The sequence below is a fragment of the Hordeum vulgare genome, chromosome 6H, assembly GCF_904849725.1.
Source record: "Hordeum vulgare subsp. vulgare chromosome 6H, MorexV3_pseudomolecules_assembly, whole genome shotgun sequence".
In the NCBI taxonomy this organism is placed as follows: Eukaryota; Viridiplantae; Streptophyta; class Magnoliopsida; order Poales; family Poaceae; genus Hordeum; species Hordeum vulgare.
Genome location: NC_058523.1, coordinates 527,593,270 through 527,665,358, shown reverse-complemented (window position 1 = coordinate 527,665,358; position 72,089 = coordinate 527,593,270). Strand labels below are relative to the sequence as shown.

The 72,089-nt window shown below is 45.0% G+C and overlaps 3 protein-coding genes and 5 non-coding genes across 8 annotated transcripts; 7 read left to right on the top strand and 1 right to left on the bottom strand.

Annotated features, from left to right (window-relative positions):
• Nucleotides 1–37,429: 37,429 nt before the first annotated feature.
• On the top strand, nt 37,430–41,359 carry LOC123402646 (heat shock cognate 70 kDa protein 2). The gene is made up of 2 exons (XM_045096577.1): nt 37,430–37,769; nt 39,443–41,359. The coding sequence occupies exons 1-2, from the start codon at nt 37,556–37,558 to the stop codon at nt 41,170–41,172; spliced, it is 1,944 nt and encodes a 647-aa protein (XP_044952512.1). The 5' UTR covers nt 37,430–37,555; the 3' UTR covers nt 41,173–41,359.
• Nucleotides 38,794–38,880, top strand: LOC123406507. The gene has a single exon (XR_006612196.1). It is a non-coding gene; the product is annotated as a small nucleolar RNA Z195/SNORD33/SNORD32 family (small nucleolar RNA).
• On the top strand, nt 38,956–39,039 carry LOC123406508. Its single transcript, XR_006612197.1, has one exon. It is a non-coding gene; the product is annotated as a small nucleolar RNA Z196/R39/R59 family (small nucleolar RNA).
• LOC123406658 lies at nt 39,087–39,226 on the top strand. Its single transcript, XR_006612318.1, has one exon. It is a non-coding gene; the product is annotated as a small nucleolar RNA F1/F2/snoR5a (small nucleolar RNA).
• Nucleotides 41,360–42,545: 1,186 nt separating the features above from the next.
• Nucleotides 42,546–42,637, top strand: LOC123406497. The gene has a single exon (XR_006612187.1). It is a non-coding gene; the product is annotated as a small nucleolar RNA SNORD96 family (small nucleolar RNA).
• A 172-nt stretch (nt 42,638–42,809) lies between these two features.
• On the top strand, nt 42,810–42,906 carry LOC123406496. Its single transcript, XR_006612186.1, has one exon. It is a non-coding gene; the product is annotated as a small nucleolar RNA SNORD96 family (small nucleolar RNA).
• An 804-nt stretch (nt 42,907–43,710) lies between these two features.
• Nucleotides 43,711–47,554, top strand: LOC123405756. The gene is made up of 3 exons (XM_045099325.1): nt 43,711–43,751; nt 44,007–44,145; nt 45,671–47,554. Exons 1-3 carry the CDS (start codon nt 43,711–43,713, stop codon nt 47,552–47,554), a joined length of 2,064 nt encoding a protein of 687 aa, XP_044955260.1.
• Nucleotides 47,555–58,946: 11,392 nt separating this feature from the next.
• On the bottom strand, nt 58,947–60,336 carry LOC123401193 (protein LURP-one-related 11-like). The gene has a single exon (XM_045094926.1). It carries the CDS (start codon nt 60,083–60,085, stop codon nt 59,324–59,326), a length of 762 nt encoding a protein of 253 aa, XP_044950861.1. The 5' UTR covers nt 60,086–60,336; the 3' UTR covers nt 58,947–59,323.
• Nucleotides 60,337–72,089: the final 11,753 nt, after the last annotated feature.

Here is a 72,089-nt window from a genome sequence, read left to right as displayed (position 1 = left end):
TAAAGAAAACTAGTGGGTGTGCATCCAACTTGCTTGCTCACAAAGACCTAAGGCAATTTTGAGGAAGCCTATCATTGGAATATACAAGCCAAGTTATATAATGAAAATTTCCCACTAGCTATATGGTGGTGACAAAACGAGAGACTCTCAATCATGAAAATCATGGTGCTTAATATGCACAAGTGTGGAAGGTGGTAGCATTGTCCCTTCTCTCTTTTTCTCTCATTTTTTTGGTGGGCTCTTTGGCCTCTTTTTATTATTATTTTTTTGGTGGGCATCTTTGGCCTCTTTTATTTCCTCACATGGGACAATGCTCCACCAATGATGATCATCGCACTTACAACTCAAAACTTAGAGCAATGATGACTCTATATGGAATGCCTTCGGTAGTGTACCGTGACAATGATCTAGCATGGCATAGACATCAATGGAAACATCATGCTAGCTATCTTATGATCATGCAATGGCAATGTAGAAGTGGTGGCACATGTCATGGTGGTAGTTGTATGGCAATATATCTCGGAATAGCTTTGAAAAATCCATAGTAGGTAGGTATGGTGGCTGTTTTGAGGGAGGCTATATGGTGGGTTTTGTGCACCGGCGAAAGTTGCACGACATTAAAGAAGATAGTGATGGTGGAAGGTGAAAGTGCATATAAACCATGGACTCAACATTAGTCATGAAGAACTCATATACTTGTTGCAAAAGTTTTAGTAGTAATCGAAACAAAGCATTCAACGCATACTCCTAGGGGAAGGGTTGGTAGGTATAAACCATCGCGCGATCCCGACCGGCACACAAAGGATGACACTCAATAGACTAATCATGCTCAGACTTCATCACATAGCGGTTCACCATACGTGCATGCTACGGGAATCACTAACTTCAACACAAGTATGTCTAGATCCACAACACCTTACTAGTATAACTTCAATATTACCTGATGACCCACAAGTATAGGGGATCAATCGTAGTCCTTTCGATAAGTAAGAGTGTCGAACCCAACAAGGAGCAGAAGGCTCTGATAAACGGATTTCATCAAGGTAATAACTGCAAGCACTAAAAGTAGCGGTAACAAGTGATTGTGTAGCGAGGTGAAACGTAGCAAACAAAGAGTAACAAGTAACTGTTGGAAATATGCCCTAGAGGCAATAATAAAATGGTTATTATCATATTTCCTTGTTCATGATAATCGTCTATTGTTCATGCTATAATTGTATTAACAGGAAACAGTAATACATGTGTGAATAAATAGATCACAAAGTGTCCCTAGCAAGCCTCTAGTTGGCTAGCTCGTTAGTCAATAGATGATCATGGTTTCCTGATCATGGGCATTAGATGTCATTGATAACGGGATCACATCATTGGGAGAATGTTGTGATGGACGAGACCCAATCCTAAGCATAGCACTAGATCGTATTGTTCGTATGCTAAAGCTTTTCTAATGTCAAGTATCTTTTCCTTCGACCATGAGATTGTACAACTCCCGGATACCGTAGGAGTGCTTTGGGTGTATCAAACGTCACAACGTAACTGGGTGACTATAAAGGTGCACTACGTGTACCTCCGAAAGTGTCTGTTGGGTTGGTACGAATCGAGATCGGGATTTGTCACTCTGTGTGACGCAGAGGTATCTCTGGGCCCACTTGGTAGAACATCATCATGAGCTCAATGTGACTAAGGAGTTAGTCACACGATGACGTGCTACGGAACGAGTAAAGAGACTTGCCGAGATTGAACAAGGTATTGGTATACCGACGATCGAATCTCGGGCAAGTTCTATACCGACAGACAAAGGGAATTGTATACGGGATTGATTAAATCCTTGACATCATGGTTCATCCGATGAGATCATCGTGGAGCAAGTGGGAGCCACCATGGGTATCCAGACCCCGCTGATGGTTATTGTCCAGAGAGGTGTCTCGGTCATGTCTGCGTGTCTCCCGAACCCATAGGGTCTACACACTTAAGGTTCGGTGACGCTAGGGTTATAGGGAATTGTTATACGAGGTTACCGAAAGTTGTTCGGAGTCCCGGATGAGATCCCGGACGTCACGAGGAGCTCCACAATGGTCCGGAGGTAAAGATTGATGTATAGGACGGATGGTTTCGCACACCGGAAGTGTTTCGGGCATCACCGGTAACGTACCAGGACCACCGGAGGTGGCCCCGGGGGTCCACCGAAGGGGGGCAACGACCCCGGGAGGTAAGATGGGCCAAGCAGAGGAGGGAACGAGCCCCTAGGTGGGCTGGTGCGCCTCCCCACTCAGCCCAATGCGCGGGGGAGAGAAAAGGGGGGGGCAAACCCTAAGCCAGGTGGGCCTAAGGCCCACTAGGGGTGCGCCACACCCCTCCTCCCCCCTTGGCCGCCGCACCAGCACCCATCTAGGTCTCCCGCCCCCCAGGAGGGGAAACCCTCAAGGGGGCGCAGCCCCTCCCTTCCCCTATATATAGCGAGCACTTTTGGCCATTGGGAGACAGACTTCTCCCTCTCCCTCGGCGCAGCCCTGCCCTTGTTCCTCCTCCTCTCTGCCGGTGCTTGGCGAAGCCCTGTGTCACGCCCAAGATGCGACCCTATCCTCAATTTGGCACGAGGGCCTCGTCAGGGATACAAGCGCATCTCGTCGTGTCGCAAGAACGGATATCGTTACAAGTACATGTACTGAAAAGAAGAGAGATATAAAGAGTTGGCTTACACTCGCCACAAGCTACATCAGAGTCACATCAGTACATTACATAATCATCAAGAGTAAGAGCAGGGTCCGACTACGGACGAAAACAAACGAGAAAAATAAGAACGACGTCCATCCTTGCTATCCCAGGCTGCCGGCCTGGAACCCATCCTAGATCAATGAAGAAGAAGAAGAAGAAGAAGAAGAAGCAACTCCCAAATGAACAATCAACGCGCTCGCGTCAAGTAACCTTTACCTGTACCTGCAACTGGTGTTGTAGTAATCTGTGAGCCACGGGGGACTCAGCAATCTCATTTCCAGAGGTATCAAGACTAGCAAAGCTTAATGGGTGAGGTATGGTTAAGTGGTGAGGTTGCAGCAGCGGCTAAGCATATATATGGTGGCTAACTCACGAGAACCAGAAATAAGAGGGGGAAGATCTACGCATAGCGGACGTGAACTACTGATGATCAAAAGAATGATCCTGAACACCTACCTACGTCAGACATAACCCCACCGTGTTCTCGATCGGAGAAAGAACTCACGAAAGAGACAGTCACGGTTACGCACACGGTGGGCATATTTTAATTAAGTTAACTTCAAGTTATCTAGAACCAGTGTTAAACAAAGCTTCCACGTTGCCACATAACCGCGGGCACGGCTTTCCGAAAGATTTAACCCTGCAGGGGTGCTCCAACTAGTCCATCACAAATTACCACAAGCCGCATAGAAATCCTCAATCACGAAGCTCGCGATCTCGTCGGATTCCCTAGTGGAAAACCTCAACTCTGAGATTACCCAAAGCATCACCGGAGTCCCGATGCACAAGATATCTCGTCAAAGGTAAAACTAATCCAGCAAGGCCGCCCGACGTGTCGACGATCCCGATAGGAGTCGCGTACCTCGTTCTCAGGACACGACGGATGAGCGATGGTTACCATGCCAAACGCCGAGTTGCCCCGGGTAGCGTTAATAAGCTGCTCTGTTTTGGACCAACACTCATGAGGAGCACTGGCCCGGGGTTTGATTAAATTATCCTCGGGGCCCGGGAAGTCCCTATGCAATTTTATAAGGTGATTAGGCAAATTTAGTACCAATGTTGGGCCTTGCCAGACCAGCTTTAATCTAAAACGAATTATCAAGGGGGTCCCCATAACAACCCCGATCGTGTTAGGAGCGCTCATTTATGGAACATAACACCGGTAGCCGAAACTAAGGGGGCAAAGGTGGAACAAAACACCAGACTAGGAAGGCCGAGCCTTCCACCTTTTACCAAGTATATAGGTGCATTAAATTAGATAGCATTCAATATGGTGATATATCAAGGAACCCATGCTTTCACATGGAGGCATCTGCACCTGCAACTAGCAACGCTATCAACAAGGTTAAGCAAGCAGTAACATAGCCAATCAGTGGTTTGCTAGGTTGAACAGGTTGAATGTTTTCATGACATTGTTGAGAGGCTGAATTTAACAGGTGGTAGGCAACGAGACATAAATGATAGAAGCGATAAACTAGCATGGCAATGATAGTAATGGTATCTGGGGAAATGATCATCTTGCCTGAGATCCCGCTTGGAAGAAGAACAACTCGGTGAAGTCAGCGAACCGACGTAGTCGAACAATCCTCACATTCCGACACGCTTGCGGAACTCTATCGAGACGGAGGAAACCGGAAACAACCATCAACACAAGTATTCACCACCACAAGCAAGACATGATGCAACCCTAATATGATGCATGAACAGGTCAAAGATGCAAGGGATGGCATGGCAATTCATCTCACGCAAACTCTACACATTAAGTGAAGCTCGATATGCAACGGGTTGCATATCGACGAAACTCCACGTTTAAATATTTAATTAACTCCCGTTAATTATCACGGCAATATTAAATGTTGTTAACATGGCAAGGGGTGAAGCGGTGATTCTACATGTCATCCTAGTCGGTTAACACGCGGAGCATAGAACGGAGCTACGGCACGAGAGACAAGCAACACAAGAACATATGCCATGAATGCGTCATGCATGAGAGTTCAACACATCACGACAAGGAGGGAAATAAGCATGTTGTCGTCATGGCGAGCGAGAGGAAGCCATGGCGGCAAATCGGAAACGATGCCACGGCAACGTTCCTATCCCGATACTCAACGAGATATCGGTGACAACGAATAGGGAGCGCGTGCGGAAACGGTACATAAAGGTGGGGTGATCCCGTATCTCGGGTTCCCATGTGTCGAGGGCTCGACGAAAAGGAAGACGACGTACACGGCAATTAAACGGTGCATAAATACGGTGCATACATGCATTCAACTTGTACAACACATACATCCGTACATCACTAGCACACGGTACTCGACATGCCCCATCGGTATACCTTCGACGCGTGCGAGTCGGAGGGGTTCGGTCGAAGCGGACGTCGTGGTCGTCGTGGAAGTAGACGTTCACGCGCCGGTTGTTGAAGTAGTGGTACACGGGCTCGTCGACGGTAGTCGTACTCTCGGCGTCGGCAGACGGTCTTCGGCGTCGGTAGTCGTTCACGAATCCGTGGATGTCCGGGGTCGTCGGGGCGTCGTGGTACTCGCGGCGAACTTGTCGAGGACCCACGAAGACGGTGATCATGCACGCAGCGACGGCAACCAGCGACAGCGGCGACACGACTACAGGAGCTACGACAGCGACGGCAGCAAGCTATGGCACGACTAGCTAGCAGCAAAACGCACAACAACTTAGCAAAGCTTCAGGAAGCACGCACGCAAGCGGCTACAGCAGCACCATGCCTCGGCCGGCAGCTACAGCAGCTATGACAGCAAAAGCAAAGCTCCAGCGACACAGGACAACACAACAGCACTGGCTACGACAGCTATCGGCAAGGGCAGCAGCAACATCTCGGCAACAACACCAGCTAGCTGGCGGCACCTAGCAAAGCAGCAGTGATGCAGCACGCATCATGCAGCAGCTAGCTACAGCGACTACACAGCAGGGCAGGCAACGACAACTACCGCGGGCACAGCAGCAACACTACCTCACGCGACAGTAACAGCAAGCCAACAACAGCTATCGCGGCGCCGGCGAGCAGCAACAGCAATCAGCATCAGCGGCTGCAGGCAAGCAGGGCAGCAAGCAACGCGCGCGACAACAAAACGAGAGGCCGAGGCACAGCGGCAAGCTACCTCGGCGTCGGCAAAGGAACGGCGGTCCGGCGAGCTCGACGGGGCGGCGACCGGGAATGAGCGAGGACGACCAGGGGCGAGGCCGACGGGGCGACGATCTCGGGCCTGGGGAAGCAGGGACGAAGGGAGGAGCTATCCTCGCAGCAGACGGCGGCGGCAGCGCGCTCGGGTCGAGGAGCGACCAGCATGGCGCGCGGGGCGAGGCCCGAGGAGGAGGAGGCGTCCACGGGGCGGCGCAGGTCCGCAGGCGAGGGCGGCGGGGCCGGCTCGACGAGGTGGAGGCGGCCGGAGCAAGGCAGCTGCGAGAGAGAGCCGGACGAGGTCGAGGAAGGCGAGCTTGGCGCGAGCACACTCCGGCAGCGGAGCTGCGGTGGCTCGGGCCGGCGAGCTCCTTTGCGGGGAGGCCGCGGCGGCGGGCGCCGACAGGGGCTCGCGCGGGAGACGGGCGCGGCGGCCAGCAGCTGCAGGGACAGAGCACGTCGGCGCGGGCGAGGGAGCTGCGGGATCGAGGCACGGGCGGCGGGCCTCCTGCAGGCGGGCGACGGCGCGCGCATGCGGGAGGAGGAGACCAGGAGGCCATGGCGGCGGCTGCGCGGGAGGAGGAGGCGGCGGCGCGACGCGGGGAAGAGGAGGTGAGGGAGGAGGCGCGCTAGGAGGGAGAAGGCGACGGCGCTCAGAGGAGGCGGACGCGAGGGGGAACGGGAGGAGGCCCCTGCCGCTAGGGTTGGCCCGGTGGCCTGCTGGGCCTGGGGTCCTCCTCTAAAAGTTTTTTTTTTTACTTTTTTTGAAAACAGAACTAAATAAATACAGAAAGACTTTTTAACAAAACAAAACAAAGAAAAAGAATAATAATAAATGTTTTACCCCTTTTGAAAATTTTACCCCAACTCTAAAGTAGCTTGGGCATTTTCAAAAGAAATAAGATGACACCCTTTTTTTTAAAAAGAATTAAAAATCGAAGCCCTTTCCTTATTAAAGAATAAAATCAACCCCTTTTACAAAAGATTAAAATCAAACTCCTTTTAAAAGAATTAAAATAAAGCTCTTTTAACAAGAAGATAAAAATAACCCCTTTTCGAAAGAATTAATTAAAACCTCTTTATTCAAAGAATAAACAAAAGCCTTTTAAAAGAGAAAATAAAATGGGAGGGTTTTAAAATAAGACAAACGGAGAGTTAAAATAAAACATAAGGGTTGCCCCTACGTTTAATAAAAGGACTTTTAAAAAGAAGACGAATATTTTGGAAGAGGGGTAAAGTTAGAAATCTTTAGCAAAACCACAAAACAACTTAGGAGTGGAGAAGAGGGGAGAAGGTTTAGGTCGGCGGTGCAACGGGGTTTAACGGCGGCTCTCACGCTCCCTCTCTCATCGCGCCAACAAATGACGCCACTCACGAAACACTAACACCCAACAACACGAAGCCACAAACAACACCGATAAAACACAGATGACATGATGCCATGCATGATGCGATGATGCAACTACATGACGATGCAACGAATAAAAACTAAACACACGACGAAAACGGAATAAAGGGCGGAATCTTCTGGAACGTCGTTCTCGGGCTGTCACACCCTGCCAGGAGACCTCGTCTCTCCATCGAGACCACGCCGTCATGCTGCTGGATTTCTTCCCCAACCTCTCCCTCCTCCTTGCTGGATCAAGCTGCAGGAGACGTCACCGGGCTGCACGTGTGTTGAATGCGGAGGTGCCGTAGTTCGGCACTAGATCGGAATAGCTGCTAGTACGACTCCATCAACCGCGTTCTAGCAACGCTTTCGCTTAGCGATCTTCAAAGGTATGAAGATGCTCTTACCCCTCTCTCGTTGTTGGTCTCTCCATAGGAAGATCTGAATATGCGTAGGAAAATTTTGAATTTATGCTACGTTACCCAACAGTGGTATCAGAGCCAGGTTTTCTATGCGTTGATTCTATGCACGAGTAGAACACAAAAGTTGTGGGCGATGATTTGTCAATTTGCTTGCCGCTACTAGTCTTATTCTTTTCCGGCGGTATTGTCGGATGAAGCGGCCCGGACCAACTTTACACGTACGCTTACGTGAGACTCGTTCCATCGACAGACATGCACACCGTGCATAAAGGTGGCTAGCGGGTGTGTGTCTCTCCTACTCTAGTCGGATTGGATTTGATGAAAAGGGTCCTTATGAAGGGTAAATAGCTTTGGCATATCATCGTTGTGGCTGCCACGTAGGTAAGAAGGCGTTCTTGCTAGAAACCCAAATCAGCCACGTAAAACTTGCAACGACAATTAGAGGTCGTCTAACTTGTTTTTGCAGGGTTTGACATGTGATGTGATATGGCCAAAGTTGTGATGTTGCATGTATGATGTATGAGATGATCATGTTATTGTAATAGGTTTCACGACTTGCATGTCGATGAGTATGACAACCGGCAGGAGCCATAGGAGTTGTCTTAATTTATTTTATGAGATGCAACGCCATGTGCTTACTAATTTTACTTCATTGCTAACGGTTAGCTATAGTAGTAGTGATAGTAGTAGTTGGCGTGACGACTTCACGGAGAGACGATGATGGAGACCATGGTGTCACGCCGGTGACGATGATGATCATGCGATGCCTGAAGATGGAGATCGAAAGAGCAAAGATGATAATGGCCATATCATGTCACTATATGATTGCATTCTGATGTTTATCATGTTTTACATCTTATTGCTTAGAACGACGGTAGCATAATAAGATGATCCCTCTTAAAATTTCGAGAACGTATTCCCCTAAGTGTGCACCATTGCGAAGGTTCGTTATCTCGAAGCACCACGTGATGATCGGGTGTGATAGATTCTAACGTTCGCATACAACGGGTGTAAGCCATATTTACACACGCGAAACACCTAGGTTGACTCGACGAGCTTAGCATGTAGAGACATGACCTCAAATACAAGAGACCGAAAGGTCGAACATGAGTCGTATGGTTGAATACGATCAGCATGAAGTTGCTCACCATGGTGACTAGTCCGTCTCACGTGATGATCGGACACGGGTTAGTCAACATGGATCATGTATCACTTAGATGACTAGAGGGATGTCGATTTAAGTGGGAGTTCATACTTAATTTGATTAAATGAACTGAATTTTCATGAACTTAGTCTAAAAGTTGTCTTTATAAATATTGTAGATGGCCAACGTCAACCTCAATTTCAACGCATTCCTAGAGAAAAACAAGCTGAAAGATGATGGTAGCAACTATGCGGACTAGGTTCGCAACTTGAAGCTCATCCTTCAAGCAGCTAAAAAGGCTTATGTCCTTGATGTGCCGCTAGGTGACCCTCCCGCTCCCGCAACAGCCCAGGACATTCTGAACGTCTGGCAAACGCGGAGTGATGACTACTCTCTGGTTAGGTGTGGCATGTTATACAGTTTAGAAACGGGGCTCCAAAGGCGTTTTGAGAAACACGGAGCATATGAGATATTCCAGGAACTGAAGCTAGTTTTTCAAGCTCATGCCCGTGTCGAGAGATATGAAGTCTCCGACAAGTTCTTTAGCTGTAAGATGGAGGAGAACAGTTCTATCAGTGAGCACATACTCAAAATGTCTGGGTTACACGGTCGTCTGACTTCACTTGGAGTCGAACTTCCGTATGATGCTATAATTGACAGAATCCTCCAGTCTCTCCCACCAAGCTACAAAGGCTTTGTGCTTAACTACAACATGCAAGGGATGGAAAAGACCATTCCCGAGTTGTACTCGATGCTCAAGTCTGCAGAAGTAGAAATCAAGAAAGAGCATCAAGTGTTGATGGTCAACAAGACCACTAGTTTCAAGAAAGGCAAGGGTAAGAAGAACTTCAAGAAAGACGGCAAAGCTGTTGCCACGCCCGGTAAGCCAAATGCCGGGAAGAAGAAAAAGAATGGACCCAAGCCTGAGACTGAGTGCTTCTATTGCAAGGGAAAGGGTCAGTGGAAGTGGAACTGCCCCAAATACTTAGCGGACAAGAAGGCCGGCAACGTTAAAGGTATATGTGATAAACATGTTATTGATGTGTACCTTACCAACGCTCATAGTAGCTCCTGGGTATTTGATACCGGTGATGTTGCTCACATTTGCAACTCAAAGCAGGAACTGCGGAATAAGCGGAGACTGGCCAAGGACGAGGTGACGATGCGCGTCGGGAATGGTTCAAAGGTCGATGTGATCGCCGTCGGCACGCTACCTCTACATCTACCGTCGGGATTAGTCTTAAACCTTAATAATTGTTATTTAGTACCAGCTTTAAGCATGAACATTGTATCAGGGTCTTGCTTAATGATAGACGGCTACTCATTTAAGTCAGAGAATAATGGTTGTTCTATTTATATGAGTGATATGTTTTATGGTCATGCTCCGCTGGTGAATGGTTTATTCTTGATGAATCTCGATCGTGATGTTACGCATATTCATAGTATGAGTACCAAAAGATGTAAAGTTGATAATGATAGTCCCACATACTTGTGGCACTGCCGCCTTGGTCATATCGGCGTTAAGCGCATGAAGAAGCTCCATACTGATGGACTATTAGAGTCTCTTGATTTTGAATCATTTGACACATGCGAACCGTGCCTCATGGGCAAGATGACTAAGACTCCATTCTCAGGACTAATGGAGAGAGCAACCGACTTATTGGAAATAATACATACTGATGTGTGTGGTCCGATGAACGTTGAAGCTCGCGGTGGCTATCGTTATGTTCTCACTCTCACCGATGATTTGAGTAGGTATGGGTATATCTACTTGATGAAGCACAAATCTGAGACGTTTGAAAAGTTCAAGGAATTTCAGAGTGAGGTTGAGAATCAATGTGATAGAAAAATTAAATGTCTACGATCTGATCGTGGAGGAGAATATTTGAGTCACAAGTTTGGCACACACCTAAGGAAGTGTGGAATCGTTTCACAACTAACGCCGCCTGGCACACCGCAACGCAACGGAGTGTCTGAACGTCGTAATCGCACTTTATTAGATATGGTACGATCTATGATGTCTCTTACCGACTTACCGCTATCATTTTGGGGATACGCATTAGAAACTACAACATTCACTTTAAATAGGGCACCGTCTAAATCCGTTGAGACGACACAGTATGAACTATGGTTTGGCAAGAAACCTAAGTTGCCGTTTCTTAAAGTTTGGGGCTGCGATGCTTATGTGAAGAAACTTCAACCAGAAAAGCTCGAACCCAAAGCGGAGAAATGCGTATTCATAGGATACCCTAAGGAAACTATTGGGTATACCTTCTATCTTAGATCCGAAGGTAAAACCTTTGTTGCCAAGAACGAATCCTTTCTAGAGAAAGAGTTTCTCTCGAAAGAAGTAAGTGGGAGGAAGGTAGAACTTGATGAGGTAATTACACCCCCTCTCGAACAGGATAGTAGCGCAACGCGGGAAGTTGTTCCTGTGGCGCCTACACCAACTGAAGAGGAAGTTAATGGTGATGATCATGAAGCTTCGGATCAAGTTACTACTGAACCGCGAAGGTCCACAAGGGCACGCTCCGCACCAGAGTGGTACGGCAACCCTGTGATGGAAATCATGTTGTTAGACAACGGTGAACCTTCGAACTATGAAGAAGCGATGGCGGGCCCGGATTCCAACAAATGGCTTGAGGCTATGAAATCCGAGATAGGGTCCATCTATGAGAAGAAACTATGGACTTCACCGGATAAGATCCCGGACGTCACGAGGAGCTCCGGAATGGTCCGGAGGTAAAGATTGATATATAGGACGGATGGTTTCGGACACCGAAAGTGTTTCGGGCATCACCGGTAACGTACCGGGACCACCGGAACCACCGAAGGTGGCCCCAGGGGTCCACCGAAGGGGGGCAACAACCCCAGGAGGTAAGATGGGCCAAGTAGGGGAGGGAACCAGCCCCTAGGTGGGCTGGTGCGCCTCCCCACTCAGCCCAATGCGCACGGGAGAGAAAAGGGGGGCAAACCCTAAGCCAGGTGGGCCTAAGGCCCACCAGGGGAGCGCCACACCCCTCCTCCCCCCCTTGGCCGCCGCACTAGCCCCAATCTAGGGATGCCGCCCCCCAGGAGGGGGAAACCCTCAAGGGGGCACAGCCCCTCCCTTCCCCCATATATAGCGGGCACTTTTGGCCATCGGGAGACAGACTTCTCCCTCACCCTCGGCGCAGCCCTGCCCTTCTTCCTCCTCCTCTCTACCGGTGCTTGGCGAAGCCCTGCCGGGAGACCTCGTCTCTCCATCGACACCACGTCGTCGTGCTGCTGGAGTTCTTCCCCAACCTCTCTCTCCTCCTTGCTGGATCAAGGTGCGGGAGACGTCACCGGGCTGCACGTGTGTTGAACGCGGAGGTGCCATAGTTCGGCACTAGATCGGAAGCGCTACGAGTACGACTCCATCAACCGTGTTCTAGCAACGCTTCCGCTTAGCGATCTTCAAAGGTATGAAGATGCTCTTACCCCTCTCTCGTTGCTGGTCTCTCCATAGGAAGATCTGAATATGCGTAGGAAAATTTTGAATTTATGCTACGTTACCCAACAGTAACAACTAGTAGCAATGGTGCAGCAAGTGGCCCAATCCCTTTTGTAGCAAGGGACAAGACCGAACAAAGTCTTATAGGAGGAAAAACGCTCCCGAGGACACACGGGAATTTCTGTCATGCTAGTTTCATCATGTTCATATGATTCGCGTTCGTTACTTTGATAGTCTGATATGTGGGAAGACCGGCGCTTGGGTACTGCCCTTACTTGTACAAGCATCCCACTTATGATTAACCTCTCTCGCAAGCATGCGCAACTACAAAAGAAGAATTAAGACAAAGTCTAACCATAGCATTAAACTAGTGGATCCAAATCAGCCCCTCACGAAGCAGCTCATAAACTGGGGTTTAAGCTTCTGTCACTCCAGCAACCCATCATCTACTTACTACTTCCCAATGCCTTCCTCTAGGCCCAAATATGGTGAAGTGTTATGTAGTCGACGTTCACATAACACCACTAGAGGAAAAACAACATACAACATATCAAAATACCGAACGAATATCAAATTCACATGACTATTATTAATATGACTTATCCCATGTCCTCAGGAAGAAAAGTAACTACTCACAAGACATAATCATAATCATGACCAGAGGTGTAATGAATAGCATCAAGGATCTGAACATAAACTCTTCCACCAAGTAATCCAACTAGCATCAACTACAAGGAGTAATCAACACTACTAGCAACCTTACAAGTACCAATCGGAGTTGCGAGATGAAGATTGGTTACAAGAGATGAACTAGGGATTGGAGAGGAGATGGTGCTGATGAAGATGTTGATGAAGATGCCTCCCCTCCGACGAGAGGAGTGTTGGTGATGACGATGGCGACGATTCCCCCCTCCAGGAGGGAAATTTCCCCGGCAGGATCGTCCTGCCGGAGCTCTAGATTGGATCTGCTCAAGTTCCGCCCCGTGGCGACGGCGAAACCACGAAAAAGCTCTCGTATTAATTTTTTTCCAGGTCAAGACGCATCATATATCAAAAGAGGGGGGCTAGTGGGCCAGTGGGCTGCCCACAAGCCTGCCGTGCGCCACCAGGGGGGTGGGGGCGGGCAAGATTGTGGGGACCTGGTGGCCCCCCTCCGGTAGTTCTTTCACCCAGTATTTTTAATATATTCTCCACATAAATTTTCAGGGCATTTGGAGATGTGCAGAATAGTGGACTAGGATTTGCTCCTTTTGGAGTCCAGAATTTGTTGGAAATATGCCCTAGAGGCAATAATAAAATGGTTATTATCATATTTCCTTGTTCATGATAATCGTCTATTGTTCATGTTATAATTGTATTAACAGCAATCAATAATACATGTGTGAATAAATAGATCACAAAGTGTCCCTAGCAAGCCTCTAGTTGGCTAGCTCGTTAGTCAATAGATGATCATGGTTTCCTGATCATGGGCATTAGATGTCATTGATAACGGGATCACATCATTGGGAGAATGATGTGATGGACAAGACCCAATCCTAAGCATAGCACTAGATCGTATTGTTCGTATGCTAAAGCTTTTCTAATGTCAAGTATCTTTTCCTTCGATCATGAGATTGTGCAACTCCCGGATACCGTAGGAGTGCTTTGGGTGTATCAAACGTCACAACGTAACTGGGTGACTATAAAGGTGTACTGCGGGTACCTCCGAAAGTGTCTGTTAGGTTGGTACGAATCGAGATCGGGATTTGTCACTCCGTGTGACGGAGAGGTATCTCTGGGCCCACTCGGTAGAACATCATCATGAGCTCAATGTGACTAAGGAGTTAGTCACACGATGACATGCTACGGAACGAGTAAAGAGACTTACCGGTAACGAGATTGAACAAGGTATTGGTATACCGACGATCGAATCTCGGGCAAGTTCTATACCGACAGACAAAGGGAATTGTATACGGGATTGATTGAATCCTTGACATCGTGGTTCATCCGATGAGATCATCGTGGAGCAAGTGGGAGCCACCATGGGTATCCAGACCCCGATGATGGTTATTGGCCAGAGAGGTGTCTCGGTCATGTGTGCCTGTCTCCCAAACCCGTAGGGTCTACACACTTAAGGTTCGGTGACGCTAGGGTTATAGGGAATTGTTATATGAGGTTACCGAAAGTTGTTCGGAGTCCCGGATGAGATACCAGACGTCACGAGGAGCTCCGGAATGGTCCGGAGGTAAAGTTTGATATATAGGACGGATGGTTTCGGACACCGGAAGTGTTTCAGGCATCACCGGGACCACCGGAGGTGGCCCCGGGGGTCCACCGAAGGGGGGAAACGACCCCGGGAGGTAAGGTGGGCCAAGTGGGGGAGGGAACCAGCCCCTAGGTGGGCTGGTGCGCCTCCCCACTCAGCCCAATGCGCAGGGGAGAGGCAAGGGGGGCAAACCCTAGGCACAGGTGGGCCTTAGGCCCACCAGGTGGTGCGCCACCCCCTCCCACCCTAGCCGCCGCCCCCTTTCCCATCTGGTGGCTGCCGCACCACCTAAAGGGGAACCCTAGGGGTGGCACACCCCCCTCCCCCTCCTCCTATAAATAGAGAGGGGTTTTGGCCCTTGGGAGACAGACTTCTCCCTCTCCCTCGGCGCAGCCCTGCCCTTCTTCCTCCTCCTCTCTGCCGGTGCTTGGCGAAGCCCTGCCGGGAGAGCTCGTCTCTCCATCGACACCACGCCGTCGTGCTGCTGGAGTTCTTCCCCAACCTCTCCCTCCTCCTTGCTGGATCAAGGTGCGGGAGACGTCACCGGGCTGCACGTGTGTTGAATGCGGAGGTGTCGTAGTTCGGCACTAGATCGGAATCGCTGTGAGTACGACTCCATCAACCGCGTTCTAGCAACGCTTCCGCTTAGCGATCTTCAAAGGTATGAAGATGCACTCACCCCTCTCTCGTTGCTCGTCTCTCCATAGGAAGATCTGAATATGCGTAGGAAACTTTTGAATTTATGCTACGTAACCCAACAGAATTCCAGCTGCGTGAATTCTCCCTCTTCAAATAATCCTTGCAAAATAAGAGAGAAAAGGCATAAATATGCTACCACAAGTAATATAACAGCCCAAGAAGCAATAAATATCAACATGAAAACATGATGCAAAATGGACGTATCAACTCCCCCAAGCTTAGACTTCGCTTGTCCTCAAGCGAAAACCAAGTTCCATAAGCATGTCCACATGTTTGGGGCGAAGGTGTCGATAAAAAATAATACGGACATCAGGGCATCATGATCACACATAGGGCAGCAATACATCATAAAGATTCTTATGGGAAAGTAACAATTCCTTCACAAAGCAAAACATGAAGCAAAAACCTTACCGAGAAGTAACCAACAATAGTCCATAGTCATTGAAGCAATTGCAATTTATCACAACATCATGAAGAGTCAAATAAGAGCTTGTAACGCAAACCCACATACTCAATCATCTCTTTTGTTTTCCACAATTGTTACAACTCACGTGGTACTCATGGTGTCAAAGTTTCACCTGGACACAGAGGAAGATAGGGGCTTATAGTTTTGCCTCCCAACAGTTTACCTCAAGGGTAAAGTCAACAACAATAAAGCATAAGTACTCAACTCCAAGTTGATATATTAATATAGATCTTTGCCAAGCATGTGACGGTAGCCAAGACAAAGGCAAAAAGGGAATTGGTGATGATCACCATGACTCTTACAAGGGTAAAAAGTAAAGGTACAAGATAGGCCCTTCGCAGAGGGAAGCAGAGGTTGTCATGCGCTTTTGAGGTTTGAATGTGTATCCTCTTAGTGCGGAGGAACGTCACTTTATATTGCCTCCTGTGATAAAGAACTTTATTATGCAGTCTGTCGCTTTTATGTCTTCCTCATCACAGGTTCGTACAAAGCTTATTTTCCACACACTAATAGATCATACATATTAGAGAGCAATTTTTATTGCTTGCACCAATGAAAACTTACTTGAAGGATCTTATTCAATCCATAGGTAGGTATGGTGGACTCTCATGGCAAAACTGGTTTGAGGGTTTATGGATGCAGAAGTAGTATCTCTACTTGGTGCGAGAGTTTTGGATAATATGAGGTGTAAGCAATCGTCACATGCTAAGGGATCTCTAATCATATAACATTCTTTGGAACCAAGCAAACACAATTCATTATGTTGTCTTCCTTGTCCAACATCTACTCCTAGGCATGTAATAGTTTGATGAGTGCTCACAATTGCAAAAAGTGTCTAAGATGATATATCTATATGTGAACCTCTCTTTCCTTATTACTTCTTATTAATTGCAACAATGACTGAGGTCTATGTTAATTTATTCTCAACAAGTTTCAATCATCATACTTGTCATATGTGAAGTTATCACATTCCATAAGATCATCTCATGATCTTTCATGCTATCGTTCTTTTCATACTTTTTTTATCATGGCACAAAGCAAAGCCCTTGACTAAGACACTCTTTATTATATAGCTCACAAGCTCGAATACATCGGGGGAGAGACAAAAGAAAAAGACTCAAAATAAAAACTAAAGACTTATTCCTCTAAAAGAAGAAACAAAACTGAAAAGGAAAGAACTAAAACAAAGGTAAAAGCAAAAGATATAAAGGTGATACGATACCAGGGCAACTCCCCCAAGCTTGGCATAAGCCAAGGGGATTGCCCATACCAATACTTAGTTGTCTTCCTTTGGTGGTGATGGTGGTGTTGTTGTTGCCTTTGATTCCAAGAGAGTTATCAACCTTTGATTTATACCTCTGAGATATGTGACATGGTTTTCCAGCAAAGCAACTTCACGAGAAAGAGAAATATTGCGAGCACGAGTTGTTTCGCAAAACCTCAAGACTTCTATCAAGGATGGAGACAGCATGTGGAGGAAGTGTTGGAGAAAGTCTATTCCTTCAACGTCTTCAACGTCGAACATAGGTTGGACTTCCTCCCTAGCTTGGGTTTTCTCCTTAGCTTGGTCCCTGGCTTCCGTAACTTCTACTCTTTTCAGATCAGCATCTACTTCCTCATGAACTTGGTGAAGATCATTCTCCCCAACAGATTCCTGAGACATCTTTGTTCTAAATCTGCGGCAGACAACAAGCTCGAAACGAAAACAGAGGAAAACTACGCGATACAGAGGTCAAAATCTTCGGGCAACTATATATTGATTTTTTCTGGGCCAGAAGGAGTCTTTCGCAAGAAAACGGAGTCCGGAAGGCACACGAGGTGCCCACAAGCTTGCCCAACGCCACCAGGGGGCTGGTGGCGGTGTGGGCCCTTGTGGCTTCCTCGTTTGCTCTCTGAACTGCTTTTTATTTTTCTAATTTTCCAAAAATTCCAAAACTGAGGAAATTTCCTAATGGAAAAGTATCGGAGTCCAATTTCTTGCCGAAACAGATACATCTTCGTTTTCAGGGTCTGAAACAGGCTAATAAACATCCCTTATGTGCTCCTCTGGAGTTATGACATTGATGATATTGGTCTCAACATTTATGGGAGTACTAGAGATGTAATGCTTGATTCTTTGCCCATTTACCACTCTAGGAAATTTTCCTTCCGTGTTATTGATTTTGATGGCACCGGAACGATATACTTCCTCGACAACATAGGGACCTTCCCATTTAAAGAGAAGCTTGCCTACAAAGAATCTCAAACGAGAATTGTATAGCAAGACATAATCACCTACATTGAACTCTCGTTTCTATATTCGTTTGTCGTGCCATCTCTTAACATTTTCCTTAAACAACCTGGCATTCTCATATGCCTGGGCTCTCCATTCATCCAACGAGCTGATATCAAACAACCGCTTCTCACCGGCAAGTTTGAAATCAAAGTTGAGCTCTTTGATTACCCAATAAGCTTTGTGTTCCAGCTCAAGAGGTAAATGACATGCCTTACCGTAAACCATTTTATACGGTGACATGCCCATGGGATTCTTATAAGCAGTCCTATAAGCCCATAGTGCATCGTCAAGTTTGCAAGACCAGTTCTTTCGAGACCTATTGACGGTCTTTTGTAGGATCAACTTGATCTCCCTATTACTCAACTCCACTTGACCACTAGACTGAGGATGATAAGGAGATGCAACTCTATGGTTGACATCATACTTAGCTAGCATCTTGCGGAAAACACCATGAATGAAGTGTGAACCGCCATCAGTCATCAAGTATCTAGGGACTCCAAATCTTGGGAATATGACTTCTTTAAGCATCTTAATAGAGGTGTGGTGATCAACATTTTTAGTGGGGATAGCTTCTACCCACTTAGTAACGTAATCCACATCAACTAAGATGTGAGTGTACCCATTGGAACTCGGGAAGGGTCCCATATAATCAAAGCCCCAGACATCAAATGGTTCAATGACAAGTGAATAGTTCATAGGCATCTCTTGACGCTTACTGATGTTCCCTATCCTTTGGCATTCGTCACAAGACAAGACAAACTTACGAGCATCCTTGAAGAGAGTGGGCCAATAGAAACCTGATTGCAATACCTTATGGGCAGTTCTATCTCCAGCGTGGTGTCCTCCGTAGGCTTCGGAATGACACTTCTGCAGGATCTGTCCCTGTTCATGTTCAGGCACACAACGTCTAATAACACCATCTACTCCTTCCTTATAAAGGTGAGGATCATCCCAAAAGTAGTGTCTCAAATCAAATAAGAATTTCTTCTTTTGCTGATAGGTGAAACTGGGTTTCTATGTATTTGGCTACGATATAGTTTGCATAATCGGCATACCACGGTGCACTAAGTGAAGTGCAGATGACATTTAATTGCTCATCAGGAAAGCTGTCATCAATAGGTAGTGGGTCATCAAGGACATTCTCTAACCTAGACAAGTTATCTGCTACAGGGTTATCAGCAACCTTTCGGTCAACGACGTGCAAATCAAATTCCTGTAGCAGGAGAACCCATCTGATCAGCCTAGGCTTAGCGTCCTTCTTCTCCATGAGGTACTTAATAGCAGCATGATCAGAGTGAATAGTGACTTTGGAGACAACTATGTAAGATCTGAACTTTTCACATGCAAACACGACTGCTAAAAATTCCTTCTCCGTAGTGGCATAGTTTCTTTGGGCACTGTCTAGAGTTTTACTAGCATAGTGAATGACATTCAACTTCTTGTCAACTCTTTGTCCTAGAACAACACCAACAACATAATCACTAGCGTCGCACATGATTTCAAAGGGCAAGTTCCAGTCAGGTGGTTGAACAATAGGTGCGGTTATCAAAGCCTTCTTAAGTATTTCGAAAGCTTCCTCACAATCCTCATCAAAAACAAAAGGAACATCCTTCTGCAAGAGGTTGGTAAGAGGCCTGGAAATCTTATAGAAGTCTTTAATGAACCTTCTATATAAACCAGCATGACCTAGGAAACTTCGTATACCTCTGATCTCTGTTCGGCAAGGCATTTTCTCAATTGCATCAACCTTAGCCTTATCAACTTCAATGCCTCTTTCAGAGATTTTGTGTCCTAAGACGATACCTTCATTAACCATAAAGTGTCACTTTCCCAATTCAAGACGAGGTTGGTTTCTTCGCATCTCTGTAAGACTCGATCAAGGTTGCTGAGGCAATCATCAAAGGAAGACCCGTAAATAGAGAAGTCATCCATGAAAACCTCGACAATCTTTTCACAAAAGTCAAAGAATATAGCCATCATACATCTTTGGAAGGTGGCGGGTGCATTACATAAGCCAAAAGGCATACGTCTATAGGCAAAGGTACCGAAAGGGCAGGTGAAAGTGGTTTTCTCTTGATCAGATTGTGCAACAGGTATTTGCGAGAAACCTGAATAACCTTCTAAAAAGCAAAAGTGTGTGTGCTTTGATAGCCTTTCTAGCATTTGGTCGATGAACGGCAAAGGATAATGATCTTTCCTGGTTGCCTTGTTCAGTTTCCGGAAGTCTATCACCATTCTATAGCCGGTAATAATCCTTTGTGGGATTAGTTCATCCTTATCATTAGGAACGACGGTGATACCTCCCTTCTTAGGTACGCAATGTACTGGACTTACCCAATCACTATGAGCAACCGGATAAATGATTCATGCTTCTAGAAGCTTTAATATTTGTTTTCTAACGACCTCTTTCATCTTAGGATTTAATCTCCTTTGATGATCAGCAACTGGTTTGAAGTCAGGATCGGTTTTAATTTTGTGCTGACATAGAGTAGGACTAATACCCTTAAGATCATCAAGAGTATATCCAATAGCAGTGCGGTGCTTCCTCAGATTTTTTAGTAACTTCTTCTCTTCACGCTCTGAGAGGAGAGCACTAATAATGACAGGATATATCTCCTTCTCATCAAGATAGGCATACTTAAGAGTATCAGGCAACTGTTTAAGCTCGAACATAGGATTACCCTTCGGTGGGGGAGGATCCCCAAGCAGTTCAACAGGCAGATTATTCTTGAGAATAGGACATTGTTCTAAGACAATTCTATCTATCTCATCTCTCTCCTCCATATGCATATCATTTTCATGCTCAAGCAGATATTGCTCTAAAGGATCCATAGGAGGTACGGCAATAGAGGCAAGAGCAATGATTTCATCTCTACCAGACGACTCTCTTTCATGGGGTTGTCTTCCAAACTTGGAGAAGTTAAATTCATGAGACACACCCTCGAAACTTATTGTGACAGTCTGTTTAATGCAATCAATGTGAGCATTGACAGTGTTGAGAAAGGGTCTACCGAATATGATGGGACAAAAGCTACCTTGTGCAGTACCAAGGACGAGGAAATCAGTAGGATACTTCGTCTTACCACACAGGACTTCTACGTCTCTCACTATTCCCAAAGGGCAGATAGGGTCTCTATTAGCTAGCGTGATAGTGACATCAATGGGTTCTATCTCAGCAGGTGCAATCTCATCTTTGATTTCATCATATAGAGAACGGTGTATTGCACTAACACTAGCTCCCATATCACATAAACCATGGTAACAGTGATCTCCTATCTTAACAGAAATAACGGGCAGGCCAACTACAGGTCCGTGCTTGTCTTTCGCGTGAGGTTTAGCAATTCTAGCAGAGCCCTCACAGAATTTGATAACATGCCCATCTATGTCTTCGGCTAAGAGATCTTTGATAATAGCAACACTAGGTTCAACTCTAATCTCCTCAGGGGGTGCAAGTGGTCTAATGTAACCCCTACGCATCACAGTTGGAACTTTAGAATAATCCTTCATTCTAGCAGGGTATGGTGGTTTCTGAGTGTAAGCACAAGGAACAATAGGATCACTAAAAGCTATGATTTTCTCCTCAACTAGATTGGTTTTGGCTATGTTGCTTTCTATAGGAGGATGATATTTAAACCACTTCTCTTTGGGAAGTTCAACATGAGCAGCAAAAGATTCATATAGAGAAGCTACTATCTCAGAGTCAAGTCCATACTTAGCGCTAAAATCTCTAGAAGTGTTTGTCTCAACAAAAGATTTAACACAATCAAACTGGAAATTCATACCTGACTCCTTACCTTCCTCCAGCTCCCAATCTTCAGAGTTGCGTTTGATTATCTCCAATAAATTCCATTTGTGCTCAATATCCTTCTTCATAAAAGAACCGACACAAGAAGTGTCAAGCATGGTACGATCTTCATGAGAAAGCCGAGCATAAAATTTTTGAGTGATGATTTCTCTCAAGAGCTCATGATTGGGGCATGAATATAGCATTGATTTAAGCCTCCCCCAAGCTTGAGCTATGCTTTCCCTGTCACGAGGCCAAAAGTTATAAATAAAGTTCCGATCACGATGTACTAAATGCATGGGATAGAACTTTTGATGAAATTCCAATTTCAACCGATTGTAGCTCCATGATCCAGTATCATCACATAGCCTGTACCATGTCAACGCCTTATCCTTCAAAGTTAAAGGAAAGACTTTCTTCTTTACCTCATCCTCGGGCAAACCTGCAAGCTTAAATAAACCACAAACTTCATCTACATAGATTAGATGAAAGTCTGGATGTGAAGATCCATCTCCTGTAAAAGGATTAGCCAGTAGTTTCTCAAGCATACCCAAAGGAATTTCATAAAAGATATTTTCAGTAGGTACCTCAGGTTGAGGAGCAACTCCTCGTGCTTCCGTTCGTGGTGAAGATACCCCGAACAAACTCCTCAAAGGAAGAGTTTCCATAGTGACAAATGACAATAAATTTCAGCACAGTATATAAATGTTTCCTTACCAATTTCCACTTACCAAAGGCGCTTCACTCCCCAGCAACGGCGCCAGAAAAGAGTCTTGATGACCCACAAGTATAGGGGATCAATCATAGTCCTTTCGATAAGTAAGAGTGTCGAACCCAACGAGGAGCAGAAGGCTCTGATAAACGGATTTCAGCAAGGTAATAACTGCAAGCACTGAAAGTAGCGGTAACAAGTGATTGTGTAGCGAGGTGAAACGTAGCAAGCAAAGAGTAACAAGTAACAAGTAGTAGCAACGGTGCAACAAGTGGCCCAATCCCTTTTGTAGCAAGGGACAAGCCTGAACAAAGTCTTATAGGAGGAAAAACGCTCCCGAGGACACACGGGAATTTCTGTCATGCTAGTTTCATCATGTTCATATGATTCGCGTTCGTTACTTTGATAGTCTAATATGTGGGTGGACCGGCGCTTGGGTACTGCCCTTACTTGGACAATCATCCCACTTATGATTAACCTCTCTCTCAAGCATCCGCAACTACAAAAGAAGAATTAAGACAAAGTCTAACCATAGCATTAAACTAGTGGATCCAAATCAGCCCCTCACGAAGCAGCGCATAAACTGGGGTTTAAGCTTCTGTCACTCCAGCAACCCATCATCTACTTACTACTTCCCAATGACTTCCTCTAGGCCCAAATATGGTGAAGTGTTATGTAGTCGATGTTCACATAACACCACTAGAGGAAAAACAACATACAACATATCAAAATACCGAACGAATATCAAATTCACATGACTATTATTAACATGACTTATCCCATGTCCTCAGGAAGAAAAGTAACTACTCACAAGACATAATCATAATCATGACCAGAGGTGTAATGAATAACATCAAGGATCTGAACATAAACTCTTCCACCAAGTAATCCAACTAGCATCAACTACAAAGAGTAATCAACACTACTAGCAACCTTACAAGTACCAATCGGAGTTGCGAGACGAAGATTGGTTACAAGAGATGAACTAGGGATTGGAGAGGAGATGGTGCTGATGAAGATGTTGATGAAGATGCCTCCCCTCCGAAGAGAGGAGTGTTGGTGATGACGATGGCGACGATTCCCCCCTCCGGGAGGGAAATTTCCCTGGCAGGATCGTCCTGCCGGAGCTCTAGATTGGATCTGCTCAAGTTCCGCCCCTTGGCGGCGACGAAACCACGAAAAAGCTCCCGTATGATTTTTTCCAGGTCAGGACGCATCATATAGCAAAAGAGGGGGGCTAGTGGGCCAGTGGGCTGCCCACAAGCCTGCCCTGCGCCACTAGGGGTGGTGGTGGCGGCGGGCAAGCTTGTGGGGCCCTAGTGGACCCCCTCCGGTAGTTCTTTCGCCTAGTATTTTTAATATATTCCAGAAAAAATCCACGTAAATTTTCAGGGCATTTGGATATGTGCAGAATAGTGAACTAGGATTTGCTCCTTTTCGAGTCCAGAATTCCAGCTGCCTGAATTCTCCCTCTTCAAATAATCCTTGCAAAATAAGAGAGAAAAGGCATAAATATGATACCACAAGTAATATAATAGCCCAAGAAGCAATAAATATCAACATGAAAACATGATGCAAAATGGACGTATCAACTCCCCCAAGCTTAGACCTCGCTTGTCCTCAAGCGAAAACCAAGTTCCATAAACATGTCCACATGTTTGGGGACGAAGGTGTCGATAAAACATAATACGGACATGAGGGCATCATGATCACACATAGGACAGCAATACATCATAAAGATTGCTTTGGCTATAAGCATGTGGAGAGTTTGCAATGTATTGCATCAAGGAAATGCATTCAAACAAGGAGCAACTATCATAATTGAGTCCTTGAAATCCAAAGTGGGAGTTTCATTACTACCCAAAATTTTGATTTCTTCTACTCCACTCTCCACACCTTTATCATCAAGATAGGTGGACTCCGAATCATTTGGGCGTTTTTCAACCAAAGTGGATTCATATCCAGCCCCTTCATCAATAGGTTTGACAGGCGAAAACAAAGATTCAAGAGGAGTCACACCAAGCACTTTAAGATCTCCGTGATTTGCATCACTAGAACGCACCATTTTAAACCATTCATGCCTAGCGTGAATTTGGGTGGTTCTTTCTTTGCTCTCATTCATGGAGACACGCATAGCTTTTAAAGTTTCATCCAAGTTGACCTTGGGAGGAGCACATCTAACTTTCAAAGCATCAATATCACAAGACATCCTATCAACGCTCTTAGCCAAATCGTCTATTTTGAGTAGTTTTTCCTCTATGGACGCGTTGAAAATCTTTTGAGAGTTGATGAACTCTTTGATATTACTCTCTAAATCAGAGGGTAATTTGTTATGATTTCCATAAGTGATAAGTGTTGTTGTATGAATTGACATAATTGTTAGAGGAGTTACTAGGAAAAGGCCTAGGAACATAGTTTCCTCTAAAAGCATTGTTCTTGCCAAAATTGTTCCTACCAAAAAAATTAATGTCCAAACTAGCGTTGCTACTCTCAATCAAGGAAGATAGTGGTATGTCATTAGGATCTAAAGGGGCATTTCTACTAGCAACCAAATTCATCAAGTCATCCATCTTAGCACTAAGCGAGTTAATTTCTTCTATAGCGTGTAGCTTTTTGCTAGCAGGCGACCTTTCAGTGTGCCACTGAGAGTAGTTGGTCATGATATTGTCTAGGAGTTTTGTAGCGTCTCCTAACATGATTTCCATGAACGTTCCACCTGAGGCGGAGTCCAAGATATTGCGAGAAGCAAAATTCAAACCAGCGTAATAGATTTGTATAATCATCCACAAACTCAAGCCATGAGCGGGACAATTTCTAATCACTAACTTCATCCTCTCCCAAGATTGTGCAACGTGTTCATGATCAAGTTGCTTGAAATTCATGATATTGTTACATAGAGATATAATCTTAGCCGGCGGAAAATACTTGGATATGTAAGCATCTTTGCACTTATCCCAAGAATCGATAAAATAGGCAAAGAAGAAAACCAAGTTTTTGCGCGATCTCGCAACGAGAAAGGAAAAAGCTTCAACTTAATCACGTCATTATCCACATCTCTTTTCTTTTGCATATCGCAAAGCTCAATGAAGGTATTGAGATGGGATGCGACATCTTCACTAGGAAGGCCAGAGAATTTCTCTTTCATAACAAGATTCAGCAAGGCTACGTTGATTTCATACGATTCCGCACTAGTGGCGGGAGCAATCGGATAATAAAATCATTATTATTGGTACTCGAGAAGTCGCAAAGTTTCGTGTTTTCAGCCATGATGACTTCAACAAACCAACAAGAACACAAGCAAGCAAGAAAACTGGCAAAGGAAAACGTCAAAGGGCAAAAGAAAACGGCAAAAAAGGCAAATGAAAACGGCAAATGTGAAGTGGGGGAGAGGAAAACGAGAGGCAACGGGCAAAAAAGGTAAATGCAAGAGATGAGTTTGTGACACCTACTTGGATAGATCTCGCCGTAGTGTTCACTAGTGGCTTCTCTCATGAAAGCAAGTAGACGGTAGGTGAACGAATTACTATCGAGCAATTGATAGAACCACGCAAAGTCGTGACGTTATCTAAGGCAATGATTGTATCTATAGGCATCATGTCCAAAACAAGTAGACCGATACTTTCTGCATCTACTACTATTACTCCACACGTCGACCGCTATCCAGCATGCATCTGGTCTATTAAGTCCAAAAGAACAGAGTAACGCCTTAAGCAAGATGACATGATGTAGATGGACAATCTCAAATCTATGATGAAAGCCCATCTTGTTACCCTTGATGGTAACAACACGATGCGTGCCTTGCTGCCCCTTCTGTCACTGGGAAAGGTCACCACATGGTACGAACCCCAAACCAAGCACTTCTCCCATTGCAAGAATCATAGATATAGTTGGCCAAACAAAACCCAAGGCTCGAAGAGACTTACAAGGATATCAAATCATGCATATAAGAAATCAGCAAAGACTCAAATATAATTCATAGATAATCTGATCACAAATCCATAATTCATCGGATCTCGACAAACACACCGCCAAAGAGGATTACATCGGATAGATCTCCATGAAGATCATGGAGAACTTTATATTGAAGATCCAAGAGAGAGAAGAAGCCATCTAGCTACTAACTACGGACCCGTAGGTCTGAAGTGGACTACTCACAAGTCATTGGAGAGCGCGATGATGTTGATGTAGAAGCCCTCCAACTCCAAAGTCCCCTCCGGCAGGGCACCGGGAAGGGTCTCCAAATGAGATCTCGCGGAAACGGAAGCTTGCGGCGGCGGAAAAGTGTTTTCGTGGATGCCCTCATTTTTTGTGATTTTAGGGAATTTATAGGCCAAAGAGCTAGGGCAGGGGAGCACCACGGAGGCCACAAGCCTGGTTGCCGCGGGCCCCCCTCACCGCAGCAACAAGGCTTGTGGGCTCCGTGTGGGCCCCGTGCCTTGGCCCTCAAGCCTTCCGATCTTCTTCTGTTCTGAAAAAAATTATTTCAGAGATTTTATTCCGTTTGGACTCCGTTCCAAAATAAGATCTGAAAAGAGTCAAAAACACAGAAAAAACAGGAACTCGCACTTGGCACTGAATTAATAAGTTAGTCCCAAAAACGATATAAAAGGTATATAAAACATCCAAAGTTGACAAGATAACAGCGTGAAACCTTAAAAAATTATAGATACGTTTGAGACGTATCACTCGTGCATTGGACTAACCTGAATCTGCACGCAAACAGAAAGGAGAGGACAAAGTAATATGGCTCTTTAACAAATGAACATGTATGAATGCGAGATCCACTAAACATTGTAACCATGGTCTTCTACCTCGACTCAAAGAAAAAGAAAACTATTTACACGGGAAAGCTCCCAACAAGCAAAAGAAGAAAGGAAAATCTTTTTGGGTTTTCTCAAAAGGACACAAAACTAGAAAACAAGAAAATGAAATAAACTAGCATGGATAATACAGTGGCAAAGTGTAAACACCGACTAACAAAGTGAAAGCATAAGCATGAACGTAGAGTTGGTGCAAACACGTACTCCCCCAAGCTTAGGCTTTTGACCTAGCTTGGTCTACTCCCAAGGAGGGAAATAACCAGCTCCGGGATACTCCGGAGCGGACTGTGGATGCCACTGCTGTGTGAGCTCTGCTACTGCAACAAAAGACCTTCCAACGGCGCCAGAAATACGTGCTCACGGGAGACGTCTTGATTCTCCTCAGCAACGGCACCAGGAACCCTTCTGCTACGGCTACGCCTTTAGGTACTTCCTAGGCAAATATGCAAAGGATTTCCCCGCGGCCTTGGAGCCTTGCGTTGGTGTTCCCTCGAAGCGGAAAGGGTGATGTAGCGCAGCGGTGGTAAATATTTCCCTCAGTTTTGAGAACCAAGGTATCGATCCAGTGAAGGAGTATCACAAGTGCCTGCACAAACACAAAAAGCTTGCTCCCAACGCTATGAAGGGGTTGTCAATCCCTTATAGATTGTTCGCCAAGTGAAAACTGAAAGCAACAAAGTAACAGAGCAAAGTAAAAGTGAAAGTGGAAACGATAGGTGTGAATAGACCCGGGGGCCGTAGTGTTTACTAGTGGCTTCTCTCATGAAAGCAAGTAGACGGTAGGTGAATAATTACTGTCGAGCAATTGATAGAACCGCGCAAAGTCGTGACGTCATCTATGGCAATGATTATATCTATAGGCATCGTGTCCAAAACAAGTAGACCGATACTTTCTGCATCTACTACTATTACTCCACACATCGACCGCAATCCAGCATACATCTAGTGTATTAAGTCCAAAGAACAGAGTAACGCCTTAAGCAAGATGACATGATGTAGATGGACAATCTCATATCTACGACAAAGCCCACCTTGTTACCCTTGATGGCAACTACACGATGTGTGCCTTGCTGCCCCTAGTGTCACTGGGAAAGGTCACCACACGGTAAGAACCCAAAACCAAGCACTTCTCCCATTGCAAGAATCATAGATCTAGTTGGCCAAACAAAACCCAAGACTCAAAGAGACTTACAAGGATATCAAATCATGCATAAGAAATCAGCAAAGACTCAAGTATATATCATAGATAATCTGATCACAAATCCGCAATTCATCGGATCTCGACAAACACACCGCCAAAGAGGATTACATCGGATAGATCTCCATGAAGATCATGGAGAACTTTGTATTGAAGATCCAAGAGAGAGAAGAAACCATCTAGGTACTAACTACGGACCCGTAGGTCTGAAGTGAACTACTCACAAGTCATTGGAGGGGCGATGATGTTGATGTAGAAGCCCTCCAACTCCAAAGTCCCCTCCGGCAGGGCACCGGGAAGGGTCTCCAGATGAGATCTCACGGAAACGGAAGCTTGCGGCGGCGGAAAAGTATTTTCGTGGATCTCTTGATTTTTTATGTATTTTAGGGAATATATAGGCGAAGGAGCTAGGTCAGGGGGGCGCCAGGGAGGCCACAAGCCTGATGGCCGCCGCCCCCTAGTGGCGGATAGGGGGCTTGTGGGGCCCCTGTAGCCCTCCTGGCTTGGCCCTCAAGCCCCCTGATCTTCTTCCGTTCGGGAAAAATTTATTTCGGGGATTTTATTTCGTTTGGATTCCGTTCCAAAATCAGATCTGAAAAGAGCCAAAAACACAGAAAAAACAGGAACTGGCACTTGGCACTGAATTAATAAGTTAGTCCCAAAAAAGATATAAAAGGTACATAAAACATCCAAAGATGACAAGATAACAGCATGAAACCATCAAAAATTATATATACGTTTGAGACGTATCAAGCTCCTCTGGCTCCCAGTGATAATCTCGCGTCTGGTACTCGACTGGCGGCTCAGGCAAGGGCACCTGTGGTTGGGCCAAGCCCCAATATGCGTAGATGTCCGAGGGCATAATAGTGTACCTGTCTGCATGAAGATCGAACAAAGAAGGAGCAGGCAAAGTAATAGTCTCTCGAGTACCCTGACTAAATACCAGGTTATAAATCATCCGTCTACTAGCATCTCTATCCAGAAAATCATGGCGAACCATGCTGTCATAATCCAGATATTTCTCAAGAAGAAGCATCTCTTGTTCCTCCCCCGGTCTAACGGGTATCTCAAAGTGTCTCGCAAGACGATTAGCATAGATACCTCCATAGACGACACCTTTGAAACGGTTTTTGTTCAACCGCCGAGCTACTATATCACCTAGGCTATAAGTCTTATTGTTATAAAGGCCTCTGCGCAAAACCGCAAGGTCTGGAGAGCTAAGTGATCCAGCCTTCCCACGGCCAATCAAACATTTTCCCACAAATAATGAGAAGTACCGAAGCACAGGAAAATGTATGCTAGAAATTCTAGCGCGAGACACTCCTCTCTCCTCTCCAACAACAATAGTATTTATGAAAGCCTCCAAGTCCCGTGGACGAGGATCATGAATATCCCCAACATAAGGTAATTTGCACACATTGCAAAAATCATGTAGTGTCATGCGCTAGGGGATATCGTATAACATGAACTCAACCATAGGAGGATTCTTCCTCGGATAAAAGTTGAAGCTTTGAACGAAAATATTGGTGAGAAGGAGGTATTGTGGGCACTTATCTTCAACGAACGCGGTAAGACCTACGTTCTCCACCAAGTAATAAAAGTCTTCATAAAGCCCAGCGGCGCGCAAAAATTCATCACTTGGCCACTCGCACGCTCAAACTTCTGTGACTCGAGGAACCACGTACTTGGGGTAGTTCTTCTCATCCTCCTTGGGGTTACGGCTTGAAGAGCCTCTCAAGAACCTCCTCATCTTTCCCCTTTTCTAACTCTGAAAAATTCTGAAATTTTTAGAGACTTCGAAAGAAAGGTGAGTAAGGATTACCCAGCTCATAGCAACTACTCCTACTAGTGCCTAAAGATCGTATCACGCGCTAAAACTACTTGGGACCAGCTAAAATCAACATTTCAAGCTCAAGAACAGGGTCACCAAGGTAGCAAGAATACGTGAAGGATAAAGCACTAGAGTAGAAACTAATTGGACCAATGGAGGAGTCACTTACCAAGGAGTAATTTCCCCAAAACGGTTCGGAGAATGGTGCTTTGAGCAAGGAGATCGAAAATCACAGCCAAATGAGCAAGAACACGGGTTTGAGCTACGACACGATTTTTTCTGGAGGTAGAAGAAGAGGATGGGAGCTAGAATGAGTGGAGGGGGTCCCTGTGGGCCCCACAAGCTTGCTAGCCGCGACCAGGGGGGAGGCTGCGGCTACAGGGCTTGTGGCCCACTGGTGTGGCCCCCAGGCCAGCTCTCAGTCCCAGTATTTTTCAAAAAAATCCAGAAAAAATCATATTTGATTTTCAGGACCATCGGAGAACTTTTATTTTTGGGGTACTTTTCTCCGGGACGCTAAAACATAAAACAGGAAAAACTAAACTAAATCTATCATTTTCCTTCTAAGCAACAAAAAGTGAAAGCTTAAAACAGAGGTATGTGACTCCTTGATTCATCCATTTCATGGTCATCGAAAGAAATCCGTCAATCGGGTTGATCAAATCCTCATGACAAAACTTTTTCGAATCGCAAAAGGAAACGGAGAATTGTCGAATAGCCACTAAGTAACCTCAATGGGGATATGAATCTCCCCAACAAGCAAATCATACTTCATCTTAACACGAGGAATAGGGCATTCAAAGCTCCCAATAAGAATCGATGAAGTTTTTTCGATAGCATTGATGCAATGTACTTGATATCGTTTCTTCGGAAAGTGCACTGTATGCTCATTACCGTTGACATGGAAGGTGACATTGCCTTTGCTGCAATCTATAATAGCCCTTGCAGTGTTTAAGAACGGTCTTCCAAGAATGATCGTCATGGCATCATCCTCAGGAATATCCAAGATAACAAAGTCCATTAAGATAGTAACGTTAGCAACCAAAACAGGCACATCCTCGCAAATGCCGACAGGGAAAGCAGTTGATTTGTCGGCCATTTGCAGAGAAATTTCAGTGGGTGTCAACTTATCCAGTTCAAGTCTACGATAAAGAGAGAGAGGCATAACACTAGCACCGGCTCCAAGGTCGCATAAGGCAATTCTTACGTAGTTTCCTTTAATGGAGCAAGGTATAGTGGGCACTCCGGGATCACCAAGTTTCTTAGGAGTTCCACCTTCGAAAGTGTAATTGGCAAGCATCGTGGAGATCTCAAGATCTGGTATCTTCCGTTTATTAGTCACAATATCTTTCATGTACTTGGCATATGGAGACATTTTGAGCATATCAATTAACCGCATCTGCAGAAAGATGGGTCTCAACATTTCAATAAAGCGCTCAAAATCCTCATCATCCTTTTTCTTGGATAGCTTAGGAGGAAAGGGCATGGGTCTCTGAACCCATGGCTCCCTTTCTTTACCATGCTTCCTAGCAGTGAAGTCATTCTTATCGTATCTCTTAGGTTGTGGGTTATCAGGATTAACCGTAGGTTCAATCTCCACATCCTCATCATTGCTAGGTTGAGCATTATTATGAACATCGATGTCCATATTGTCACCAGGTTCATGTTCATCACTAGATTGTGTTTCTGCATCATACGTAGGAATATCATTTGGTTCTTCAAGTGTGACAATATTTGGTGAACTGACATGTAGGTTTCTATAATCCTTCTTCTTCTTAGGATGACTGGGTGTATCAGCATTAATTCCTTGAGAATCTTGATCAATTCTCTTAGGATGGCCTTCAGGATACAAAGTTTCCTGAGTCATTTTGTCTCCTCTAGTAATGACTCTGACAGAGTTGTCATTTAATTCATTGAGCAAGTCATTTTGAGCTTTAGGTACTTGTTCTACCTGAGTAGTAATCATAGAGGCATGTTTACTCAGAAGCTTTAGATCATTGACATTTCTGTCTACACAAGCACTTAAATGACTAAGCATACAAGTACTTTGTTCCAATTGTCTGCTAACATAATCATTGAAACTCTCTTGTTTGGCAACAAAGTTGTCAAATTCATCAAAGCATAGGCTAGCATGTTTGTTAAAAGGAATATCACTCTCATTGAATCTACGTAGAGAATTCACCTCTACTATTTGTATCGGGTTATCGAGACCATGGATCTCTTTAATGCCTTTCTCTTGCATAGATTTCTTGGCTTCTTGCATATCTTCGGGACTGAGGAATATAATACCTCTTTTCTTAGGAGTTGGCTTAGGAGGTGGTTCGGGGATAGTCCAAGCATTATCGTTGATCAAGATGTTATTCAGTAGGATCTCAGCTTGTTCTACAGTTCGTTCCCTAAAAACACAACCGACACAACTATCTAGGTGGTCTTTAGAAGCATCGGTAAGTCCGTTATAGAAGATATCAAGTATCTCGTTCTTCTTAAGAGGGTGATCAGGCAAGGCATTCTGTAGCTGGATGAGCCTCCCCCAAGCTTGTGGGAGACTCTCTTCTTTGAGTTGAGCAAAGTTGTATATTTCCTGTAAGGCAGCTTGCTTCTTATGGGCAGGGAAATATTTCTCACAGAAGTAATAGACCATATCCTGGGGACTACTCACACATCCAGTAGTAAGAGAAGTGAACCAGGCTTTAGCATCATCCTTTAGAGAAAAAGGAAACCGCTTAAGGATATAGTAGTAGCGGATCTTCTCCTCACTAGTGAAAAGGGTGGCTATATCGTGTAGTTTGGTAAGATGGGCTACGACCGTCTCAGACTCATAATCGTGGAAAGGATCAGATTCGACTAGAGAGATTATCTCAGGGTTGACAGGGAATTCATAATCCTCATCGGTGATAAAGATAGGTGAAGTGGCAAACTTCGGGTCGTATTTCATCCTAGCTTTCAGAGATTTTTTCCTTCCACTTGAAAAGTAATTTCTCAACGTCATAGTCATCCTTACACGCAAGAAAATCCTCAACTATCTCTCCCTCCATAACATAACCCTCAGGTATATCAGGCAATTCATATCTAGGAGAGATAGATCTAGCAGGAGCAAAAGAAGGTTCTATCTCAATAGTATCGGCAGTTTCAGAAGCATTACGAGCATTGGCAGTAACTCTAGCAATATGGGCATCAAGGAATACCCCTAGTGGTATATTAGGCAAAGTAGTATCTCTAGCGGTATCAAGCATAGCATCACCACGCAAAATAGCATCTCTAGCATCATCAGGAAAAGCAGTGTCAAGCATAGCATCATGGATAGCAGTATCAGGCATATCATCTCTAGCAGTATCATGCACAACATCTCTAGCAGTATCAGACATAGTATCTCTAGCAGTATCAGGCATAGTATCATCAAGCATAGTAGCATCATAAGCATCATCAAGCACATGCGACATATCAAGATTTCTAGCAGGAGGTGGTGTCGCAAACCTACTCATAACTGAAGGTGAATCAAGTGCAGAGCTAGATGGCAATTCCTTACCTCCCCTCGTAGTTGAGGGCAAGACTTTGGTTCTTGGATCTTTCAGATTCTTCATATTGATCAGCAGATATAAATTCCAAGTGACTTAGAGAATATAGCTATTCCCTCACCGGCAACGGCGCCAGAAAAGAGCTGCTAGCAGTCCCCGGCAATGACACCAGAAAAGAACTGCTTCCAGTTGCTCAACAATTAGCAATTGTCTTGCAATGGCCCACCAACGTGTGGGATCGCGGTAGTTTTCGAGGATAGAGTATTCAACCCAAATTTGTTGGTTCGACACGATGGGAGTGAAAGGATATTCTCCAGTATTAGCAGTTGAGTCGTCGGTTCAACCATACCTGAAAGATTAGTATCTGCAAGCAGGATATAAGCAACAAAGGTAGTATGATAGCAACGGTGCCAGAATCGATCTGTTGACAAGGCAGATTATTTCCAACTGAAGTATCAATGGCGCCAGAAAAGTATTGTAGCAGGTAGTAGCAGTGTAACGAGTAACAGCAGTGGCAAGGAACAACAGTAGTGACAGCAGTAGCAAGTAGCAACAGTAGCAAGTAACATCAACAGCAAGTAACAGTAGTAGCAACAGTAGTGGCAGCAGCAGCAGGACAAAGCAAGTAACAGTAGCAACAAGTAACAGTAGGAGCAACAGTAGAGCAAAGCAAGCAACGGTAATAGTGGGACAAACTCGTAGGCAATGGATCAGTGATTTGTTGGATGACATTCATCATGCAACATTTATAACACGGAGAGATATGTGGCTAGCTCCAGTTCGTCAATGTGATGTAGGCATGCATTATGTGTGTAGTCATACGTGCTTAGGGAAACGAACTTGCATGACATCTATTGTCCATCCCTCCTGTGGCAGCGGGGTCCAAATGGATACTACGGGATATTAAGGTTCTCCTTTTAATAAAGAACGGGACAAACGCATTAGCACTTGGTGAACACATGAACTCCTCAAACTATGGTTATCACCGGGAGTGGTTCCGGTTATTGTCACTCCGGGGTTGCCGGATCATAACACATAGTAGGTAACTACAACTTGCAAGATCGGATCTAAAACAAACATATATTGGTGACAACATAATAATTTCATATCTGAAATCATGGCACTCGGGCCCTAGTGACAAGCATTAAGCATGGCAAAGTAGTAGCAACATCAATCTCAGAACATAGTGGATACTAGGGATCAATCCCCGTCAAAACTAACTCGATTACATGATAAATCTCATCCTACTCATCACCGTCCAGCGAGCCTACGAATAGATTACTCACGAACGATGAAGAGCTTCATGAAATTGGAGAGGGAAGAAGGTTGATGATGATGATGGCGACGATCTCCTTGATCCGGAGCCCAAAACGGACTCCAGATCTGCCCTCCAGGGTAAGAACGGGATGTGGCGGCGCCTCTCGATCGTGAAACGCGATGAAATCTTCTCTCTTGATTTTTTCCGGGACGAAAGGGAATAAATAGCGCTGGAATTGGGGGCGACAGAGCCACGTGGGCCCCACAAGCTTGGTAGCCGCGGCCAGGGGGGAGGCTGCGGCTACAGGGCTTGTGGCCCACTGGCCCGTCCCCTCCGGTGGATCTTTGCGCAGGTATTTTTCATATTTTCCAGAAATATTCTCCGTAATTTTTCAGGACGTTCCGAGAACTTTCATTTCTGCACAAAAACAACACCATGGCAATTCTGCTGAAAACAACGTCAGTCCGGGTTAGTTCCATTCAAAACATACAAATTAGAGTCCAAAACAAGGGCAAAAGAGTTTGGAAAAGTAGATACGATGGAGACGTATCAGGCGGCGGAGGCCTGGCTGCACGTCGCGCACGCCGCGCCGACGATGGTCCTCGTGCTCGAGCGCGAACCAAACCTCCTAGTCAGGAGAGTCGCCTGCGTAGATAGGGTTGTGTCGCTGCTCCGACGTGAGTTGCCGCTGCCGGCAACTAACCTCCTCCATGCGAGCCTGCGCCAACCCCCGCATGGCCGACACTTGGATCCTCTCTGGATCCAGATGCTAGTGGTGCGGGAGGGTCACGTTCGGGTACGATATCGGAATGTGGTGCTCCTTGGTGCACTGGGACGCTGACTCGCTCTCAATTACGACACCCTATAGTTGGAACCGTCTCTCCTAACCGGTGATTCGGTGTGTCCATTTTAATGAAGGAAAATGTTTAGTTTAAGCTGGCTGATTTTCATCTCACGTAAACCGCCTCCTTTTTCTGACACGTGTCCCACGTGAGCCTCACCACTTTGCATGCCTTATCACAGGTCTTGCCGTTCCCCACTTCAAAAATCTTATCCCTTCTTCTCTGGAGTCTTCTTCCTCCTTTCTTCACATCGTCTCATCCTCACCTCTTCCACTGAGGTAGCAGGACGAGCTGTGTGAATGGAGGGCGCCGGGGGAGATTCCCAGCCATACGCCGGCGAGCGGCAAGTGGTAAGGAGCGCTCGCCGCGGGCACTACAAGGCAGTGGCTCGCGTGCTGCTAGCCGTACGAGCTGCTCCACGGGGCCGACCACGGCGGATGACCGCTACATCCCAGCTTCGGCGGAGTCGACAGCCACTGCATCGTAGCTCCGGCGTCCGCAAGCCACTGCTGCGATGGAACTTTGCAAGGGAAGTCTAGTGATACAATGAAGTTTCTTCGAGGGATGGCCGGTGCTGCGATGGAGCTTTGTCGGGGCCTTTCATTGCTGCATTGGAGCTTCGTCGGAGGACCGCCGGTGTTGCGATGAGGTTCGTCGAGACCATCAAGTGCTGCAGTGGAGTATCATCGCCGTTGTTGAAGCTCCGCCGAAGCTATAATGAAGCGCCGTCGGAGTTGCAAAGGAGCGCCACTGGGTGCCGTCGATGTTGCACGGTGCGCCATATAGCTATTGCATGGTGCTGCGCCATAGGAGGCTGGAAGCTTCCTGATCATACGGTTGCAGAGCATCTGAACGGACGGCTTAAAACCGGATTAAATCATCCGACTGATCCGTAGCACTCGCCTTTAATGAATTGCCCTAATAAGGCCCTGTTTGGAACCATAATAGATTATGATAATCTGGATTATGAACATAGATTATATAATCTGGTTTATAAAAATAATCCAGGTGGGCATGTTTGGAGGCCAGATTATATAAAATGTAAATCAACTTTTAAATTGTACAATGACATGTTTGCTCTCTGCTTACAAGAAAAAATAGGAAAGTGGCGGTGGCACTGCGTAATTCTCTTAAAGTTTACAAGGATAACACGTCATTTGTAATCCATAATCTCATTTTAGCTGGGATAGAGTAGATTATGAGATTATAATAATCTGGTCATCTAGTTTATAAAATCTACAATATAAACTGTCCTGTTTGAAAATACAATAAATTATAAAAACCAGATTATATAATCTGGATGGTTCCAAACAGGGCCTAAGTAAGAAAATAATAAACATCCCAAACCAAAAGGGCATCCGCCCGGTGCGCCATCATCCGCAGGATCAGATCTGGACGCCTCAACGATCCCGACCCGCAGCCCAGGAACCTTCTAGAGCTTCACGAGCCCTCTTCCGCCGCACCATAAAATCCCCGGTTCCCCCTCCAAAATTCCCCCCTCTTCAAACCCTAGTCCTCTTCCCCACCCCGCTCCTCAGCCCGCCGCCGCTCCGCCCTCCACCGGAAGAAAAACCCTAGCCAGATAGCTTCGAGCTTCCCCGGAGCGCGCGAGAGAGATGGCGGCGAAGGGCGACGGGCCGGCCATCGGCATCGACCTCGGCACGACCTACTCGTGCGTCGGCGTGTGGCAGCACGACAGGGTCGAGATCATCGCCAATGACCAGGGCAACCGCACCACGCCGTCGTACGTCGCCTTCACCGACTCGGAGCGCCTCATCGGCGACGCCGCCAAGAACCAGGTGGCGATGAACCCCATCAACACGGTCTTCGGTGAGCGCCCACCTCATTGCTTCTGCATTCCTCGCACGCTCAGATCTGTTCTAGTGTGTTTGATATATCATTGGTCCTGGCCGCTTAGATCCGTGCTCGTAGCCGTAGAGATTTTTGTGCTGGCATCGGTTAGTTACTAGAGGTGGCTGCTGTCCTGTCAGCTGGTTGGTATTGAGGTGTCAGATCTGTCGGTATTAGTATATATGACTGTCTGCAGTTGGATCTTGTTAATTGTTTGGTCCCACTTGGATCCATTTGTTTATAGTTGATCTGGACTATGAGTTGTTTAACACTTCATTGACATGTGACTCAGTTGGTACATGTTAGATCTATATTATTAATGTTGTTATAGAGCTTGATTGCTTTGTCTTGCCAAGCGCAATTGGTTTAGCATGAATCTACATTGTTCATGCTGTTTTGTCCCTTGCTGTTTCGAGTTATGCCTTACGTCCTCTTAGTTCATAGTAGTTGCGGTACATTTTAACACAATGTAGTATTGAATTAATTATTATGTTGGGAAGTACTACTAGGGGACTGTGGATTGCAACTATTGTTTATGAGATCCCAATTAGTTGTTGATATGCTTGTTGTTCACTGTGCAGTGCACACTCCATTGATTATCATTCTTCTAAACTGCATGTTGCTCTCTGCCAATTTGTGTGGCATCATCTTTTGAATTAGGTTCTGTTGGCGTTCCTATTTTATTTTGGAGCTAGCAGATTGATGATGAAATAATATCCAAGCGCTTCTCTGCTGAATTTATGATGGATGGCTTTGGGCCTACAAGCTTGCTACCAAGTTTTGTGAAGCGGAATTGGGGCGAATTCCTTTGATTTGCTCCTTTTTTGCCCCTTTAATTGTAGATGTGACAAAATTGGGCAGCAAGCTAAATGTGCGCATAGCTTTCATGGTTTTCAATCTGAACAATCTGCGGCTCAATCTTCCATTTTTTTTGGTACTTGTTGGATGGTTCATAGCAGATTATCCTTGTTGTCTGGTGTTTGTTTGTCATATATGACTTGGTTGGAGAAGTGATGATATCATAACCATACCACATTTCTGCATTCACTGTGATGATCAATTTACAACATGCACTACCATCTGATCTCCAATTGCTTTTTGTATAGTTGATTTGTTTCATGTGATCACAATTTTTGAATTCAGTGATGAACCTGTTTTGTTGCCTTGCAATCTGTGATGCAAACAATCCCATTTGCTGAATCACTGTGATTATTATAAACAAGATCACCATCTTTCGGCTGTTATTGCATGCCAGTTTTTTTTTTTTTTGCTTTGTTTAATGCATTGTCCATTACTAAATGCCATTTGGTATCTGACACCTGGTCAATTTTTGTGATTCTGTGTCTCAAAACATGGCAGAAAATGAGGGGGAATGGAACTTTGCGACACTGGCTGCTCGTAATGAGCTTCTAGTTACTATATACCCATTTACATAACTTTGCTTATGATGGATTATTATTGGATAGGGTCCTCTTAATACATCTGCTTTTATTTTAGCCTAAATATGTGTGGCATGTTTTCTCCCTTAATCATTTGTTGTCTGCTTTGCCTCAGTTTAAGTAAGTAGTATGAGATTGAGCTATTCATGTAATGGTTGTTGTTAACTTTTTTGTTTGGTGTTTATGCAATTTCTGACACTAACTTTTGTGCAGATGCCAAGCGTCTCATTGGCCGGAGATTCACCGATTCTACTGTCCAGAGTGATATTAAGCTGTGGCCATTCAAGGTTGTTGCTGGACCTGGTGACAAACCCATGATCAATGTCCAGTACAAGGGTGAGGAGAAGCAGTTTGCAGCTGAGGAGATCTCTTCTATGGTCCTCATTAAGATGCGTGAGATTGCAGAAGCTTTCCTTGGCACCACTGTGAAGAATGCTGTTGTCACTGTACCTGCATACTTCAATGATTCTCAGAGGCAGGCTACCAAGGATGCTGGTGTCATTGCTGGCATCAATGTCCTCCGTATCATCAACGAGCCAACAGCTGCTGCCATTGCTTATGGTCTTGACAAGAAGGCTTCCAGTGTTGGTGAGAAGAATGTCCTCATCTTTGACCTTGGAGGTGGTACCTTTGATGTGTCTCTTCTCACCATTGAGGAGGGTATCTTTGAGGTCAAGGCCACAGCTGGTGACACTCATCTTGGTGGTGAGGACTTTGACAACAGGATGGTCAACCACTTTGTCCAGGAGTTTAAGAGGAAGAACAAGAAGGACATCAGTGGCAACCCAAGAGCTCTTCGGAGGCTGAGGACATCCTGTGAGAGGGCAAAAAGAACTCTCTCCTCCACTGCCCAGACCACCATCGAGATTGACTCGCTGTTTGAGGGCATAGACTTCTACTCCACCATCACCCGTGCCAGGTTTGAGGAGATGAACATGGATCTCTTCAGGAAGTGTATGGAGCCTGTGGAGAAGTGTCTGAGGGATGCAAAGATGGACAAGAGCACCGTGCATGATGTTGTCCTTGTTGGAGGTTCCACTAGGATTCCTAGAGTGCAGCAGCTTCTGCAGGACTTCTTCAACGGCAAGGAGCTCTGCAAGAGCATCAACCCTGATGAGGCTGTTGCCTACGGAGCTGCTGTCCAGGCTGCCATCTTGAGCGGAGAGGGCAACGAGAAGGTCCAGGACCTGCTGCTGTTGGATGTCACTCCTCTTTCCCTTGGTCTGGAGACAGCCGGGGGTGTGATGACGGTCTTGATCCCAAGGAACACCACCATCCCCACCAAGAAGGAGCAGGTCTTCTCCACCTACTCGGACAACCAGCCTGGTGTGCTCATCCAGGTGTACGAGGGTGAGAGGACCAGGACCCGTGACAACAACCTCCTAGGCAAGTTCGAGCTGTCCGGCATCCCTCCTGCACCGAGGGGAGTTCCCCAGATCACGGTCTGCTTTGACATTGATGCCAATGGCATCCTGAACGTGTCTGCTGAGGACAAGACCACCGGGCAGAAGAACAAGATCACCATCACCAATGACAAGGGCAGGCTGAGCAAGGAGGAGATTGAGAAGATGGTCCAGGAGGCTGAGAAGTACAAATCTGAGGACGAGGAGCACAAGAAGAAGGTGGAGTCCAAGAACGCCCTGGAGAACTACTCTTACAACATGCGCAACACAATCAAGGATGAGAAGATCGCCTCCAAGCTGCCGGCCGACGACAAGAAGAAGATCGAGGAGGCCATCGATGCTGCCATTCAGTGGCTGGACGCGAACCAGCTTGCTGAGGCGGACGAGTTTGAGGACAAGATGAAGGAGCTGGAGGCCCTGTGCAACCCCATCATTGCTAAGATGTACCAGGGTGCTGGTGCCGACATGGAGGGCGGCATGGACGACGACACCCCGGCTGCTTCTGGCGGCGCTGGCCCCAAGATTGAGGAGGTTGACTAAACAAGTCGATTCTGTTGCAGAGGCAGGCAAAGCCTGCTGCTTAGTTATTATGTCGTGTCCTATCGTTATCTGAGACTTGGTTGTGGTGGTTATTGTTTTGTCTTGAGTGGTCGGGGTTATGCCGTGCGAGTAAACGTTCGTGGAACATCAGTGTTGTCACGTCTAAGTAATATATTATTCTAAATCATCTGGAGCTTTTGGGCACTACCATTTTCTCTATGCGTGGAAGAGTGAGTGTTAATCATTCGTTTTCTTCTACTTCTCTTTTTGGGTTTATAGGGCTTATTTCCAAACTTTCAGATTTCCATAATATTAGGCTCATTTTGAGTGCTTTGAGTCCCACACCATATTCGGAAGTGATCTGTTTACTTTGTTCTGTCCTGATGCCAGTGCCGACTTGGTAATTTTATGACTACTTTTTTTTGTTTGTTTTCTTGAAACATTTGCAGTTAGCCTTAGATGTCCGGTTCTTGTTATTTCTCCTGGTCGATGTTGTGTTTCTGAATGAGTTTCAGCACTTTAAATATACTCCAGTATGTTAGTTATGCTGCTGCATTGCAAATGATGATAAAATCAAGGAACGTTTCTTAAAACATATGCAGTTGCGCCCAAGAGCATATACCTCAGATCCTTCCTTGGATGTCTGATGCAATGCTGGACATACATTTCCTTTTGTTGTATTTGGTTTTAATTCAATGCATGCCCCGGGTGATGACTAATTTAAGGCTTGTTTATCAAAACATTCGCAGTTGCCGCATGTGAGCTTTCGCCCTGCCAGGCTTGATCCTTGTGCGCATATGTGTTGCTTGTGCTTTGCTCCCGGGATGATTCATGATTAGGTGGTTGCCTGTCGCCTACGTAGCTTTGTGATTTGTGTGGAGGCATGCACCGCACAGGCACTGACTGAGGATAGCTAGATTAGGGAGATCGACTGAGAGGGTTAGTTTAAAGAAAGAAAAGTAATAAAGGGAGAAAAGAGCCTCCCTTGTCATGCATGGATGTCTATATGAGGAGCTCACTGTTTAGTGTCTTCCCTCTTCTGTCTTTCGTTGTTTATTGTCTGCCTTTTCTTTTTGTTCTTGAAGCTCTTGTTACTACTCCCTCTGTCCGGAAATACTTGTCCAAGGAATTGATGTATCTAAATGTTTTTTAGTTCTAATATATTTTTTTATTTACTTTTGCGTCAAGTAATTTCGGACGGAGCGAGTATGTTTTTCCTCCATATTGTTTAGTTACTTGGTTGGACAATGATGAAACACGCGAACAAAACACACATCTTTCAAGACTGATTGGTGTGCTTCGTGTGCCATGCTGCCAAATCTACAATTCTGTAGCAACCTGGATGTTTGTGTATCTATATCTCTGTTTATGTTTTTCCGGTGATGAAAAACCTAATAATCATACCATCTTTGGGAACTGATTGGTCGCTGTGCGCCCATGCTGTCATTCTGCAATTCTAAGGCCAAATTAAACATTGAACAGCTTTTGATTGTCATTTTTGCATCCTCTTTTCTTAAGTGTGTAATTTTTGCGAATACCTTCAAACTTCTTTAGATATCTCGTCCGCTCTTGTTTTTGTTCTTGATTCTGTTGTTTACTATCTATATTTTCTTGTATGCATTGTTTTGAATTTGGATGGACAGTGATGAAAATCACGAACAAAACACACCACCTTTCGGGACTGATTGGTGCGCTCTGTGTGCCATGTTGTGAAAGTCTGCAATTCAGATGTCCACCTACCAGATTTCCTCCAAAATAGAACTTTTGTGTTTCTGATTTGATCTATGTTAAAATTTTATTGGTCGAATTTTGTGACAAAATTTCCACCTGGGCATGGATATTCCAAATGGGCCACACTTTATGTGAATCTTGAGTCTCTTACTGATTTTGTGTTTCTGATTTGATCTATGTTAAAATTTTATTGGTCGAATTTTATTTCAAAATTTCCACCGGGGCATGAATATTCCAAATGGGCCACACTTTATGTGAATCTTGAGTCTCTTACTGATTGTGAGGTGCAGCGAATGAATAACATTCTCCGAAATTGCTTGATGGTTCTTAAGTCGTTGTTTCCTCTACAGCTCAGTTCGGTGAGTCCAGTGATGGCACATCTTTGAGACATGAGTTTTCTTCCTTGATTAATCATAGCATGTTAAAGGACTTGGTACCCAGAGCAGTTCAACAAGTCATTTCCATACCCTTCTTCTAATGTTAAAGATCTCGACACGGTATCTCATCTGTTCAGTTCCATTTTGATCTTGCTGTGTGATGAGCTATTTTTTCCTCCCATTTAATGTCCACAGAATTACCCGTCAAATTATATACGTATCAGGTAGACAAGGGTGTTACTGAGCGCTTGCTTCCTTCACTGCACGAAATGATGGGAATGTTCTTATTGCACATTTCCTTGGTTTTGTTAGTTGTTCGTGTTCACTTTGGCACTGGCTTACACATTTGATCTTTTCCTTTGTGGAACCAGAAACGTACGAGACCAACTCTCTTTAGAACTATCCAGGTCAGTCTTGCACTGGGAGCCCGATGCATGGCAGCGAGCTGCAACCAAAGGACATACAAATTCGGTATGTACAATTGCACACACATGTGGTTAGCGGTAACTATGGCGCTGTCACATGTCTAATGAATTGTTTATGTTAATCATTTACATCGAGGGGCGCCCCCATACACATTGTTTTTTGGGGTTCGTATCAAGTTTTGATCACTCGCCACTTGGTCCATATACTTCATTTGAGTTGACAAACTTATCTTCTGCAACTAATGGTCGAGTCGTTTAATCAATGAGCTGGTCCTTAACCGACCAGTGTAATTAAACACAGCTGCAAACCCGAGATCAACACAGGAGTTCTTCATAAACATCATGCCCTTGGAGTCTTCAAGATAACGTTGTTGCCTGATCCTGTATTCAGCTACACCATCGCTTCTCTGGCAGTTGAGCACAGCCACAATCTGCTTGAGGTATGACACCTTCCTTTCTTGTCTATGTAGTACCTATCTGTAATAGTGTGTGCATATATCTAGTTTGAAAATTAGAGACAGCAACCTTGCAATAGAACTCCAAGTTTGTTTGTGAAGGTTTGTTTGACTTAACTGGAGTTCAAATCTCCATCCTTTTCCCCCTATGTATTCTAAATTTGTTCAACTTTGGTTTTTCTAGATTGGATTTCTGCCCAAGTAGAGATTAGACAATCGCTTTCTTCAAGCCCTCTTTGTTGGTGCTATTGGAGAAGGATCTTTGATAGTCCATCTTTTCTTCCAATTTGTATGTAAGCTTAAAAATATATCTACCCTGCAGCTCCTCTAGACTCAAGATGTCTTGAGGAAGATAAGCTCCCAAAACAGAGCTTATAAGGATTTTCAAATTTCCTTGTTTCTTTTTTAACCCGAATACGCAAACTGGGTTATCTTATATGCCAATTCCCCCCTGCAATATGCACGAATTAATTAGGCACTCTAGAATGGCTTGAGCTCGTGGCTGGGCGCTCTAGACATAGCTTTGGCACTGTGAAGCTCATAGATGTCTGCGCCATTCTCGTCAGCGTGGTTCTCAGCCTCTCAGGCTCGGAAGCTTTGGTCCCCATGATGGCGGGCATCGTTTGGCTTGTGTGGAGAACCACAGTGCTCTGGTCTATCTTGCAGAGACCCTTCGCCCGGTTGTCACTGCCGGCATTCTGCTCGAAGCTGGCGCTGCCGGCAACAAATTCACTCTAGCCGTCAGCCAATCCACGAAAACAAAAGGCACCCTCTATGAACAGTAAAAAAAAATAGAAAAAAAAATCAAAAATATCTGAAACTTTGCAGCATCAACGATGATCAAACTTTGTAGGTTCCTACAAGTTTTCATGTCAAAATATCATGTAGAGAAAGATGTACAAACAAGTTTCAGATTACAGTGCTAAAAGTGCTCAAAACTTCAAGCATTGAAATATTTTTCGTGTGTAGAGCTCCTCGAATAGTTTTTTGGCATGAAAACTTGTAAACACATACAAAATTTCATCATCTTTGATGCTGCAAAGTTTCAGATTTTTCTTATTTTGTTTTCTATTTCTTTTGATTTTACTGTTCATAGAGGGTGCCTAGGCACCCGGGAGCTAAAAATCCACTCTCATTCACTCTAGCCGTCAGCCAATCCACAAATTCACTCTACATGAGTGGGCTCAATGCAAAACAGATTCCTTGTAATATAATTCCGTCTCGTTTTGATAGAACTTCCAGAAAAACTACTACATTTTTGTATGTATGGTTTACTGCTAATATAGGGCCTAGCTAGCCAGGGGCAAAATGATGTCACAAACCAGGCACTGAATACTTTTTCGTTGAACATGCCTAAAGTGGAGACGAATTCTATTTGAAAGCTAAGGATCTTTTGCTATTTTTTGGACAAAACACACTGAATTATTTTACATATAATGTATCCACCAGGAAATCGAGCATACATGCGCTGGAGCATTTGATCAGACTATATAATGAGTGGGAAATACAGCTACTCGTGCTCCTTAGCTTCACACTGCAGTTGTTCCTCTTCTTCGCTGGCAGGCTCCGGCGGTGTAGCGGCAACAGGCTCCTACGGCTCTCCCTTTGGGCTGCTTACTTGGGGGCAGACCTGGCAGCAGTTTATGCACTCGGCTACCTGTCACGTCATCAGGATAACAACATTGAAAGGCTAAGAAGAACCGAACAGCTGGCTTTCTTCTGGGCACCATTTCTCCTCGTCCATCTTGGTGGGCAGGACACCATTACTGCTTTCGCCATGGAGGATAACAACTTGTGGTTGAGGCATCTCTTGAATCTGCTGACCCAAATCGCACTAGCTTTATATGTATTCCGGAAGTCCATTGGAAGACACAGTGCCAATCTTTTACTTTCAGGCATCTTTGCGTTTATTGCCGGAATTATCAAGTATGGAGAAAGAATATGGTCTCTCAAGTGTGCCCGTCTTAAAAGTCTGGAGAGCTCAATTGGGCAACAGAGCAGAAAACAATTGCCCGAAGGAATCACCGGCGACGCTGGCTTTGTTGGCGCCGCTCTCAATTCCATGCCACGCGCCCTTGATGTCTTATTGGAGCGCAGCATGATTGATCCATCGTCAGACGAATTGGTAAAGACAGAAGTTGATTCCGACGAAATGATTAAGACGGTGAGGTTTCAGCCTGGCATAATATACGACGACCTCTACACTAAGGCTCTTGTGCTCAGGACTTGGGGTGGAGTTATACTTAGATGCATCTCCCAGGCCTCGGTTATTGCTGCTTTTGCGCTCTTCCATCCAGACGACAAACAGAGGTATAGCAAAGCTGACATTGCAATCACCTATGCACTATTCGTCGGGTGCTTTTTCTTGGAAGTCTGCTCAATGTTTATTTCCATGACGTCGCCATGGACATGGGCATGGTTGAAGGTTCAAAAGTGTGATATACTTGCCAGGTTGTCATGGTTTGTGTTTTGCCCTGACATCGGATACCCGAGGATGAAACAACGGTGGCCGAATTTGATTGGGCAGTACAACTTCCATGGCTGGTTGACTGACAGCGACGTGCATCGAAGTACATGTAATCGGCAAATAATGGTCGTCTTCAGAAAGCTGTTTGTGGGTTTGCTCAGTGTTAACGAGAAGAAAATGTTTTGGATAAGCAATCTATTGGACACCAAGTACACGGATGTGGATGAAATGATTGTGAAATGTGTAGCAAAAGGGCTTAGTCTGCTACTACATGAATTTGACGATGGTCAAGCACGACAAGAATGGCCAAACATTAGCCCACTGTTTGGCAATGCGCAAGATGGAATTATTCGAGACTTTGGTTATGGCATCGTCTTCATGCACTACGTCACGGAGACACTCTTAGAAAAACCTGCTTCCCCTAGCGAGGACATGGAGGCAAATGCTACAGGGGCAGATGTACCTTCTGGTCTGGTGGAGGTATGGCGGAAACTCTCTAACTACATGATGTACCTTTTGGTCACCAACCCTTCCATGCTGCCGCTGTCTATCAGCGCCACAGCTACCCTGGATCACTTCCAGGAACCTGAACGACTTAAACATGTCACAAAGCTCATGGAGGACTTTGAATTGGAGGCAACCAAAGAAACACTGGAGGAGGTAGCACGCCTGTGGGTGAGGTTACTCCTCTACACTGCTGGCAAGTCGAAGGCGGAGATGCACGCGGCGCAGCTGAGTGAAGGCGGGGAGCTAATCACATTCGCCTGGCTGCTCATGGCCCACCGTGGGATCGGGGATTACCATCTTAGAAGGATCCTTCTTACAAATGGTAATACCCGTGGAGCAGATGCAGAGTTGACGAATGTATACGCCTTTTATGTTCCCCGAAAGTCGGAGGATCAGATACCGGCTGCTGATCATGGGTAACTGCAAATCGATCACTTATTGATTTATTGAAATTATCCTATACAATGCATAGATGGATATCTTATTCTGTTGTCTGTTTCTTGTTTCTTGTTTTGGAAAGCAGGTCAGATTTATAAGTCATATTACTTCGCGCTAGGTTGCCGTACTGTTTGAATGTCGTGGCATGCGGGAAGCCTACCTATCCGTCTTCCGTTTGTGTTCCGGTGTGGTTCACTAGTGTTCAATTATGGTCTGTGTGTCCTTTCCTCGTTTGCTGTCCGTGTGATGAAATAAGGCACTACATTTTTGCTATTTTCCGATTATATGTCTATGTACAATGTTACCAACAACATGTAACCTTTTAATAATGCTACTCATTCAGTTGGCATCAACTTGATAGTACGTTTAAATTATGATTTACGAGGTATTATGATGTCTGAATGGCATGTTTGAACTTGCCCTGCATTTTCAAACTATAGTGATCGGTGCCTTTGCTTTGTTTATCCTTTCTAGATTGGTAAGTTGTATTTATTTTCTTATCAACCAGCAATATTGTATTTCATATTCTCTAGACTGCACAACCGAGGTTGGCATACCTGCAAGATATATTCGGTGTTGACTCTATCCCAATGATCCAGAAGTTGGAGCAGTACAATCAAATCCTGGAGGTCAGGTTGTTTGCAGGAGACATTATCTTATGTCATCCTAAGTTCTGATTGTTAAATTAGCCTCAGTTTTGCTCATGTGGGATGTAATTGACACAATGAGAAGATACATCACTCCTTGTAATGGGAGATCATGGCCAAACCCCAAATGGTGACCATGGAGGAGGATATTTGTTTTCTTTGGTAGATTATGCATGGTCTTTTGCCCTTTGGTGATAAGTGTTGAAGCGGCCTGGACCATGTGATGGACAATGTCCTATCTGCGAGGTTGCAGAAGGCATCAACCATATTTTCTTCTCCTGTTCATCCGCTTAATTTTTTTGGAGCCCGCATCCGTGAAGACTGGGCAATGGGTGGTGCCCAACGGATTTCCCACACATTCTTCGCTATCGATGCCTATTCTGGTCAAAATAGGAGGCTGATGTGCCCCACTTCTTTTTTTCTTAAAAGGAGGATTATCCCCGGCCTCTGCACCATGATGATGCATGCAGCCATTTATTAAAATAAGAAGTTCCAAACAAGTGCATTATCCAGCTAGAGCTTAAGAGCTCGAAAAAAAGGGAAGATTACATGGCCCATTCGTCCAGATAAAAATAGACTACGATGATCTATTAGTGTATTGTCATCCATATCGGTTGTAGATAGCCTTTGCTGCCATCTCTCACCGACTGTATCCAGTAACCAAAAACTCTCTGGACTTCACATGGATGAGTAAGGATCACATATAGATTCAAGTTGTAACTCCGTAGATGACCTGTAGTTGCTTCGACATTTCGAAGTTTGGCGGCTCCCATAACACGGCCAATCTGCAAGTCATCGGTATCCGCCTATCCCTGAATACGGTGACTCACACGCCTGTCACCAGTGTTGGGATCTGGAATGCCACCGAATGTGATGATCTCCTTCATGGTGATACCTGTTGGGATTTGACCATCTGTCATACTCCCACCTGTACCATCCTCCTTCTTCTGTATCTCTGCTTGTGCAACCCCCTTGCAGGTTCATTTACGCTGTGGTGTTTCAGCAGCATGACGTTTAGAAGCTGGTGAAACCTGCGATTGCGTTGTTGGTCTAGCCAGAGGAGCCTCCTGCTCATGCACAAACTCCAACTAGGTCTGAACCTGAACCTGATCACATGAAGATGGTGAAGCCGGCTTGACCAAGTGAGCCCTCTGCTCATATTCCGAGCCTGCCATGGCCGGCGCAGTTTGCATCGGTGTACCTGGGCGAGCATGCTGCTTGTCACACATATCTGCATCTTCAGCGCTGTACGTGCATACCCTCGTCACAGCCGGGTCCTCCTTCACATCTTTTCCTTCCATGTTGTCACAAGTCTCTCTTGGTATAATGGGTTGTGTGTCATCCTGTACACACAAGTCCGGTAAGTGTTCTTCGTCCGGCTAAGATACGGTCCTATCCTTATTTTGGCGCGAGAACCTTGACAGGGATAGAAACACATCTCGTCGTTACAAGTACATATACTGAAAAGATGAGTATAAGAAGTTGGCTTACACTCGCCACAAGCTACATTAAAATCGCATCAATTCAGCATATCCAGTCACCATGAAGAAGAGTAGGGTCAGTCTACGGATGAAAACAAACGATAAAATAACGACGTCCATCCTTGCTATCCTAGGCTGCCGGCCCGGACCCCATCCTAGATCGACGACGAAGAAGAAGAAACTCCAAATAGCACAATCAGCGCGCTCACGTCAAAGTAACTCTTTACCCGTACCTGCAACTGGTGTTGTAGTAATATGTGAGTCACATGGACTCAACAATCTCATTTCCAAAGATATCAAGACTAACAAAGCTTAATGGGTGAGGTATGATTAAGTGGTGAGGCTGTAACATACGATTAAGCATTTATTTGAGGTGGCTAACTTACGAATACAAGAATAAAAGAGGGGAAAGATCTACACATAGCGGCCATGAGCTACTGATGATCAAATAAATGATCCTGAACATCTACTTATGTCATGCATAACCCCATCGTGTCCTCGATCGGAGAAGGAGCTCACGAAAGAGACGATCACGGTTACGCACTCAGTTGGCAAGTTTTAGTTCAGGTCATCTAGAACCGGATGTTAAACAAAGTTTCCACGTTGCCACATGATCGCGTGCACGACTTTTCGAAAGATTTAACCCTGCAGGGATGCTCTAACTAGTCCATCACAAATTACCACAAGCCGCATAGAAATCCCCGGATTTCTTAGTGAAAAACCTCAACTTTGAGATAGCCCAAAGCATCACCGGAATCCCGATGCATAAGATATTTCGTCAAAGGTAAAACTAATCCAGCAAGGCCGCCCAACATGTCGACGAACCTGATAGGAGCCGCGTATCTCGTTCTCAGGACACGACGGATGGGTCACACTAGGAGTAAAACCAAACCTCGGGTTGCCCCGCGGTGGCCCTGTAGTTTGCCAGTTTGGACCAACACTCATGCGGAGCACTGGCCCGGGGTTGATTAATTATCCACAGGGCGATCAAACCCTATGCGGTTCATTAGTTAATTAGGCAAACATAATACCAAAGTTGGGCCTTGCCAGACCAGTTTTAATTTAAGACGGACTATCAAGGGGTCCCTATAACAACCCCGATCGTGTTAGGAGTGCTCAATTATGAAATATAACAAAGGGAGCCGATACTAAGACGACAAAGGTGGAACAAAACAACATGCTAGAAAGCCGAGCCTTCCACCTTTTACCAAGTATATATGTGCATTAAATTAATTAACAATAATATGGTGATATAACAAGGAACCCATGTTTTCACATGGAAGCAACTGCACCTGCAACTAGCAACGCTATCAAAAGACTGAGCAAGCGGTAGCATAGCCAATCAGTGGTTTGCTAGGTTGTAGAAAGGTTGAAGGTTTCATGTCAGTGTTGAGAGGCTAACATTTAACAGGTGGTAGGCAACGAGACATAACGAAAGAAACGAGACGACTAGCATGGAATGATAGTAATGGTATCTAGGGAAATGATCATCTTGCCTAAGATCCCGCTTGGAAGAAGAACGAACTCCGTGAAGCAGACGAACCGACATAGTCGCACGGATCCTCACACTCCGAAGCGGTTCGGACTCTATCGAGACAAAGCAAAACAGAAACAAGAATCAACACACGATATTCACCACGACAAACACACGACATGATGCACAACACATATGATGCATGCTCGCTTAAATTATGCAAGGCACGGCATGTCAATCACAACAATCAAACACTACACATTAAGTGAAGCTCAATATGCAACGAGTTGCATATTGACGAAACTCCACATACAAATTATTTAGTTCACTCCAGTTTAGGCATACGTCAATATTAAATGTTGTTAAACATGGCAAGGGGTGAAGCGCAAATAAACTACCTATCTAGACATTTTAAATGAGGCCAGAAACGATATATAACATCTCCGAACCCACCCCATGCGTTACTTTCTAAATCTATCCAGATTTGTCCTAATCTCATTTTAGGTTTGTTAAACGGCAAACAAAGTGGTTCAAGTGATTCTACTCGTCGTTCTAGCCATTTATATATATGACTCATCTCCAACGGAGCTACGGTTAATTAACTACGAACAAAACCATTTTTATCACGTCGACACGCAAACCAATGCAAACAACACGCTAAACAGTTTTACATATGCATAAGAGTTGGAAAATATTATTCTACGCGAAATTCTAAACACTTTACAAATATAATTTGTCACGATCCGATGCACGGTTTAAAAACTACAGGCGTTTTAAAAATATGCGTTTTTCTGAAAATACTAACTTCGCAAAACCTAAAAAAATTTAACGGGCCGAATCTGCAGGCGCAACATGACTATCTAGCGCCCACTGCGCAACATAAGGTAGGCATAGGGGGGTTCTCACCTCGGGCCGATTGGGATGGATCGGGGCTAGCAAGCCGGCTGGAGCGCTGCTGGGCCGGCGCTGCGAAGCAGGCCTGGCGCGAGGCTGGGCCTCGGCCCACGCGGGCGACAGGAGGGCGAACATGGATGGCGAGCGGATGCTCGGCCTCGTCCCACACAACCGTCGCAGGAGGCCGACGGGTGTGATCAGGCGAGGTATAGCAGACCGGCACCGAGGGAGGGTCTCGAACCCGACCAGATCTAGCGGGCTCGGGCTCTCGTGGCCGGCGGCGAGCCATGGCGGCGGGGCTTCTGCAGCTGCGGGCTCCTCTTGTAGAAAAGAGAGAGAGGAGGAAGAGAAGGAAGGAGAGGGGCGGCGTAGGGCGGCGTCCTGGTCGGTGAGCTGGGGACGGGTCTGCTGCAGCTCCGGTGGCCGGCTGACGCGATGGCGCGGGGAGCTGCCGACGGTTGTGCTCGACGCGGAGAAGAGCAGCATGGCTGCTGCTCCTGCCCGAGAGGAGGAGGGCGAGCTGGAGCTGTGCTCGGCCCGGATCGGCCTGGGTGGGACGGATCTCGGTCCGATGGGCCGGCGGCTGAGAGGAGAGAGAGGGGGGCTGGGTGTTGGCTATTAGGGTTAAGGGGCGCGGATCCCGAGACATGGGGGGTGGCTATATATAGCAGGGGTAGCTAGGGTTAGCTAATTTAACCCGTTTTTGAACCGTACGATCTTGATCGGACGGCTCCGTACGTGGGGATGGTTAGGTGGGCTTTGTGGCTGTGTAGAATAGTCTATGTGGGGAAGAGAGGGAAGTTGCGGCCCGGCAACGAGAATTTTAAGCACCGAAAAACGTGTGACGATACACCGATGACGGTGCCGCTACGGTCGACTGTTCGGATATCAAACGGACTCCTATTGCGACGAAATTTGGCAGGCGGCCTACCTACACTAAAATAAGACCGTACGCCAAGTTTCAACCCAATCCGAGAATATTTTGTATGCACTTTTAAAAACAAGATATTATCGATGCCGCGGGCGCGTGCCTGTGTGGTTGGTCTTAAAACGGTCAACGACAAAAACGGAGAGAACCAACAACTAATAACGGATGTTGAAAACAGACGACAACGGAGTGCCGATGCAATGCGGATGATGCGATGATGAGTGCGACAAACAATTAAATCACACGACGACAACGAAGCAAAAGGGGAATCTTTTGGAGCGTCGGTCTCGGGCTGTCACAAGTCTCCTACACTAACAAGAGATCTTGCCCCGAGATCTAAGAATGAAAGGGGGAAGAGAACGAGAAATAGCAAGAGGTAAAATTTAGTCGCTTCTTTGACAAACGAGTGAAACCAAGATCCATGAAGGTTGCAAAGAGATGAAGAATGATATGTGAAACAAGCAAGAATTCACACAAATTTTTTGCAGCACTTCGGTAGGAATGAGGGCAAAATTTGATAAGATGGAAAGATCTTGACAAGATTCACAATAAACCAACTAATTGATAAGCAAGGGAAAACACGAAAGAAGACACAACACTCCTGTTAAATGAATAAGAAAGGAAAGAACACAATCTTGACAAAATAGATAAAAGAATCGAAACAACAACTCCGGAACAATAGAATCGAAACTAGATCATTGGAAAGAAAGAATGAAGAAGAGAATGATAACTACTATCACAATTGAATTTTACAAGTAGCCTTGCAATAAGGATTGAGCGGAGTTATTGGAAAACCAACAACGAAATGAACAAGCTTGTAGTGGGCTTACGAAACCATCTCAAAATGAGGAGACAACCAACCACAATTGGAAAACAATTGATTACTTGGGAGTAACAAGAGAGGCAAGCTTCTATCACCAAGAGGATACATAGAGGACTTGGATCAATGATAATCACCATAATAGCAACAATCCTTAGGAAAAGTTTTAGGTGATATCTAAATCCAGATAACTCCATGAAAAAAACCATGGGTTAAAAATATTTCATGAGCAAAGGATTTGGTGGGATTACATATTTCATTCTTGAAACAACTTCGCTTAGAGACTCCTCCACTAACAACAAGAATGCTATTAACACCACCTCAAAGGATAAAGGAGGAAGAATTGCACTTTGAAATGCAAGAAAGAATACTTGAAGTTCTCCCACAAGAATCTTGAAGAACACCTTGAGAATGAAGAGATCTTGAGCCGCCTAACAGAAAACTTAAACAAGGCACCGGAATAATTGAGAGACGAACAAAGAGACAACAATTGAGAAGAATTTGAGAATGAAAGTTGAAAGCTAAGAACGAAGAAATTTTCTGAAATGATGGCCTTCTGAGGATCGAGATTGAAAACAAATCCGAAATGCACCGGATAGCAAGAAAGGGATTACTCATGATTGGAAACAATTCAAGATGATAACACAAAGCTGAAATGATGAATCTTCAGGAAAATGGACCAAGATTTGAGAGAAACACTCCTTCGGTCTTCCAAGCTGAAAATGATGAGGAGAACACCACCAAGAATAGCGAGACACTCTGGAATAACGAAGAATGAAAGGTTGAGCCAAAGACGTGAATTAATTTTGAAGCAATCTTGGAGAAGGAATATCACTGATGAAATCATTCTTACGTTACACTTGAAAAGATTAAGAGATCTCCGGAAAAGATTAGAAGAGTCAGGTAAGATCATGGGAAAATCCTGTGGGTTATGGGCCCACTCAAAGAAAACACCGTTGAAATAATTGCTTAGGAAGAGAGATATTGCACCAGTATAAAGAAAACTTGATGAGGAGAGAACCTCGAAATAATTGAAAGGATTGAAAACAAGGAACTTCTGAGAATCTTCAACACACCGGATCGAATAGAGAGAGATGACAACAAGAAATACTTGAATAAGAATTTTCAACATGGGAAAGAATTTAAAGGATGAAAAAGATATGATGAACACAGTGATCTTGAATTGAATTCACCGAAAAAGAGAACAAGAATGAAAAAAATGAACTAAAAACTCCCGAGAATCTTCACCAAGAATCACCGGAAACAACACAGAAGATAAGATAGCGGAAGAAACACTGAAAAGGAAGGCACTAGGATGATAATCTAATCATTGCAGAAAAGGGCGGGAGGGCGGGGAAAAACAAAGACAACTTGGGACAGATGAAATGAAATCCGGAAAGAAATGAGAGAATGATCTTGCAAAAATGGAGAGGATTGAATTGACTTGAAGAGAAGCACACCGGATGAAAATAATTGACATGATGATTCTGGTTGAAAAGAATTGATATGACAACTTGAATGAGCAAAAGAATTTGCATTCCCATAAAATATGAGAACACCTCACGGAAAGATATGAATTCACCACTTGACATCGAAGCAACTCGAATTACCATACCCAACAAAAACAAATGATGAGGCTTACGACACAAGTTGGAACAAATTTATGACAGAGATTTCACTCGATATTTTCGTGGATAGGATCGCACGGTCTCTATCCTAGAGTAGCCACCATGTACAAGACAGTGCACACGACATACGAAGCGTCCCCGAGTCGTAGCAAGTTACTAGGACTCTTTAAGACACAACGAGAACCGCTGTAAGACGACCGTGAACAAACGAATCTACTAGATGTCGAACCCCAACCTCACATCATGCATTTTTTGGAAGATTATCCTACAAGTAACTACTTGAATTCTCACCTAAAAACTTCTGATTTTTTTTTTGTCATGCAATTGGGTCCACGGATAGAAGGAGTAAAATCCATCACTCAACTCCTATCAATAACACTACCCGTCTAGTGTATCACATCCGTCAACACATAACCAGAGATATCGGAAACTCATCTATCTCAGACCCTCGTAATCACAATGATACTAAGTATGGCGGTACCCCCGAACTCTCTGCACCAGTACTGGGGATGCCGAGCTTATCTCGCCACTACTAGTATTGAAGCAATTTCGAACATCTTCCGTCCCAAGATACAAAGAAATCTGAATGATAACGATGTGCTCAAGAATCCCCTGGAGCTCAACTCCCTAGAATAAAATCAACACAGTAGGAGGCACCAAGTCAGAACTCCGTCACATCGACATCATATAGATTTCAAAAATATCTGTGTGATCATAAATATTTTTTGAGTGAGAAGATGAGTAGAATTAAAATTATTACGTCAAGATTCCTCATCAGAGCATAGAAGAGGAAAAAAAAAATCTCACTCTCTGATATATAACTAGACTCAAAGCAGTTTTTCATTGGACTCCGCCAGCGGCACCTGCCATACCAGATCTGACCGGTGGCGTTGTCGACTAGTCAACTATGGCCACATCCCTCCTGATCCGTCCTCCCCACAAAGTCGCCGGAGCAGCGCCAAACCGCCGGGAAAGACGAAGACGAAAGGGTGATCTCGCGCCGCCGGTCCCTCCAGACCGTAGGGCTGCAGGCTAGATCCCCGTCGTCCCCATCACCGGCGGCACCCGGGCTTAGCCGGCGCACGTCTCTAGGGACGACGAGGTGGATGAGATGGGGGGAAGGGCGGCGGCCGGGGCGCTGGGGTTGGCTCCGTGATCGCCCTCGAGGGAGCGATACAAGGAGTCCTCCTCTCTCTCTCGGTTGCCTGTGTGTGTTGTTGTCCTGTTTGATTTTTGTAAAGATTTCAATTCGTACTATATACGGAGCAAAATGAGTGAATCTATACTATAAAATATGTATATATAAATCTGTATGTAGTTTATAGTGTAATCTCTTAGAATACTTATATTTATGAACGGAGGAGTATGTACGAACACATAAACTGATCCATATTTAGTTTCTAACCGGAACAACATGTAATGAAGATAATCCCTGTAGAAGTGGTGTGGCTGGGATTTTTGAACCCTGATAGCAAGAAATTACGTTGCCTGATACACGAATCTCCTGACCTTGTATGTCACTTGCTTGTAGGTTTGTGCAAGTGTATCTTCCGATTCAACGAATATGAATGAGCTTGTTCAATGGAATGATCTGTATGGAGAAGGTGGGTTGAGGAAAAAGACAATGCTAAGCTACTTTATGTAGCGATGTTGAAAGCATGTACATACATGAGCAATGGCTGCTATTGGAGGGGGGCTACAGTACAAAGAAGTGTAGGCATCTGCTGCTAGTATTCATCAGATGAAAATAAGGGACCGTCATACTGAGAGCAACAGCAACGGAGGGATGCAAATCTGGTTGATGCCTTGATGCTTGTGGTAGCTCAACAACAGCACAGCTGACATGGCCTGCTCCAGGCACATCACCATCCAAATGAGATAGATTTTTATTTGTAGCTCCATCATGCTTGGCTCGGGTCAGGCTGTCAGTCGTTTTCGGCCTGTTATTATTGAGAATCTTGGTTTGGATCAGGGTTTTAAATTGCCGGCTATTATCAGTATTGCTCTTTCTGCAGTGTCCAGCTATTTTGCTTTCCTTCATAATCTTACCGCTATAGCTCGCTATAGCCTTAAATAGCCCAGCTATAGCCCCAAATAGCTCAATGGAAAAGTCACGCGTTAAATCCAATAGCCGGCAATTTAAAACCTTGGTTTGGATCGCGAGTTGTAGAGCCTGATCAAGTGTACAGTATGAATGAGCATCAGGTCAGGTCAATTAACTTATTATTGTTGTCAGTTAAGGAAATATTCATTTTATCTTATTATAACCAGAATAATTTACAACTTGGTCTCATGATCATCTTTGATGTTTTGAGCCTTGCCCTGGCCAGATTTTTTCCTTTTTGTCAGTACTGGAGGTGATTGTTTTATTTTGCGCGTACTGGTGCCTGCGTGCAGGATCACGCTACTGGGTCAAGAGTAATGTAGGACTAGTGCATTTCCATACTTGGTGTCGTAATCGTTTTTGACGATTCAATATCTGCCATTATTGGAGGTGCTTGTTTCCTTTCGACCCTGCCTGCGTGTGTAATCACGCTACCAGGAGAATTGTATGAACCAGAACTCTGCAGGTGCTAGCGGATTTTTTTTTATTTTTTTCTTTTGAAAATTTCTGATTTCTAATGGTGGATCTTCAACTCGGAGCTTTCCTTGAAAACTTTAATCCAAGAGAGTTCTTCCATTTTCTTTCTAGCGCCAGTAAACAATTCTTAGTGTATATTCTTGGACTTTCAGTTTATGTAGGATTCATTTTGTTTTGATAATTCACTTTGGATTGTGGGCATGAAATAAATTTTCATTTCTTCAGTTTGTCAAAAGAAAACCATACATTTAAGTTTGGCCGTTTCATCCAAATCGGCTTGCATAACTTTTATGATGATTCATTGTGTGTTACTATCATCTTTTGTAAAATATTTTCATACACCGGGGGACACGTGCAGTATCTTTTCTCTGTCCACTGATTTTCCGAGTCTTTGCAAAAGAAAAAAAATCTTAAAAATGAGATTTTTTTTTCCGGACATGCTGACATTTATGTAGATGATCAAGTGGATGAGATCATTCAAGTGGATGGATCTGCACGTCTCATATAATCATGGACCGAAGAATACGACGTTGTGTTTCTCCTATTTTTTTTCTTGAAATTAAAACACAATAATGCAGATGTCGACGCTTACAAACACGTACATACACTCATTTCTATAAATGTCTATTGTAAAGTTGAAGTAGCTGGATACAAGACGATGAGCAATGACGACGACACTTGTGGAGAACCGTGGCCAATGCTCTCTTCTCATTGGTAACCAAGTCGTATGCTGTCATGTTCGACGATGGTAGTCTTATGGGCGTGTTTGTAACGGCTTTTTTGCCCCTTTTTTTTCGCCAACACGATTCTGCCATGGCTGCTGGCTGCATGAAGCAGCTCGCAAGTCTTCCTCTCATGCCAGGTCAGGTGCATTTTCGGCCCAAAAGAAGAAGACAACCATTTCGGTGAGTTTCACGCAGATTAGCAACCAACAGTTGAAAATAGATCAAGGAACTGTTCATCTACAATCTCCAGCGTCTTCTTCCTCGCGTAGCCCCCAGGCCTAACCGCCTGCCTCCGTGGATGGAACGGTGGCCTCCTTCTCCTTCCTTCCTCCCTTCCATACGTACGGCCGTACGGGACATGATCGATGGAACATAAACTTATTCTTTCTAACCTTAAATCGATCACGCCTAAGCAAATCACGCCACAAGGTTTCCAAAGAAAGAAGAAAGAAACAACAACAATGCAAGAAAAAGAAATTACACTCTGCAGCAGCAGGATGAATCTGAGCATGCATGCATCTCACAAGAAAATCACACCCTGTCCCTGCTAGCTCGTACGATGCGATCGAATGCTCACATGGAGTGGTTTATGAGGCCATGCACGACAAGGAGCCCCATGATGAGCGAGTGGTCCACGTTGGGCTCGACCACCAGCGTGAGCACGTCCTCGCCGAGGGAAACCCCCGTCGCCGTCAGCTTCCTCTTCACCTCCGCCACGGCCAGCCCGGTGGCGTCGTCCACGATCCAGGAGGCGCGCGCCGCCTGCTGCCGCCGCCTGCCTCCGTCCATCTTGTAGCGCACCGCGTGGCCGTCGCTCCTGAACTCGCAGCGCGGGCCGCTGCCCCACTTGTTGCTCACCACCGTGAACCACGGCCGCCGCCGCGGCGTGTCGGCGGCGCGGGCGCGCTCGGGCGGCTCGGCCTCCCACCCGCCGCACCTGTACCCCTCCCACCTCCTGAACTTCTTGAGGACCTGGAGCACCACGCTCCCCGTGATGTCCATGAGGCACACGTCCACGGACCGGTGGGAGCCGTAGTTGTCCACGCGGTACACGATGCGCCCGCGGGAGTCGAAGACCGTGCAGCCGCTCCCGTTGAGCACCAGCGACTTCATCCAGATGGTGAACACCTCCCTCTGCTGGCTCCTGTGCTCTTCCCCTTCGTCTTGCTCTTTGACTACTTCTACTTGGACGGCCGCCGCCTCGGCTGGAGGGGCACCGGCGGACGGCGTGTCTTGTCGGAGTAGCCGGTGCTGCGACGAACAGGAGGCCGAGGAGTGTACCTTGACCTTGGGCGTCCAGAGTTCAGCACCAAGGCACCATCTTGCGCCTCCCATGAGTTGCAGATTAGGTCGATCTTCTACTACTACTTCTACTTGATTATGGGAGCTATTGGGGTTTCTGTAACCATCGAGGTCTCAGTGTGTGTGTGGGTGTGTGTATGCACACACGCACGCAACTACACAAGGGAAGGTGAAGGTCGACATGGGAGAGAGAGAAAGAGAGAGAGAGGGAGAGATTATATTAGCTTAAACGTGTGGGAGATAGAGATAGGAAATAGTAGTAGATGCGTTTGTTTTCTGCACTGAGCTCGTCAGCCGTACTCCACTTACCGTATTTGATTTATGTCATGCTTATCAAGTTGGCACACATTACTAGCAACTATCCCTGTATATCTATAGCTGATGCGGAGACTTTTCCTGTACTCGCAACTAGTGCTTACTGCTACGTACTGATTAATGTTTAGTATATTCGCAAAAAAGAAGATTAATGATTACTATTACTAGTATTTGTTGGTGCAGCCCCAGTCTGCACGCCAAGGCAGGCTGTCACATCAACAGTATTACGATACTTTGCCGACCAGCACTAGAATCTGGGGTCGCCTCTCTTTGTCCCTTTGAAATGAATTGCTCCATTATTTGAAAATCATTAAGCACGATGCATGCATGCATGCATCTCGCTCGCCTACAATGTTTTTAGATATTTACTGCTAGTACTCTCTTCGTTTCTAAATATAAAACATTTTAAAGATTTTATTACAAAGAGTAAAATGAGTAAATATATACTTTAAAATATGTTTATATACATCTGGACGTAGTTTATAATAAAAATATTTAAAAAGTCTTACATTTAGTAATGGAGGAAGTAGATTTTTTATCTCGCCCTCCTCCACTAGTAGAAAACGGGGCTATAGTTTCGGTTGCCGGGACTATTAACTTGAGACAAAAGACCCCCTCCCCCCCCCTCCCCATTTAGTTCCGGTTTGCTACGAACCGGGACTAATACATTTCCACGTGGCTCGCAGCATGTGGCCGAATCTTTAGTCCCGGTTGATAACACCAACCGGAACTACACGCTTTGGTGATTTTGGGTTTTAGGGTTTTGGGGTTTTGTTTATTTTTTACTTTTCATTTCCGTTTTCCATTTAATTTTTTTCATTTAGAATATATCTTACGCTAGTACATACCGGAAACGTTATGCATATATAATAGGATTTCTCGTAGGACCAATCATATATCATAGAATTTTGAGAGGGACCAAATGCATGCTCATATTATATAACATATATCTATATATACAATTCCGTATATACAATTTCTCATACAACCTGCGGATCAATTACATGCATGCATTAATTGGTGAAGTGGTATTCTCCTTTGGGATCTATGACCTGCTCGAGCAAAAATCCGGAAATTTCCTCTTGAAGTGCTCGTATGCGTTCCGTTCGGAGGAGTTTCTCCCGCTTCTCCAATCTCTTTTAAAGAAGGAGACCAATATAAATATTTTATACATGCGTATATATATTAGACCATGATATAAAAATTGTGAATACTTTTTACGTACCTCAAGATTTCCTCGATTTTTATCCGTCGTTCGATTATAAAGTGAATGTTCTCGCAAACATAGTATGCACATAAATTATTCCCCGGTTGCTGCCGCATGCAATGCTTTACGAGAATAAAATTCAGTCAGATAATAATCAAGCATTATAATGGTACTGAACTAGAACAAAGGAGATGCACAGACGTAGCTAGTACTACTTAATTACCGTGGACGTTGTCCATCGCAGCTTTGGTTTCCATTCACCGTGAACATTCTTGATGAACCGACTCCAAACCCTGCCTGGCAAAGAAAAAGAATAAAATGAGTCATTGATTAATTGATATCAGGAAATGAATTAATGAGGCCGACATAGTGTGATAATGATTGGAATTACCAGTCGAGAATGAACTTGAGGGACATGTACTCGTCCTCGTCTTTTCTTAGTGAGTCCAGTACGTGAACGGTTCCCTCGTCAACCGTAATGACTAGCAGGATCGAGTGGAATCTGCGTTGTATAAGCGGGCATGCATGCAACTCATCAAGCACTATACGTAAACTTAACATCGATCGGGTAAGCAAAATAGAATTTATAATACAAGACAGTAACGCTCATCTGAAGTTGTAAGGAAATAATATTTTTTCATTGTGACTTAGTATCTCCAATAACCTGAACTAGTTCTCCTCTGTATCTTTTGGGAATTCTATTACCGCCTTCTCATAAATGCAATTTGGGTCAATGAAGCCAATGTCATATGCTCCATCTTTTTTCATTTCAAACATCTTCATTCCGCATAACACCACACACGAAAGAATATAATGAGGATAATTAGAGGCAAATGAACGAGCCAAGAGCTAGGGACTTGAATTACAGAAAGAAATCACTTACAGACAATAGCAACTGGCGATAGATTTGTCGAGTGCGTCTTGATTGTATAACTGCCATAATTTTGGATTGTCAATCCAAAAATCTTTTGCATTGAAGAAATGCTCTTCCTTGAATTTCACCATGAGGGACGTATGCCCGAGTTCTGCTTCCTTCATGTACCAGGTATGGAGTCTGTACATTTGCGTTGATAGCTGCTTGACAACCTCAGGCCCGACGAGAGGTTTCTTGTGTTGAAATGTCCATACTAGTTGGTTATCCCCTTCCATCGTGGGAATGTCCCCGTTGCCTAGGAGTTGTGCAACAGTGAGACCGGCCTCTGTAGCCATCTCTTTAGCAACATCGGGATTGACTTGATCATCGGTACCCACCTTGAGTGGCGAGATCGATTGCACCGACTGTTCTCCGAGCTGGAGAATGGTTTTCCTGCTTCTTTTAGTAAGGATCTTCCCCCTCGTTTGCCCTTTTTAATGTGACTTGATAACAGATCAGTCATAGTATGATTTAGTTCTCTTCGCACGCGACGGGTCCGAAAGATTGGCCAGAACGCGCTTGACGGTTTCGAGAGGTATTATCTCCTCTGGCGGGGGCTTTCTCTTGGCAAAATGGGCTCGCAACTCAGCATCCATTGTCTCGTGTATTTCGTCCGCGGTCTTCTCGTAAGCCAACTTTGGGGGGGGGGAGGGGTGCGTTTCTTCCTTGGCTTATTCCGCTTTAGACTATAGTTATTCATCAAAAATGAAATGGCCTCCCGGTGGCGGGTTGGCGGGGTCGAGTCGGCTGACGCGGTGGCGGACTCGTGCTGGGCTCCATGCTGGGGTGGGATGGAGTCGGCTAACGTGGTGGCGGACAAGCGCCGGGCTCCATGCTGGGGTGGGATGGAGTCGGCTGACGCGGTGGCGAACTAATGCTGCGCTCCGCGTCGGGCTGGTGGAATAGAGTCGGCTGACGCGGCGGACTTGGAGGAGTAGTCGGTGGCCTTGGAAAGACGATGCAGTCCTTTCTCCATAAGCAGAGATCACGTAAGACTTCTTGAAGTGTGTGGTGCCCTTCACCTCGAGGAATGTCGAGCTCTAGTGACTCATATCCCGGCATCACTTCATCCACCCCGGCATGAGCATAGCCAGGTGGAATCGGAGTGGAATGGAAGGTTGCATCAGGGAGATTTGTTAAAGCATAGCCGACCGCTGCCTTCATGGATACGTTCTTGAGTTTCATGTGTAGCTCGCAACTTTTCGTCTCTTTGATTTCATCCATGGGGTAGCAAGCCATCAGTGCATCATCGGCAAGGACCCCCATGGAACCCACACTACTTTTCGACATCGATGGGACGGTACTATCCAATGCTGGATCTGGTGGTTGCTCTGGCAGCTGAGGCGTCCTTTGGTGGCTAAGTGTGTCGATCTACTCGTGCTGCCGCAAGAATATGCGTTCCAAATCCGCAAGCCGGTCAGCATCCTGCTTCTTCTTGACTGCCTCCTGATTCTTCTTTCTCGAGCGTCTTTTGTAAGAGTCGCTCGAGTCCTTAAACCCCTCAATCCACGGAATAACGCCTTTGCCTCGTGTTCTTCTCGAGTGTTAAGGATTCTTGAGGGCGTGTGTAAGCTCGTCGTTCTCTCTCTCGGGCTGGAACACCCCCGTTCGAGCATCTTCTATTGCAGCAAGTATAGCTTGAGAGACATTTTTAAGACTTGCCTGCTCCACAAGAAACCCTGTCTTTGGGTCCAACTTTCCCCCATGCCTATAAAACCAATTCTTGCACCTTTCACGCCAAGTGGATATTTGCGGAATGACCCCTGCATCAATCATCTTGTGCTCGAATTCATACCACTTAGGAATGCCACTCTTATAGCCACCTGGCCCAGAGAATGGTGATGCTCTTTTTTCTGAGCATTTTCCTTGTTTATCCTCGTCCGCTCCTTAGCTATTTCTGTTTGCTTGAACTGCACAAATAAGTCCCAGTGATCTTTTATCTTCTTGTATTGTCCAGTGAATTCTGAAGCCTTACCTTGTTTGCCGAAGTCGGCCCATAACCTTTTCTTCTAGTTGCAGAATTGGGTGGCCATCTTCTTAATAGCAAACTTATTGACTTTCTCACATTGTTTATCTGAGAAATGTTGTGGTAGGGTGAAATGTGTCATGAGTGTATCCCAAAGCAGATTTTTTTTCTCTTTCGTCCATAAAGCTAACTTCTCGATCTTGCTTTGGCTTATGCCATTCTTCAATGGAGATAGGGATTTGGTCCCTCACAATAACTCCACATTGACGTACAAATTTGGATGCATTCTTTTTGGGATCAGTTGGTTCTCCACCTAATGTTATCTCGTCAATGTTGTACCTCGTGCCCTCGGGCAACTTTTTTGCCGGGCCTCGTATTTCCCTGCTCGTAGAAGATTTTCTTGATCCGGATGGCTAAAAGAGGAGATTCGTTAATATATATATACAAATCAATTAATACACATCTAATGATCGCCATAGGCCAAATATATACCTCACCGGACTTTGATAATTTGAGAATTTTATTTTCAGCATCATCGTCTCGTTCCCCTTCGTCTCTTGGTTGTTCTTCCTCAATTCCCTCACCGGATGGGTTAAGGTATTGTGAGCAATCATCTTCTTCTTCATTCTCTTCATTTCTAGAGCGTATAGTGTCGTACAAGACATGCTCTTGATCATGGTCTTTGTCTCTACCGTCCATAGCTTAACTAACCGAGAAAAAGATAAACAATTTAGTATTCACTTTAGCTAGCAAGATCATCATTATATATAATATCACTAATACATCAAATAATCCACTTAATTAATGCATCGTCAAATAATCCACTTAATATTATCGAATATATAATCTTGAATACATCACTAATACATCTTTCGAATAATATCTAACTGATCAACCAACAAAGAGTTGCCGATGTACTGAGTCGCGGGCGGTGGACACCCAAAGAGAAGGAACCATCACCAGATCAGAGCTCGGGTGAGATCCTTGAAGAATCTGCCAGGTATTGGAGAACCTGGCGTCCAACGCCTCCATGTAGCGACGGGCGTGCTTGTCCTCCTCCCTGACACGGCGACGTACCTCCTCCTAGGGGGCCGACCGCCTCGGCACCGAAAGTGGCCCACGTGACCGCCACCAAAGAAGCTTCGGGTCGATGACGGGAGCCCGGTTCCTCACCAAGCTGCGCACCTCAAAAGGTAGCTCCTCCGAGTGCCAGCCTAGCGGAGCCCAGTCCCGGACATGCTGGCGCCTCTCAAGCAGGTGGTCGCTACCGAGTCGATGACGAGAATGCGGGATAGGCATCGTCGACGCCGAGAACCAATTCTACAACTATTTAAATTCCTACTATTTAATAAACTTTAATAAACTTTTACAACTATTTATGTGCAATAATTGTACCATATGTTTGTGTTCTTATTTACAAGATGTTATCTAGAAAGTATGCATCTCGTAATAACTATATAAAATAAATTCACGTATTAGTTGATTAAGATCAAGAAAGGAGATATTGACAATTTTCCACAACAGGTACAAGTACTTGTGTAAGAAATTCCATGGAATGCCTACTGTTGTAAAAGAAGTGAAAATTTATGAACTTGATTTGCTGCATGTAATTTGACATGACAATGCAACATTAAAATCGTCTAGAATTATCAACTATACGCTCGCGGAAAATAGCAAGCGTGCAACCACCAGGACTACACTACATCAAGTTTTCGTCAATCTTTATTAAAGAAACCACCAAATGTGACAAATTGGTAAAGAAAATCATCAATAATTAGCCAGCTATAAGCTAGAGAAGGAGCACTATCCAACAAATTGACATAGCACTCACCCCTACCAAGAGCTAAATTTCGGATTTTTCTATATTCTGTTTTCGGTCCAACACATGTTCTTATTGCTAAAGTAGTCCAAATGCCGTTTGAAACATGAACTCATCTACTAAAATGTTCTTCCTTGCAGGTTTATCATGTGAAGAAGAAACGACAAGTAGTCGCAGAGGAGAGGAGAGGCTCACCAGCAGGGATGGTCGCTGGAGACGGAGGCGGGGAGGAGCAGCACCGGTGCGGGCTCGGGCCGCGGTGGCACTTGGAGGATCGAGGCGGGCGCCCGCGGAGGAGTGGCGGCGGCGGCACGGGTTCGAGCAGCGCTTGGGAGCAGAGCGGTCGGACGACGACGTTGAGGGTGCACGCGGGGAGATCGATCGAATGGGAGAGATTGGGGCCGAACGGGCGCGGCATTTTATATATAGGAACCTTTAGTCCCGGTTGGCTCTACGAACCGGGACTAAAGGGTCTTTAGTCCCGGTTGGTGGCACCAACCAGGACTAAAGGTTGGGCGCCTAGCCTACTCGCAAACAACTTTAGTCCTGGTTATAGCCACCAACTGGGACTAAAGGTCTACTTTCGGCGGCCTAAATTCCGCGCGAGAAGGGACCTTTAGTCCCGGTTGGTGGCTTCAGCCGGGACTAAAGGTCAATTTTCTCTTTTTTCTTGTTTTTGTTTTTCTAAAGAGGACAATTTATGTTTTTAAATTTAAAATAACTGTTAGACTATTTATAGTTTTTGAATGAATCTTTTTGATTTGGGTCAAAAAATCTACAAAATTTCTATTAGTGCTACTAATTTTCAAATTTACATAGTTTAAATTTGAATTTTTTTGAAATTTGTGTGAATCACTAGTTTGTGAATAACTTTACTTTAAAAATAGATTTTTTAGTCATTCTTTTTTCTGATGTTTAATATTAGTGTGTTTTATCATTATATTAAATTTGATAATTTTTAGGTTATTAAAAAAATTAATTACCTTTGCAAGAGATGAGTATTCATCCGAAACCGTGATACTTCGAAAGAGATAGTCCAGTTTGTACACGAAGTGCATCCTATTTTTGTTGTAACCCTCCCAACTTTGTAGCACATGCCATGTGGATGAAATGATGATAACATGCCAAGTTTCAGCCTTTTCAGAGTTCTTTTGTAGCGCTTTTCAATTTAAGGGTCATTTAGCTCAAATAAATCATTTAATGCATGGAAAATAGCAAATGAGGTGAGAAAGGGTTGAAAATTGATGAGGTGGCTTTGAATGATGCGTATTGAGGGCAAAAAAAGTGTGGAGTTGAAATAAGATTAAAAAATGGCATGCCTTTGTAAGTGTTGGGGTAACGTAGCATAAATTTAAAATTTTCCTACGTCATATCCAGATCTTCCTATGGAGAGATCAACAACGAGAGAGGGGAGAGTGCATCTTCATACCTTTGAAGATCGCTAAGCGGAAGCGTTACTAGAACACTATTGATGGAGTCGTACTCGCGGCAATTTAGATCGCGGTGTGATTCCGACCTAGTGTCGAACCACAGCACCTCCGTGTTCAACACACGAGCAGCCCGGTGATGTCTCCCACACCTTGATCCAGCAAGGAGGAGGGAGAGGTTGGAGAATATCTCCGGCAGCACGATGGCGTGGTGTCGATGGAGAGACGAGGTCTCCCGGCAGGGCTTCGCCAAGCACCGTGGGAGAGGAGGAAGAAGAAGAGCAGGGCTGCGCCGAGAGAGAGATGGAAAACCGTGTCTCCAATGGCAAAAAACCCCGCTATATATAGGGGGAAGGGAGGGTGGCACCCCCTTTAGGGTTTCTCACCCTAAAGGGGTGCGGAAGCCCGAGATGGGGCTAGAGGTGGCGGCCACGAGGGGGAGAGGGGGTGGCGCACCCCTGGTGGTCCTTAGGCCCACCTGACTTAGGGTTTCCCCCCTTTCCCTCTCTAGGCACCTTGGGCTGGGTGTGGGGGGCGCACCAGCCCACCCAGGGGCTAGTTCCCTCTCACACTTGGCCCATGTAGCCTCCTGGGGCTTTGGCCCCTCCAGGTGGGCCTCCAGAACCCTTCCGGTGGTCCTGGTACTTTGCCGGTGGTACCCGAAACATTTCCGGCGTCCAAACCCATCCATCCTATATATCAATCTTTACCTCCAGACCATTCCAGAGCTCCTCGTGACGTCCGGGACTCCGAACAACCATCGATAATCTCGTATAACAATTCCCTATAACCCTAGCGTCATCAGACCTTAAGTGTGTAGACCCTACGGGTTCCGGAGGCATGCAGACATGACCGAGACATCTCTCCGGCCAATAACCATCAGCGGGGTCTGGATACCCATGGTGGCTCCCACATGTTCCACGATGATCTCATCGGATGAACCACGATGTCAAGGATTCAATCAATCCCGTATACAATTCTCTTTGTCTGTCGGTATAGAATTTGCCCGAGATTCGATCGTCGGTATACCTATACCTTGTTCAGTCTCGTTACCGGTAAGTCTCTTTACTCGTTCCTTAGCACGTCATCCTGTGACTAACTCCTTCGAGACATTGAGGTCATGATGATGTTCTACCGAGTGGGCCCGTAGATACCTCTCCGTCACACGGAGTGACAAATCCCGATCTCGATTTGTACCAACCCAACAGACACTTTCGGAGATACCCGTAGTGCATCTTTATAGTCACCCAGTTACGTTGTGACGTTTGATACACCCAAAGCACTCCTACGGTATCCGGGAGTTGCACAATCTCACGGTAGAAGGAAAAGACACTTGACATTAGAAAAGCTTAGGATTGGGTCTTGTCCATCACATAATTCTCCCAATGATGTGATCTCGTTATCAATGACATCTAATGTCCATGATCAGGAAACCATGATCATCTATTGATCAACGAGCTAACCAACTAGAGGCTTGCTAGGGACACATTGTGATCTATTTATTCACACATGTATTACCTGTTAATACAATTATAGCATGAACAATAGACAATTATCATGAACAAAGAAATATGATAATAACCATTTTATTATTGCCTCTAGGGCATATTTCCAACAGTAAGACATGAGTATTCGTCTAGAACCGTGATACTTCAGAAGAGATAGTCCAGTTTGTACACAAAGTGCATCCTGTTTTTGCTGTAACCCTCCCAACTTTTTAGCAAATGTCATGTGGGTTAAATGATGATACCATGCCAAGTTTCAGCCTTTTCAGAGTTCATTTGTAGCGCTTTTCAATTTAAGGGTCATTTAGCTCAAATAAATCATTTAATGCATGGAAAATTTCAAATGAGGTGAGAAGGGGTTGAAAATTTATGAGGTGGCTTTGAATGATGCACATTGAGGGCAGAAAAAGTCTGGAGTTTAAATAAGATTAAAAAAATGAAATGCCTTTGTAAGAGATGAGTATTTGTCCGGAACCCTGATACTTCGGAAGAGATAGTCCAGTTTGTACACGAAGTGCATCCTGTTTTTGCCGTAACCCTCCCAACTTTTTAGCACATGCCATGTGGGTGAAATGATGATACCGTGCCAAGTTTCAGCCTTTTCAGAGTTCATTTGTAGAGCTTTTCAATTTAAGGGTCATTTAGCTCAAATAAATCATTTAATGCTTGGAAAATAGCAAATGAAGTGAGAAAGGGTTGAAAATTTATGAGGTGGCTTGAATGATGCATATTGAGGGCAAAAAAAAGTCTGAAGTTGAAATAAGATTAAAAATGATATGCCTTTGTAAGAGATGAGTATTCGTCCGGAACCGTGATACTTCGGAAGAGATAGTCCACTTTGTACACGAAGTGCATCCTGTTTTTGCCGTAACGCTCCCAACTTTTTAGCACATGCCATGTGGGCGAAATGATGGTACCATGCCAAGTTTCAGCATTTTCAGAGTTCATTTGTAGCGCTTTTCAATTTAAGGGTCATTTAGCTCAAATAAATCATTTACTGCATGGAAAATAGCAAATGAGGTGAGAAAGGGTTGAAAATTTATGAGGTGGTTTGAATGATGCATATTAAGGGCACAAAAAGTTTGGTGTTGAAATAAGAATAAAAAATTGAAATGCCTTTGTAAGAGATGAGTATTCGTTTGGAACCTTCATACTTCGAAAGAGATAGTCCAATTTGTAAACGAATTGCATCCTATTTTTGTCATAACCCTCCCAACTTTTTAGCACATGCCATTTGGACAAAATGATGATACCATGCCAAGTTTTAAATGAATTGCCTTTGTAAGAGATGAGTATTCGTCCGGAACACTGATACTTCGAAAGAGATATATAGTCCAATTAGCTACATAATGTTTCTTCGCGTTTTAGATACCAAAACACACACATATATACCCGGAAACTCACTAAGAAGAAAGTGATGACAGTGAAAGCCGGTCACATCCGAGATTGGGATGTTGGGGTATAAAACTTTTTCTTCGCGTGTGTCCATTTGCGTCGTAACCATGGACAATCTTCATCATTTAACAGGATGCTTGGGCCAGTCTTTACTCTAAAGGAAGGAATTTCATGAAACTTTTCATAATCTTGTGACTTGTCTATCTTGTCCTCCACTCCCATGATGTTTCTTTCCCTGAAAGAACTATGTGTCGCTTTGGCTCATCGTATGATGTATTCGCTTTCTTACCTTTTCTTTTTCTCGGCTTGGTAGACATGTCCTTCACATAGAAAACCTGCGCCACATCATTGGCTAGGACAAATGATTCATCTGTGTACCCAATATTGTTGAGATCCACTGTTGTCATTCCGTACCACGGGTCTTCCTTTACCCCGCCTCCTTTCAGATTGACCCATTTGCACCGAAACAAAGGGACCTTCAAATTTTTTCCATAGTCAATTTCCCATATCTCCTCTATGTAACCATAATATGTGTCATTTGGCCTATTATTGGTGTCTGCTGCATCAAAGCAGACACCACTATTTTGGTGAAATGTATTCCCATTTATCTCGTACCCTTTGAAAGTCGATATAGTCGAAGATGGTGACTTGGCCAACAAGTACAGGTCATCCCCAACTTCAGGGTCATGCATGAGACGTGTTTGCAACCAACCGTCGAATAAAGACATGTGTGTACGTTTGACCCAGGGATCAGACTGCTTCGGGTTCTTAGAGCGTACAATATCCATATGTTCCTCGATATACGGAGCCACCAAGGTGGAATTTTATAGAACTGTGTAGTGTGCTTCCGCCCAAGAATGCTCGTCCGTACATATTACTGAATCCTTTCCTAGCATGCCTTTTCCACCCAGTCTGCCCTCATGTCGCGATTCAGGAAGACCAATCGACTTAATATCAGGAATAAAGTCAACACAAAACTCAATGACCTCCTATGTTTCATGGCCCTTGGAGATGCTTCCTTTTGGCCTAGCACGGTTGTGAACATATTTTTTAAGACTCCCATGAACCTCTCGGAGGGGAACATATTATGTAGAAATACAAGGCCCAGAATGGCAATCTCTTTGACTAGGTGAACTAGGACATGCGTCATGATATTGAAGAAGGATGGTGGGAACACCAACTCGAAACTGACAAGACATTGCACCAAATCATTCTGTAACCTTGGTAGGATTTCTAGATCGATTACCTTCTCAGTGATTGCATTGAGGAATGCACATAGCTTCACAATGGATGATCGGACGTTTTCCGGTAGAAGCCCCCTCAATGCAACCGGAAGCAATTGCTTCATAATCACGTGGCAGTCATGAGACTTTAGGTTCTGAAATTTTTTCTCTGCCATATTTATTATTCCCTTTATATTCGATGAGTAGCCAGACGGGACCTTCATACTGAGCAGACATTCAAAGAAGATTTCCTTCTCTTCTTTGGTA

Bases quoted from the DNA above. Each gene is read 5' to 3' on its own strand.
- LOC123402646 (XM_045096577.1), top strand. From the start codon at position 37,556: ATGGCGGCGAAGGGCGACGGGCCGGCCATCGGCATCGACCTCGGCACG. The intron at 37,770-39,442 runs GTGAGCGCCCAC...ACTTTTGTGCAG, and splicing joins CCCCATCAACACGGTCTTCG to ATGCCAAGCGTCTCATTGGC.
- LOC123405756 (XM_045099325.1), top strand. From the start codon at position 43,711: ATGCATGGCAGCGAGCTGCAACCAAAGGACATACAAATTCG. The intron at 43,752-44,006 runs GTATGTACAATT...AATTAAACACAG, and splicing joins CCAAAGGACATACAAATTCG to CTGCAAACCCGAGATCAACA. The intron at 44,146-45,670 runs GTATGACACCTT...TGGGAAATACAG, and splicing joins ACAGCCACAATCTGCTTGAG to CTACTCGTGCTCCTTAGCTT.
- LOC123401193 (XM_045094926.1), bottom strand. From the start codon at position 60,085: ATGGGAGGCGCAAGATGGTGCCTTGGTGCTGAACTCTGGACGCCCAAG.